Source organism: Macrobrachium nipponense, chromosome 15, assembly GCF_015104395.2.
Source record: "Macrobrachium nipponense isolate FS-2020 chromosome 15, ASM1510439v2, whole genome shotgun sequence".
Taxonomy (NCBI): Eukaryota; Metazoa; Arthropoda; class Malacostraca; order Decapoda; family Palaemonidae; genus Macrobrachium; species Macrobrachium nipponense.
Window position 1 is genome coordinate 23,314,353 of NC_087208.1, and position 72,089 is coordinate 23,386,441.

Consider the following 72,089-nt stretch of genomic DNA (forward strand, 5'->3'; position numbering starts at 1 on the left):
TAAAGGAATGTTGGTGAAATGATTAAAGTCATATATGAAAAGGAATCTTTATGATTTTTCTCAATTTTCACTTCTGTTGTATTATTTTAGTTGCATATGTCAAAATTGTACAGGTTCAACCTTCCTTTTTTAGATAGTATGTTTCAGAAAAAATTCTCTTCACTTCATGATGCATTGGCCTTAATTTCCGAACTTAGTTTGTTTTCCTTCAGTTTTGCTCTCAAATATGCACTTCAAGTACCCTGCTGTTTTTTCTAGTCCATACATGCTTTTCCTGTTCATCACTTTTCATCATCTACACGGCAGTACAATGTGCATAAATGTACAGACATGAAAGGGGTTTTAAAAAATAAATGTCTATACTGTGAAAACTCTTACATATGCTAAATAATACTAATGAAACTGCAGACTTAAAAGGACAAGTTAATAAGTGTGAGCCCTAAAAAATTAAAAACTACAATATGCAGTTCTAGCAAATATAAAGGTAGTTTTCACAGTGGATGAAGAAATGGTGAAAAGAATAATAATATCTTTCAGAAGACCAACTCTGGAGTATGCAGCAAATTTCATGTTGGCATAACATAATAAATAGTCAAAACCAGCGATTGTCTGGGAGAAGAGTGAACGGCATAGCGAGTGAGTAGTACGTAAAAGCCTAACATAAATAAAAATAATAAAAACAACCAAATAAGCTGACGTATGGCATAGCGAAATGCGTCGTCCGTCGTCTGCAAGGAAAGTGAGATGTCTCCGCCCACAGAAGTTAGGTCACACGGCAGCCGACGAATGTAACCAAAACTTCGGGTTTAGGAAAAGAAGCTCCTTTCCTATATATTATTATATATAATAATAACTTTTGAGCTTCAATTACGATGAAATCGTGTAATTGGATAGCAAAAATCTTTACTCATAAAGGTTTATCACTAAGCGATTTTCGAACGCTGTGTATATGCAGTGCAATACATAAAAACACCTAGAAATACCACGAATTTCTGTAAATCGAATAATTTTTGCATGAAACATTATGAATAACACAAATAATTGTAATACCCCATTACAACGAACAGAATTGATTGCTATTTTTAACGAGTATTTTCTTTGATTCGTTTTTATGGATTTTCAAAGAAAGCAAATATTCTTATTTTATGGTAAACTATAGTAAAAAGGTATTTTGTATAAAAAATAAAACCAAATTAAATTATAAATTAAGAAACTTGAAAGGCACCACACTTTATGGTCCTAGAAACGTGAGATTAGTGGATTTCCATTGTTTCCCCAATATATTTGCGTAATAGACTTTGGAATGATTATGGATTACAAACATTGAAATAATATTATAAAACAATGTCACATATGTAAATAGCTAATACATATTAGCAGTGGCGGCTCGTCAGCAGGCACTGTGGAACTGTAGCACCCCCTATAGATTTCATAATATATATGCACAAAATTATGAATATATACATGAATATGAGAAATTAGGTATAGATTACCAATAATTCTTTATAAATTATTACCATTCTCTTGTTTTTGTAAAAGAAAAAAAAAAATTGAAACAGTATGAGGAACTGGTGGTGCTCGGCAGTTCTTATTTTGCTAGGTGATAATGTAGCCAGCTCGCACGTAAGGGTGATGGGACTGGGAGCACTGCCCTGCCCTCTCGAGCAGTGTTAGCCTAGCTGTTGGAGGGCGAAGGTGTGATTTGAAATTCGTCAATAGCCTAATCAATATGTAGTATTAGTGATAGTGATCAAATCAGTGACGATACTAATGATATGTAATGTAATGCAGAATAATCAACTCAGTGGTGAGTTGCAATAAATGGGAAAAAATTATAACCACAATAATGTCAATGATACTAAAATTCAAAATAGCTTTTGGCAGCGATTCTGCTGCCTTCCTAAGCGAGAGAGAGAGAGAGTATGTGTATGCATGCGTCTGTGTTTTAGGTGGGTGTTCTTTAGTCCTTTCGTTTTATATAGGCCTATATTATTTTATTTTACTGTCATACTCAGTTTTATACTATATCTTAATGTCTTTGTTTTCGAGTTTTTTTATCCTTTTTAATGGTTTAATGATTTTTATTTTGCTACGCTTAGTTTACATAAAATTAATCTTTTTATGTAACCTCATATTCTCAATTTTCCCTCAGTCCGTCCGCCAGTCTCTCCGCTGCCGAAAGTTACTGCTTTGAATTTCAGTATTTTAATACTTTTTCAGTTTTGTTTACAGTTTCAAATTTGATTAGGGTAATCATCCATTAGTAATCAGTCATAGTCCAAGAAAAACAGAACTTGAAAAAATTAAGTTTTCGGCATTGTTTATAGTGACCATATATTTATATATATATATATATATTATATATAATATATGTATATATATATATATATCTATATATATATATATATAATTATATATATATATATATTATATATATGTGTGTGTGTGTGTGTGTGTGTGTGTGTGCGTGTGTGTGTGTTTATGTGTGTTTATGCAATTAATATCAAGGAATTGAAAAAAAAATTATGTAACAGCACCCTTATGAATGATAGCCAGGAGCCGCCAATGCATGATATTAGGTCCGAATAAGCCTGGATAAATGTCCGAATGAGCCAGTACATGGTCCTAATCAGCCAAGGTTCGAATAAGCCTGTACCCCCCCATAACGGGAACAGGCTTATTCGGACCTTCATCTGATTGGCCGATTCGGACCTAATATGCATTGGCGGCTCCTGGCTATCATTCATAGGGGTGCTGTTACATAATTTTTTTTTCAATTCCTCGATATTAACTGCATAAACACACACGTTATATAGACACACACACACACACATAAATATCTATATATATATATATATATATATATAATATATATACATATATATATATATGATATATAATATATAATATATACACATATATATATATACATAATATATATATATAATATATAAATACCTATATATATGTAATATATCCATATATATATATATTATATTATATATATATATGTATATATATATATATATGACACTATAAACAATGCCGAAAACTTAATTTCTTCAAATTTACTAATTGTGAGTTTTTCTTGGGCTATGACTGATTACTAATGGATGATTACCCTAATCAAATTTGAAACTGTAATCAAAACTAAAAAAGTATTAAAATGCTAAAATTCAAAGCAGTAACTTTCGGCAGCGGAGAGACTGGCGGACGGACTAAGGGAAAATTGAGAATATGAGGTTACTTAAAAATATCAAATTTATGTAAACTAAGCATAGAAAAATAAAAATCGCTAAAAAGAATAAAAGCTCGAAAACAACCAAACTGAGTATGACAGTTAAATGAAATAACATAGGCCTATATAAAACTAAAAGACTAAAGAACACCCATCTAAGACACGGACGCAATGCACACACATACTCTCTCTCTCTCTCTCTCTCTCTCTCTCTCTCTCTTCTCTCCTCTCTCTCCTCTCCTCCTTTCTGCCGAAAGCTATTTTGAATTTTAGTATCATTGTGGTTATAATTTTTTTCCATTTATTGCAACTCACCACTGAGTTGATTATTCTGCATTACATTATATATTAGTATCGTCACTAATTTGATCACTATCACTAATACTACATATTGATTATTCTATTGACGAATTTCAAATCACACCTTCGCCCTCCAACAGCTAGGCTAACACTGCTCGAGAGGGCAGGGCAGTGCTCCCAGTCCCATCACCCTTACGAGGGAACTGGCTACATTATCACCCTACTAGCAAAATAAGAACTGCTGAGCACCAGCAGTTCCTCATATTGTTTCAATTAATTTTTTTCTTTACAAAAACAAGAGAATGGTAATAATTTATAAAGAATTATTTGTAATCTATACCTAAATTCTCATATTCATGTATATATTCATAATTTTGTGCATATATATTATGAAATCTATAGGGGGTGCTGCAGTTCCATAGTGCCTGCTGACGAGCCGCCACTGCTAATCTGTATTTACATATGTTACATATGTGACATTGTTTTATAATATTATTTCAATGTTTGTAATCCATAATCAATCCAAAGTCTATTATGAAAATATATTGGGGAAGCAATGGAAATCCACTCCTCTCATGTTTCTAGGACCATTTATTTCGTACAGTTATAAATTACAAAAATTAACCCAAATTCGCCCTAAATAGCCCCTTGGTTTACATTGGAACATAGTATATATGAGCACATTTCTTCAATAGCTGACCAGTTGTTATTTTCCTTTCATTATAGTCCTCCTGCAGCTTCATGACACGCCCTTGTAGTTCCTTGACCTGCTTTCTCTGGCGTCTCTTTAATTTGCCCTCTTTGACAAGCTTAATTCACCCGATAAGTGAATAAGTTGCGAGGTTACTTTTTTGGCTTTTTTGTTCAGCTTATGATGCCACCCCTCCACATCATTGTTTGTCCTGATACTGCGCCCAAACACTGGCCAGCTCTCCATTTCCCACACCGGACTCTGCAACCACGTTAGATCAACATAATCTATAAACTCTCTAACTGACCCAATGACACCCACCTTGCCTGAAAGTTCAACAAATGTTTAATATTAATGCTATAATATAAAATGATTTGTATGGGTCCGAATCACCCAAAACAAAGGCCCGAAACAGCCGATCAAATGGTCCGAATTAGCCTAAACAATTGTCCGAATCAGCCAAGACTAAGGTCCGAATCTGATCCGAATCAGCCATGGTCCGAATAAGTCTGCATCCCAAATAACATAAGTGTAGTGGGGGTACATCAGATTCTGTCAGTGGTGCCGTATTGCGCTATTGACTTGCTACAGGTTCGGTAGTTTGCTAATCATGCAGCAGTTGCCGTGCACTGTTGCTAAGAGCTATAGGTACGGCACTAGAAGATCAGCGACAGTAGTAATAATAGTCGACCTGAATTGTCAAAGTAACGAACCATACTGTCATCACCAAAGCACAGTAAATGAAAATATAAAAAATCACAATAATACTTAATCATACTTAGATTTTGACTATATACATGAAAAATAAAACTAAACTAATCTATCTGTGTACTTCACATCTTCTTTGAGTCTCCTCTGAACCGTGTAATAATACATCAGTTTTCGCCGAAACAAGCAATAGACGTCTACAAAGAGTCAAACTTCCAGAAATTGTATGTCCGTAGGTCACGAACGATCGAATCGGCCCTGAAAAGAGCTCCGAAGAATACTTGAAGTACACAGAAATCGTGCTCTGCTGTATTCATGGTAGTAAGGAAAATTACCAAAGTCGATCCTCTGGTAAACGGCCTAATCAATCGTAAGTAATCATCCAAATCACGTCTATAATAACAGCGTGTTTCCCATATTGGACGCACTATTGATTGCTGAGCACTACCTTACTAGCTAAGCTTCAAACCTTCTTTGAATCTCTTCGGAGTCCTTTTCGGGGCCGATTGGATCGTTCCTGATCTTCGGATATACAATATCTGGAATTTTGTCAGTTGCCCTTTTCAGCTTGTTGAAACCTGAAAACATCTCTTTTTCAGCGAAAACTGGTGTATTATTACACGGTTCACGTTGGTGGGTCGTCATTTTCTTGCTGTCACTGATATACCCATGGCGTAAACAAGGGTTCGCACATGCGCAATTCACAGCCGTACCAATATCTCTCGCAACCAGGGATACGGCTGCCGTACCAATATCTCTCGCAACCAGGGATACGGCTGCCGTACCAATATCTCTCGCAATCAGGGATACGGCTGCCGTACCAATATCCAGTTCGTTTTATTTCAAGGGATACAACATGACCGATAGTTGTCCCCCCAAAACTTTTCCTCCATGTAACAGTAAAAATTGAATAAAACCCTTTTTATAGTTATTTTCAGACCTACATACTCAAACGGAGCGTACTACTTGCTGAAGTGACTAAAATATGTTTAGCAAAAAAAAAAAAAAAAAAAAAACTTTCAGACTTCAGTGTTAGGTCTAACGTAATAGAGGTGTATACTGGTCATAATTTTTTCCGTACTGTTTGTGATGGCGGTTGTGGGGGGGCGCGTTGTTATCATTATAAAGGATTAGTTTATCCAGATCTGTGAGCCTAATAAAGGCTCATTTCGGGCTGGTTTGCGTTGGTTAATTTTTTTTTAAATCTATAGTTTTATTTTTTATATACATAAACATTTTTTTATTATGGCTTACCATAAAATAAAAATATTCATTTTCTTTAAAAATCTATGAAAACGAATCAAAGAAAATACTATATTTATGGTAAACCATTTTATCTATGATTCGTTAAAACGAACAGTATACTTCCGGTCAATCCTGTTCGTTGTATTGGCGTATTTTCTAGTACAATTAACAAATACACAATGCTTCATACATCATATTCATATCAAGAACTGAAATACATACACCTGTACCAAATCAATCTAATAACTTGAATCTTACAATAAACTATGGTATAAAATTCCTTTAGTGTGAACCAATTTACAGGCAGAGTACAGATTGAGGGGTTATGAGAGTTCCTGGTGCGGATTAGGGTAGGTTATTCCCTCCCAAATGACCACTATAGTAGAAATGCTACCTAGTAATATGTCATAACTGCAGATGCCCTGACCTTCATTCTGCATACTTTCCCTAAGATCATAAGGGCCTGAAAAAAACAAAGGTTGAAATGGAGAATTAAAAAATCATGATAGCCGGGAAACGGTTAGTATAATCCTAGTCTTCAGGCCTGAACATACAAACCTAGTCCAAACACAACAGCCTAAGCTAAGATTCTATGCTTAAACTGACACGGAAACAAAATTAATGACACAATTAACTGAAGGAAAAAATCCACCGCTATAGACTAACACGTAGGGATGGGCGTCCTCTGCAATATGGAGGGGTTGTTCCCCCCCACCTTTTTATTTTTGGGGAGATAACATAGGCTAGCCTATCAATTGTCTCCCCAAACTTTTCCTCCAAGTTTTAGAGGTAGCGATGTCACAGATGCTGGAAATGTTAAGTACCATTTTAGAAACCCTGAGTCGGCATACTATTTACAGTTATTTTTATAGACCTACCTACATAGCACTTGCCTGCTTTTAGGCTCAAGCTGAAGAGACTAGAATGTTTACTTGTGAACGAACTGCAAACAAATACCAAATTAGCTGCAAAATAAAAAAGCTGTGGACATGGAACCGTCTTCAGTGTTAGGTCTAGTAACAGGGGTGTTTACTGGTCATAATTTTGGCGTACTATGGAGGTTGTGGGGGAGGTTATTATTATTATCATAAAGGATTAGTTTATCCAGACATCTGAGCCTAATATCTAAAGGAACTTTTCGGGTTGGTTTCCGATGGCGGAGAGGGATGGGGGCGGTAAGTCGTAATCTTATTAAATTTTCCGACAAAATACAAGCGTATGCTCATAAAAAAAACTTTAGAAAGTTGGAAACCGGCTGTCGGTTACACAGCCACACCAAACACTTTATGAAAGAGCTCTTAAAAGCTTAAAAGTGTGGTGCCTTTCAAGTTTCTTAATTTATAATTTAGTTTGGTTTTATTTTTTAATAGAAAGTACCTTTTTACTATAGTTTAGCATAAAATAAAAATATTTATTTTCTTTGAAAATCCATAAAAACGAATAAAAGAAAATACTACTTTTATGGAAAACTATTTTTATGTCTCGTTAAAGATAGCAGTTAATTCCGTTCTACAATTATTTGCTTCATGCAAAAGTATTCGATTCACAGAAATTCGTGGTATTTAAATATATATTATATAATATATTTACTATCTGATAGGAAAGGAGCTTCGTTTCTTAAACCCGAAGTTTTGTTTACATGACGTATGAGCGGAGACCTCACTTTCCTTACAGACGACGGACGACGCATTCCGCTATGCCATACTGCTTATTTCGTTGTTTTTGTTATTTTTATTTTTTGTTAGGCTTCTACATGCTGCCATATGTTGCAGTTACGTACTACTCACTCGCTATGATTGTAGTTTTTTTATTTTTTAGGGCTCGTGTATGTGTCACCCACTAGCATCCATGCCATGTGTTGGAAATGGGTTTATTTTTCTTACAATATATTTTTTGTTTAGTATTCTCGCACTTATTAACTTGTCTGCAGCAAGTAAGATCTCGCAGGCAAAAGTATTATTTAGCAATAGACATTTATTTTTTAAAACCCTTCATGAACATAAAAGTGTAGATGATGGAAAGTGATGAGCAGGTTGTAACAACAGGAAAAGCGTGTATGGACTAGAAAAAACATCAAGCTCCAAGGTGTGCCACCCTTTAGAAGTGAATATATCTGAGAGCAAAAGTGAAGGAACACAAACTAAGTACTGAAATTAAGGTCAATGCATCATGAAGTGAAGAGAATTTTTCTGAAGCATACTGTCTGAAAAAGGAAGGTTGAGCCTGTACAAATTTGACATGTGTAACTAAAATAATACTACAGAAGTGTATGCTTTCTCTTACATGAACCATTATCTTTCTTTAAGTAATTCTTTAGCAAGATATAGCACACAATACATTGGGGCTTGTGGTTTTTGTCGTCATACTGTGCCTTTCTTAACCTACATTCCATAGGATTTTAATATCTACCCCTTTGTGTTTTGCTCCTTTTACACCCTAACCCAGTGTCAATCATTTTTCCCCGATTCTTTTATCAAGATTCTGAATATTGTAACATATGTTTGAGTCTACAAACTATTAGGTGCCAAATGGGTTGGTACCATCTCTTCCTTGTTGAGCAAAGTCGAAACTTATCATCTAACCCCCACCCCCATACATATTATATTCTACATCGCTGGTCAATTTGTCAACCTTCATTGGCTGAATTTTCACGTTATATGTCCTCATAAAAGAAAAGAAAAACAAAATTTCTAAGGTTAGGCTACACCAAGAGTTAAAGAGAAAAATCAAAAGGCTGACTGATAAAAACAAAAAAAATATAAACCATTCACATTTAGAGCTTCAGTTACAATGAATTGTGTATATATTCGTGTAATTGTCATAGCATCCGTTTACATTGAAAACACTTTGGCTAGCAGCATATTACAAGAAATTATGAATAATATTGATTTATATAGCAAATTATGCATATTGCTATCGTAAAATATGGATATATATCACATTTCATGTTTACACAACATAGAAATAATGAAAACATAAAATAACCTAATGACGGAGGAGACCGAAGCGGGCAGTATGGCGGAGCGAAATGCGTCGTCTGCTATACCCTATCGGCTCCTTCTTGGCAATTTGGGTGTTGTCCCCTACGTTGCCAAATGTACTTCTCTCGAATTTTTAAAGGCCTACCCTTCCCATTTACCCTTTTTAATCCGTGCGTCTGTCAAGGAGGTTTACCCTCCTTGGCGTTTGTTGATGTCTCATGGGAGCAGTATACTTCTGGGGGTTCCCTGTTGCCTCGGCACTCCTTCGAAAATATTTCCATTCTTCCAGGTCTCTGTTTTTCATATACGTCTAATTAAATCTCTTTTAGGACCTGTCTTGTGATTATCACAAGCCACTGAACTTCCGCACATATTAGTCAAATGAGAGAGAGAGTGAGAGAGAGCGGCATAAATATACAAATGAAATTATCGGCAGCTATTCAATTCATCAACTTTATATAATATACTCCCTCGTTTCTCATTTTTATATTCTCATATGTTCATAAGGGTTTGTCAAAACAAATAAAGGATTATTTGGGTCATGAATGTGATAATAATAGACAAGAATGACAAGACTATATTATATAGATAATATTACTGCATGTTATAAATACAAAACTTTTAAGAAACAATTCGTTATATATATAAGTAAATTAATTTTGGGAACTGAAAAGAATATTTGCATTAAGAATGGTACCAGCCCAGCATGAAAGACAATTAAGCGACGACTACCTTTCCCAGAAGGGGGTTTAGTCCCGGCTGTTTGACGTCTTTATGCCCTAAGGTCAGCTTAACACTTGAGAGAAGAACTGGCAGCGCTGGAAAATATTTTTGCCAAGTTTAAGAAAAAACGTGTTGTTTTTCTGTTGTTAAAAGCCAGAAAATCACGAGGGCTTTCAATAGTCGGCAAAAATTAATTAGAAATCAAGTACATTTGCGTTGTATAACTTATGCTGCCTTCAAATCCCTTACAACATGAGTGGGAATATTTTATTTGGCATCGCCGGTCACTGCCGATGCCCTACCCTTTTCGCCCTCAAGGAACCGATCTGTAGGGGAGGAGTCTGGCTGAAGCTCAGTGCACTTCGGGAATATGCCTGGTGCCAGTGCGGAACCATAGGATTTTCTTTCTGGTGATTAGAAAATCATTTCTCAATATCATGTGGTTCAGATCACACAATAAGCTGTAGGTCCCGTTGCTAAGTAATCACGTGAAAATAATATGATCCTTTGGGCCAGTCTAGGAGAGCTGTTATTCAGCTCAGTGGTCTGGTTAAACTAAGATGTACTTAACTTTTTTTTCTTCCCCTGTACTACTTATGTTGATTCAATCGAACGGTCAGCGTCTTCCTAGTTTGTCCCACGTACGTTTCGTCACGTTGCTCACAAGGAGACAATGTTTTGTAAAGGAAGTTTTGAAGTCGAGTAACATTAGTTCAGAAAAGGACAGCTGCACCTTTTTCTTCCTCATTTTCTAAATCTATATCCACGATTTAGCAGGCAAAGCATATATATATATCTATATATATATATATATATATTATATATATATATATATATCATATAATATATATATAGTCAACTAGAAACGTTTGCGATGGCGAAGGGGGTAGGGGGATGGGGGCAGTATTGTTACCTTATAGGTCGTAATCTGATTAAATTTTCTGTTATCGGATCCGACAAAATACAAGCGTATGCTCATAAAAAACTGTCGGAGTAACAACAAGAAGTTCACTTTAGAAAGTTGGAAACCAGCTGTCGGTTACACAGCCACACCAAACACTTTATGAAAGAGTTCTTAAAAGCTATAAAGTGTGATGCCTTTCAAGTTTCTTAATTTATAATTTAGTTTAGTTTTATTTTTTTTATACAAAATACCTTTTTACTATAGTTTACCATAAAATAAAAAATATTTGCTTTCTTTGAAAATCCATAAAAACGAATCAAAGTATTAGCTGTGGCCCATAAAAATTTCAGCCACGACCCAGTGGTGGCCTGTTCTATAGAGTTGTCAGATGCGCGATCATGGCTAACTTTAACATTAAATAAAATAAAAGCTACTGAGGCTAGAGGGTTGCATCAACGATTTGCCATCAACAGATGAAGTTCTGAAGCCGCCATTTTCATCAGTCCTTTCTGCCATCCTCATCCGTCTGTTACAGAGCGTCGTCTTCCGCCGTCCCCCTTACCACCCACCAAAACCTCCCCCATTCCTTTTTTCGTGGGTGGGGGACAAGCGCTACCAGCCTCTTTCACAAAGATGGGTTTTCAGTCAGTTTCGAATTTTGTTTTTCGCTTTTCTTGCAGTGACCAGACAGCCACATCCTAAATTCTTCTTCCCTTATCTTGTGTGGACCAGTTTTATTGACTGCCGTAGGTCTACTTCTGCCTCTTCGTTCAAATTGCACATGAACAAAGCCATTACTACAATTGATCACATAAACGAATCAAAATGTATCTGTCCATTCCTTCAGTTTTCATTTTCCTGGTTCCTAAGCGCTCCTTCCACAAACACAGTTGCGGGCACACTACGCTCATTATTACCTTGTTTAATTTACTTTACTCATTATTTAGTTCAAATTTAATTTATGTTACTTCACAATGTTTATTTTTATTCATGTCTATTATCCCTATTCTGCAACAATAGTAACCCTGGAAAATTACAGATGTTTCTAAATTAGAATTGTCTGATTTCCTTTTAACGGTCCAACACCCTTTCATTTCTTTAGTTTTATAACTGAGACAGAGCCGTGCTACTTAGATTTGACTAAGGCTTGCTCAAATGAAGCCATGGTTCTTCTTCAGAAGTCATTTTGGAGTTGTGGCCATGAAGTGCTGAAAAAAGTACTTTTCACTGGTGTTTGGGATCGTATAATGAAGCCCTCTCCTTGCAAACACTTTTGCTTCAATAAGAACCAAATTGAAGTAGTTTGCAGGCTACTTTTATTCGTTATTTTTTCTCCGTGTGACATCCGAATGCCCACAGGTAATTTTCTACTTATTTGTTATTTTGCGCGTTCCCCAAAGCTAGTTTCACTTGACGCTGCTCGTACCAAGGTATATATTGGCTCGTACTAAGCTTTACCTTGTACTAAGTGGGTTATCAGTACACCGCAGCCACTCATAAGAGTGCTTGACATTAATGTCCATTCTCCATGCGCCGGGCGTAAATGATTCATGAAAGTCTCTCTCTCTCTCTCTCTCTCTCTCTCTCTCTCTCTCTCTCTCTCTCCATCTCTCTCTCTCTCTCTCTCTCTCTCTCTCTCTCTCTCTCTCTCTCTCAGTATATTTAGTTCCTGAAATTAAATAAAAGATGTAGACTTGGTCTAGTCTTGTGTATCTTCATTTTATATCCGGGTTCAGTATAGCGAAAACCAATGATGCTATTTTATTATTATTATTATTATTATTATTATTATTATTATTATTATTATTATTATTATTATTATTATTATTATTATTATAGCCCATTGCTTACTATGCACTCCTCCACAGGATTAAATTCAAATATGGAGGAGCCATCTTCATTGGATAGGCCATAAAGTAACCACAGTCATGTACACAAAAGTAAGGCTGGGCTCCGCCGACCCCCGTACGCAAAATGGATGGTGGTCTTGTAACAAAGGAATCGATATGTCGATTTAATGTAGAATTTCCCTTTGTTGTCGGTTCCTGCTTCTTGCGGTGCTCTGGAGGAATAAAATTCAGCACCTGAAGAGTACCTACCAACTGGTACTACGCGGCTATGCATACACGTACGCGAGCGCAAACACACACACACACACACACACATTAAAGCGCAAACGGAATTAGGATTACCTCTCGTTACTGGCGGCAAATGGAAGCCGATTAATTAAGGTTCCGGAAAAAGTCTAATTATAGCAAAATCTCAAATTAGGGTAAACTTGCTCGAATTTTTCAAGAATTCGTAGAAATTCGTGTGATTTGTACGTAAATTGCATCATCTCCTTTGCCATCCTTTGGAAGATTTTTATATATGAATTGCAATAAGGTACGCTCATGGGAACTATCAGCTTATCTCCATTTAACTAGTTGGTATGTTTTTTTGTGTTGTGTAAAGAAACAAAGCAAAAGGAAAGGTAAAAACAGAGTCCGGTAGAAACGCGCTTTCCATTGGAATGGCATTTGCAATCGGGAATCTCTCCAGGTGACGAAATCAACGAAGAAGCGACACCACCGGTTTGATCTGGTATTCAAACTTATCCATCCGGCTGGAACCGTTAGGCCCGTCCATCAACTCGTACCGAGGGTGGGTGGTCGGGGAGCCCCCCTCCCCCCTAAATTTTTTTTTTTTTTTTTTCTAGAAGTCCATATTTTCTGTGACTATCCTTTTCATTGAACTGTACCTACAAAGTAATAAATAATTAGTTTTTTTTTGTTGTTAAGTCAAAGTATGTAACATAACAACAAATAAAGTAATATGCATGTTACCGTTAACATAATAAATGAATCAATCTATAAAGCTGAACAAATATTCTTGAATTTCAGTACAAACTTTCAGCATTATAAGTAAATTTCTGTTTACCAAAGTCAGTACTTTGAATAACATCTAATCGGGTAGAAGGGCATAGACCGCATATCCAATTTTTCTTCTTAATATAACTAAAATAACATTTTCTTAAGTATTTCATCTTGTTTATACACAATAATATTTATAGAAGAAAAGGTCCTGTTTTGGGGAAAACAACACACTCCCCCCAATAATGAATGGCCGACAGTAGCATTTTCAATAGACCGTCAGTCATTCTGCTTGGATTTATGGCCTCAAATGACTGGCAGACGCCGTTGACTCATAAGCTCTTTTGACCATTAGGCGGGAGTCTGGATATGGGACTCGTAGTAACCTCATTTTAAAATCAATATTTAGAACTCTGGAAGTGGCTGCGGTATGCTTCAAATTCTCGATAAAATCCAAGGTCATGGCGTCAATCCACCGAACAGGCATATTTTCAAGATGGGTCACAGCGAAATAAAAGAATGTTGGTCTCCTAAATCTGCACCGTTTAGACTGTTCGCTCATAAAAAGTCATCATTCAATTGACGATACCTAGCAATTATTCATTTTCAGGCGTTACTGGACCAGAGTTTTGGTCATCGAGATAGCGCGAAAAGTGTTATGGATATTCATTACCCTCTCAAATCTATTTCTAAAGAAATCCCTTAATAAGTCATTAGTAATAGACTATAAACACAAGGCTAATTGTGATTTAACTGGACATGTCCTATGGCATCGTTTTGTTTAAGAAGTTTCAAGAGCAGCTTAAAAGTGGTTGGATGGAAATGTGAAGTATTTATACATGAAGAAAATACATGAAGAAACGCGAAGTTGGGTACTGATTGCGCCATAAATGTAAGTAATATTCTCCAAAAATACAATAAAAGAGACAGTCAGGCTGACTTATTCTACACAATCAGAGGAAAAGCTCAAAGGATGTTATTATTATAAATTTCCCGGAAATCATAATAACGTAGTCTATTGCAGTAAATAATGTAGAATATGACCCAACATAACAGTCATGGGTCATCACGTACGCTTCTTTTTAGTTTTTCTGAAAAGGAAAACTATTGAGAGGCTTTGTCTGTTCGTCCGCACTTTTTCTGTCCGCCCTCGGATCTTAAAAACTACCAAGGCTAGAGGGCTGCAAATTTGTATGTTGATCATCCACCCTTCAATCATCTTACACACCAAATTGGAGCGCTCTGGCCTCAGTAGTTTTTTTTTTTTTTTTTTACTTAAGGTTAAAGTTAGCCATAACCGTGCGTCTGGCAATGCTACAAGACAGGCCGCCATCGTGTTGTGACTGAAAGCTTCATGGGTTACGGCTTATACAGCATTATACACTACAAAAAAAAAAAAAACTCTGTGCCAAAGAAACGTGGGCGCATTTTTTACTTTTTTCTTCTTCTTTTTCCCAGCCATGATTCTCGGCACCCTCAAATGCCTCAGTGGCCACACCGCCGTTGCTGAGCTATTTGGTGCCCGATCGATTTGGTGGTTCCTCTCGGAATTGGGTCCTTCCTTTTCTCTGAAAGGACACTAGGGACGTAGATCTCCAATGTCCCAAATACCTTTCAGCAAATGTCATCGATGACGTGGCTCTCTGTTGGAGTCGTTTTCACAAGATGATCTGGAATCTCTTACGGCGCAGTTTTCGTGTTAAATAATGTGCTTGACTATTTTTCACTTCATTCCGTTTATTCATGTTCGCTTTCATTCGTTTTATTTCTGCCGCTTTATGAGCAATTCTACAAGCAATAATGTGGTCTATCTTCTCCATTTGCTAGGCTAATACGGAATTGTTCACCCGGATGAGGGACTGTCGTATGAATCATTTTGTGGCGATACTTTAGAGCAAAAGGATTTCAAAAAATCTAGTATATATATATATAATATATATATATGTATATATATAAATATGATATATATATATATATATTATATATATTATCAAGAAAAATACCACGAGAGAAAGTGAAACAGGTGATTGGTCTAGCGCCACTCTGCTGTTTCACTCTCCCTCGTGGCATTTGCCTTTACTTATATATTCATCACGTTCCATATTTTGATTATGACGCAGTTCCGTGAAAAGTCTCAGACTGGTTGGAAAATTCTGATGGTATACCGAGGACAGTGGATAGTGCAGAGAATGTCTGACATAGAAGGTAATTTGTTGTAAGCAATTAGAAGTTTTTTTTTTTATCGTGAGATCAAAAGCGTGAGCTGAAATATGTGGACAGCAGTGTGGCTGGTATGACGTCAAGTGAGCCTAAAGTAAGCGTGGGTTAAGTTGCCGTGGCTGTTCATTATCTTAATAGCCAGAGAAGTTGTAGATACAAAGTTGTTGGATAAGACGATAGGTCATTCATAAATGAAGTGTGGAATGGCTGATATTTAAAAACAATAGTCCTGGCTGGGAATATTGAAGAGAAACTGCAGCAACTTATGAAAAAATGTTTAAGGGGTCAACTCTCCTTCATGAAAGTTTTTATAAAAGATATCTTTAAAGCCTTTGAGATGAATTGGCTGCCTAGTTTATATGGAGTGATAAGACCTGCAAGGGGGAGATATGCAGAAATATATAGAACTGCAGAAAAGCTCGGTGTGGGTGAGATGCACCACAGTGCTTTGAGATGGCTTAATTGCTCTATGGCAGTGGTTCCCAACCTGTTTTGGTTGCGACCCTAGATGCAGTCTTAACCAGGAGTAGCGACCCTAATTGTAATAATTACTAAATCCATCCATTTTATGTTACAGTTATATTTGCAAAATGTTTACGAGCTTTCATTGTTATATTTTAGTTTATATTTACTGGGACAATGGATTTCTATACATTTGAAATGGGAATGAAAATAAGTTACTATGTGCCCAGTAGAATCTTTACCTTGTCCTACTAAAGCTGTGAATTATTAACGTATATTTTTGTAAGACCCTCTGTCGACCCTCAGAAATATCCTCGCCAACCTAATTTCGGTCGCGCCCCTGGGGTTGGGGACCACTGTTGTATGGAGAGAAAGGGCGGAACCCCAATTGTAAAAGATATAGTCATTTTCAAGTGTAGGGAGAAAGGATCAGAGGGAGAACTAGAATATGTTGGGTGAATGTAATTTTAATGTTCCGTTACATAAAAGCCTTGATTCGTAGATAGAGTGAGTTTGTACAGGGCGGTACGACACCTAATAATAAACCTTCTGTGCATATGTATGAGCTGACCAATGGTGGAGAATTTTGCTAAATGGGAGTTCGTCCTGAATTCAAAAGTGATCTTGTCATTTCTTCTCTGAAGCCACCAAAATATAAGCTGTGAATAGCCCGATAGACAGAGGGAAGACTATAAGAGGAGACGGTTATATTCAGTTATATTCTTAAAGGACAATTCATAGCTATTACCGTAACATTTCAAGTTAAACTTTTTTTTACTGATTTTCTAATCAAATTATCTTGCGGTGCCATAACAAATAGATCCCTGTTGTATATACATACATTACATACACGTAATTTTTGTATAAGGAAACACACCAAACCACAATATTGAGATGACGAGATTGAACCTGAAACAGACTTACATCATTTCTCGAGAGTTCGAATCCCAGCTGGAATGGTTCGAGTTCCTTCATACGTTTCGCGCTCAGGTTCAATGTTAACAGTAGCAAGGGTATCCGGAACTGTGAGGCAATCTAGAATGTATAAACTCTCTGGAGCTGTTCGAAGAATGTAGACGGAATTTCCTTAAAAGAAATCTGTTTGTAACTCAGAAGTCAAGGTAATTCAATAGCAATGCGGCATACAATCGTGATATATATATATAATATAATATATATATATATAGATATATATTATAATATATATATATTATATATATCTATATATATCTATATATAATATATATATATATATATATATATAATATATATATATATATATATATATATAGTATAAACCTTGACTTCTGAGTTACAAACAGATTTCTTTTAACGGAAATTCCGTCTACATTCTTCGAATCACTCTTGCTATGACGCGCTGAACCCTCAGCATGCAACAACTTCCACGTCCCGTCGAAGCTCATTGATCGACATCAGAGAGACGTGTCTGAAATGGGACTTGTTCTTGCAGGAACACGAAGTTGGACTGAAACTTCATTTTGTTTACGGCTGAGAAAAATATGACGTAACTAAATTTCACAGTGCTGACAGCTTTGAATTGACGTTTGGTAGACACGTTCAATGCAGTTAGTACTATGCACATAGTACGATAGTACTATGTAGCTTCCCCGTGGCAATTTTGTGGTTATTTTTCCTTACATCAATAAAAATAAAACGAAGATCAGAAATGTCGCTAGCGATCATCAAATTGCGCAAACTTAAAATACTAATGGAATCGTTGAAAAAAACTATCAGGTTTTCGAAAACCTTTTTGAGAACTGACTCATTATTAGACGTAAATTCTAGATTTTTCTTGCAGTATATACTTCAAGAAAGACCAAATTAAATGTTAAGATAGAAAGCTAAAATAAAAAATGCTAATTCTCATCGGACCCAAGTCTCCAGTTAGGATTTTTCTCCAGATGGTCACTCAATTTTAGTCTACTTTGATAAACTTCAGGACAATTTTGTTATTAACTCTATTACCACAGACGATCAGCCTCAGTCATCACCATATCCAATACGTTCTGTGCTGTTTGCTACGTAATCCCCGAGTTGTAATGTAATCCTCGAAAGTCCAAGTGGTCCTCTGAAGACAGGGAAACGCTGGCTTTGCAAAGAAATTCCCGGATTGGAATGTAATCCTAGGATTGCAGTAAAATCCTTTGATTATAACGTAATTCTGAAAATGCAAAGTACTCGTTGGATTGCACAATTTGGTGACGGTTTCCTCCTCCACTGCAAAGCTTTGGAACTCTCTCCATGCCCAGGCTTTCCTTTACTCTTGCAACTTCCCATCTTTCTCAAACTTTGGTGCTGAGTCCCATGTTAATGCTGTTAGAGCAATGGCCATGATATGATGGTATGTTTCAATAATGCTTCCAGATAACACGTTCCATCCAGATAACAACCACAAAAGGTTGGAGGGAGGGACTCAGCAACAAAGCATTTCGGGAAAAAGACAAACGAAAGCGCACAAGCGTATCGTAATCGAAGGAGCTTTACATTCACTAAATTTTGAAAATAATAAAAGTGTTTTTCATAACACTCCACTTTCATATTTTTCTTTAATTTTGTATTTCTATATTTTTATTTATTTATTTTTAAGTGCTCTGCGGGCAAGAGCTAGACGAGATAAGAGCGTTGCCCGCCTCAGTGAGCTATGTAATTGCAGAAGAAACGTAGAATTGTAGATGTGGCTTACTTGATCGGTATCAGTCTTAGTGATTGGTCCGGAGTCACGATTTCAAACAGTTTAGAGAGTAAGCTTTTTTTCTTGTGCTTTCAAATTCTGTGTTGATGGACTTTGCTTCCTCTAGTTTTATACATACTAACGTGAATGCATGGGCACTTATTGTTCATGTGTGAAGCTTTCAAACATCATTACATATGTACGGTATTTGCGTGTGTTTGTGGGAGTGGAGAGAGAGGGAGGGAGATTAAATTAAACAAACTTATTGCGACATTTCAGATATTTATGTTGTGATAATTGCTTCTTCATCTTTTATGGGGGCTGACTGTGGAGAACTCTTCGACGATCAATATTTATTTTGTGCACACGCTTCACTGCAAGGTACTTTATATAGACAAGGTGTTTGAACTAAATTATAGCTAAAAAAAAAAAAAGTAAAAGTTTATTTGTGGCTGACGTCAACAGTGATGTCTAATGTTATTGTTGCTAGATAAATATTTGAGTTTACTGGAGACTGTTCCCAATTAAAGGGCGCTGAGGAGCAGAATGTCACGAGAAACGAGATCGATACTTACTGGCTGTGAGCTTGGAATGTCAGTCGAAGACTGTTGAAGAAGCCTTGAATCATAACACCTGCCTTCCAAGTTGAACTGGTCGACCGAATAATCTGTTCTTGGTGCATGGTTACCCGTAGTAAACTCACTTTCATTTCTTCGTTCTGTTTTACTTAATTTGTAGTTGATATTTATTGAGAACATTCTTACTAAATCGTTCGATAGACAGGTGCAAGACAGTACTCTATAGGCCTACGTCATTCGTTTCGGAAGTTCGGGGGACTATGCGCGTGTCTTTCGGTGTCATGCAACTAGGGTCCCTGTTGGGGACTCCACGAGCTTCCTTACATATATAGGTATAAATCTGTATTTAATGAGCAATTAAATCCTTTCCAGAGAGTGACATTTATTTTCCAAAAACAACACCTCGACATTTGTTACAAGATTTGGTTTCAGTGATGACATTATGGTGAAAAGTGTCTTGACATCAAAACTGTGAACAATGGAAGTGCACTATTCCACGATCAGCCCCTCAGTCAGTGGAGTCATTTCGTCGAGCTACGTTACTGAAGAACCTCTCTGCTTGAACACTGTCACAAAGCCGGTTTGAATATCCAAGGGGATCATCAAGAATGTGGACATGGGTCATGGTCACAGCTCTCCTTGTGCCAAGTGCGACCGAGGCCAAATATATCGAAGGAGAAGTCAAGACTGCCGAGGTAAGCGCTGTGGACGACTTTTCTCTGCTACATGGTAACATGATTTTTTTTTTCATCATTGTCTTGTTAGACAGAGTTATCGTATGATATAATTATACTGCTTTTGTTTCTGTCACGTGTCTTTTGTTTATGAATGTGTACATGTTTTTTGCCTATTGATTACACTGTACAATTGTTATTATTTCTCTTTTCCTTTTTATTACACAAAAATGGTTTCTGTTCCTTGCAACGGCCTCATAGTTTTGCTCCATATGAATATGTGCACAGTTTGAAATACAGTGATAATACAGATCACACGGCTGCACTCACACGAATCCCAGTCCTTGAAATTTTCCAACTTCGCCATTATTTCAATATCATGACAACAGAATCGTGCTACCGGGTACGCACTAGTCCTTATTACCACTTTTTACTACCATCATTAAGGTGACAGCCGTCATCATGAGTGTGTTTTTCAGCATGAAACTTTTGTCCTTTTACTGTTCTTTCACAACTTTCTAGAACTGGTGGCATAATCACAGGCAGATCTTGTCATAAGAGCATTTGCTGATTAATGTGAAACGAAATAAGAAAACTAACGAACCATCTTATTGGTATTTTGCATGTCGACCTTCATCAAGGACGTTGTTGGTCGACCGTTGGCGGTCTCAAAATTAATGATTCGTATCGGGAAGTAGGCGCCCCGGCGAAAATGAGACGTTATTTATTGTGATTAGTATTAAACTGTGTAACGAAATATCAGAACGAATAAAAAATGCCCTTAGTTTACAAAGCGAGCCTCCCCAGAACAGGAAGAGCGTTTGGATGTCTATACCTATTGTAGAAGTCCTAAGCTGTAATGAATCTCAGGATTTGAAGACAGAGGACAGCAGTGTTGCTTGGAAGGAATAGGACGCATCACGAACGTTATCGATAGATGCAGGTTACAATAAATAGAACGATGGTCCCACCCACTTTCCCGCTAATTGGGTTATCCAACTATCGACCATGAATTAAGGGCAATTCAAAGCGAAATGGATATAGTCAAGTGGCTGCCATTGTCTCGCTAATTCCTTGTTAGACTAGTGGACTTCGCACTCGGCTACCAATCCGGTGATCCGAAGCAAGATCTTGCTTCGAAGTTCGATTCTCGGCTCGGCCAACGCGGAACCAGAGGAATTTATTTCTGGTGTTAGAAATTCACTTCGCGATATAGTGTGTTTCGGATCCCACAATAAACAGTAGGTCCCGTTGCTAGATAACCAATGGGTTCCTAGCCACGTAAAAATATTTAATCCTTCCGGCCAGCCCTGAGAGAGCTGTTAATTAGCTCAGTGGTCTGGTAAAACTAAGATATACTTAACTCTCTCTCTCTCTCTCTCTCTCTCTCTCTCTCTCTCTCTCTCTCTCTCTCTCTCTCTCTGACCTTCCTAAAGCACTTGAAAGACATCTACGTGTCGCTTGGGAGTAACGAACTTCATTCATGCTACGAACCTTCCTAAAGTTGATGCTGTTTACAAAAACTTAACCTGATTTTGAATGCAACTCTGATATCAGTAGAAGCCTAATAGAGGAGACATGACAATCAAACAGGTAACTGGAGTCTAGCACTGATGATACATTTGTTAGAAATGATGTGCGTATAATACACATAAAACATAAATCTCATTCTTGGCTCCTCACGCGGATACACAATCAACTTTCAGTAATCATTGCATTGTTCCATATTTTTTTCACGTCAAAATAGATAATAGAACATAGAATGTAATGATAATACTACTTTTCAGCTGGGAGTCCTCAAAGGGTGGCCCCCCTGGAATTTCTGGAGAAAAAAAATTGCATGGAAAATACAAAATTAATTGTAAAAATTACATATAACTCGAAAAGAAATTTTTCACCGTAATTCACGAACGTTACTTGTTAAATTATTTTTCGGAAAAAAAAAAAATCAAAATTCTTCACAGGAGATGATGTAGTTGAGCTACTCTGTTAGATAAAATAAAAAAGTGCCACCATTTCGCATCTAAGCATTTCGGGAAACAATTTCTTTTAAAGGGGAGGGGGATACATCATCCTCTTAGACCCCTCCCCGACAGCGATCTCCGTATCATTGGCCCCCACCCCCTGCATTTTTTCTTGCGGACGCCCATGGACCCAGTATTCGATTCTGTCTGCTTGTTGAAGGTCAGGGAAGATTCATGTAGACAGCTGCCCTCAGTGATATACGACTATAAGAAAAAGCCACCTACAGTATTCAACAACCAAATATGGTCCATTCTTTCCTTCAGCAACTTCAAGGATTTAAATTTGATAATAAAATAATTACGAGCGAAGCGAAGTCATTCCTGGAAACGGGCACGTTTCTGGCAGCCCGGCCCCACCGCTATTCAATGCTAATATCTCCATAAGTATTGAAGATAAAAGAAAATTTCTTTTGGCAGATAAAACCTTACGCCTTTAGATTTCATTCCATATGAGGTTTATTTTCAAAATATCATAAAATCACATTTAAATGATGTTTTATTATTGCATTATGATTTTCTCAAAATTGAGGATTTCAGCACCAAAGTCGATAGTTTTCTCGGATACCATAGTAGGCCTAGTTAAGCCGTCTTCTCACCTCGGCTATAAAGCATCATTTCGCATTGTATCGTTTGTCATATATTAGTAGTTTGATGTTGGAGGACTATTTGTAATGCATTTAATGATAACGTACCTCGTTAACCCTTTGATGGTTGAACTTTAAGCTTCACGAGCTATCGCCTTTATAGGGCTCCCTATTGGTAATAATAATAATAAAGATAATGGAGTTTATAAGTCTTGAGGAAAGTTTCTTCTTTCAGTGACTGCGTCGTATTTTCTCCCGAAATTTGTAGATAGTTTCATATTTCAAATTGCCTTTGTATCCAGCATGATGGTGTTATTCTGTCGGACATTTGTTGTATATCTTTATATTTTTGACATGTCATGTATGTATTTTAGTGTAATACGTAGTTCCTAGCTCAAATATTATTCTTGAATACTTGAGAGAGAAACAGTAGACAGACTACAGAGGAGGAACTCGCATGATAGAAGTGGTTCGTAAATTGCCGTTGTCAAGGCCACCGAATTCAGCGAAGGAACGACACTCGAATTCCACAACCACTCCGAGCGGTCTTTTTAAAAATGAATAAAAACAATGGCTCGCATACATGGCTTTGCACAAAGAATGCTTTTGAATTATAGATTACATGGGAGAGCTTAGATACAGCTAGGTAAAAGAGAAAAGAAAATGGTTTTATTCATGTTACATCGCACGTGAAACCGTGAATCAGCGTATTACTCTGATGGAGTTTTTGGGTCTCATGGAGTATACGCGATTTTCACTTTCTTGTGGTCAAGTGCTATGGGCTTTGTCACATCAGCTATGTAGTCCAGGTTTAGTGAACTATGTACTTGGTAGTCACGTGACTGTCGTAGGTAACAACTATGGTAGATTAACCATTGACTGGCAACACCATCCCAAAAGATGTTATAAATCCGCAGGATAACACCTGACGCCAGTTCTCTAATCTATGTAAAAAGGCGATAGTAAACTTTGGTTAATTTACACTTTATAATTATGAGAAAAAGTATTCTCATATACATCAATGGCATGTAGTTGAATAACCATAGTGTACCCGTACCGTCATTTTTTTTTAATGAGGGTAACGTGCGTGGATAAAGACGGAGAGTACCGGTCTAAGGATATCTATGGATATTACATCTAGTCCCAACAAGATACCTTCAGTCCTCAGGCTAATGATTATCTGGGTTCGTCATGAGAGGTGGCCGCCGCCCCAGGCTGACCGATGGCCAGTCTAAAAGTAGAATCCATTGTTGTAAGAAGCAGCATTTAGCAAAATGCCAATAAGAATAAGATTGTTACCACTTAAAGAATGAGATTAATCAGTGCCTTGTCTTCTCAAGTTGATTGACATTTAGGAAGCAGCTCCATTTAGTTCATTTATCAACAGCTGTGTAGTCAGAGGCAAGGAGCGTTGCTAATGTTGCCATCAGCCTGTCATTTCTGAGCTCTTTTGACATCTCAACAAAAACTTGTGACTGGCTTCGGAGTAAAAAATAAATAAATAAATAAATAAATAAAATAAAACGATTGGTGTGCGGCAATATGCTTGCTCATGTGAAGCTCAGATTCCAACCCTCCCAGTTTACTAGGAAAAGGTGAAGGATTAAGATCACTAATCGAGATCGATAAACCGATCGTGAAGCATAAAGAGGTCAGTATTATCGGCCACCGAACGTGTATTTATATGACAGACAATTGTTTGCGAATAACCTGTTTGTATGTTGGTAGAATTGTAGCAGGCTCAGAAGAGCTAAAGATTGGCTTCAAGGCTTCTCTAAAACAAAAATGCCGAGAAAATTACAAAAGGATAAAAAAATCATACAAAGTAGAGTAGCACCAAGCCAGGTGATTCGCTAATCGAGAATGGTATCATTCAGAAGTAGGCAGATAAGGGGTATGACTGAATTTTCCTCCTTAGGCTAAGATTTGTCGGAGAAACACCTTATAGACAGTGTAATCTTGAGTGCTGTTAATGAAAAGCATTGACAGCAGGATTTATCCGTGTAGTCTTTTCCCTTTATGTGCATCCTGTGCCTAGTCTTAGGCCGAAGAAAAAAGAACCATCACTGCAAATCATGAAGGAAAATGTAAACTGAATAGGATTAAGAATATGCAGGAGGAGTATCAATGTAGTCTTTGAATCATCATCAGTAAAATTCTTCTGTCCCAAAACCCATTCTACCATCTCGTGCAACCATGCTGTGTGGGAGAGCGGTTACCCCAAAATGGCCCAGCGAAGGCACTTTTATAAGTCATGACCCCACCACCAGTTTCTATCCACCATCGAAATCAGTTAAATTTTAATCAATTTCTGAAGTAGAATCAAATAAGCCAGACAAATAGCAATCTAACTTTAGAAAAAAACAACTAAAAGGATCCTGTGAATTAGGAAACATTAAGTGTAGTACTTCAGTTTTTAGGGTAACACGCCATATCACTTGAACTTGTAATCGTCATACCTCTTCAACCAGGTTTGCTTTTCTTTGTTTAACGAGACCGTTTATCTTGTTCTTACTACGAGAAGGATCTTATAAACGTTACGGGTAAGACCTATTTCATTGTGGAATGTCCTTAAAGCACACCAGGCCAAGTCTTTAGAACTTTCTAATTTTGTTAGTAATTGTTGATATTCTATTCATTTAGAGCTCTTGTCCTTTGCAACTCTAACAATAGTAGTTTTCATTGCATTGAAAATGAACGCGTTTTAAATATCAAAATAATGATGGTAAAGTTTTGTATGGTTGTAAGTTTCCAGTCGACTAGGTAAGAGTAAATTTAGTAGCCATCGTGTTCCTCACTGGTGTGCATAAACCCGTAATCGATGACCATGACTACATAAACTCGACTTTGTTCCCATCGTTCAAATGTTTTTGCGCTTATGCAAACCTAGACCGACTAATAGTCATATCTCATAAATCAAATGAATAATGGTTTCTTGCGTTTATAAGTGCCGTATTACTCACCATTCGTGATGGTTTTGCAATATGAAGAATTTGCATCGCACGTTACATTATTTATCCAGTCATCGATTTTTATCCAGTTACCTTCGTACCTCGCTCGCATGTTTTGACATCTCACTAGTTTATTTCGATAGGTATATTCCCGGAATAGCATCATCATCATTGGAAAATCTATACAACAATCCCTAAATCGTGTGGCACTTGATTCTGTTTTTCAAGACTTAACGTTTAATTGGTATACTCGGAGGAACAGCTCAGGAACCTTTGCACTGTAGTACATCAAACTGTGTGGACGCAGGACCATGTTTTATGTGGCCATGATGTGAGAGAGCGGATCAAGAGGCCAAACACAAAAGGATTTGGAATAGAATAAGTCGGTAGGCAGGAATTTGATTTACCCAATATGCACTATTCACAACAGACCCGGAGTCGTCACCTACCGGAATATGTAAACATAAGTCGTTAGCGACTCAAATCGTCTGTTTGCACAAGTTACTAGAAACATTGTGTTTGCATCATTTCGTTGCTAATTCTTCGCATTATAAGGGTTTACAACTAACTGTAGTACGTGAATTTCTCTAAGAAAAAGAATATATTAGAGCTGTAATGTATTTATTAAAATTTAATGGCTTAGCCTCTCTTGAACTGGAAATGAGGCCATCCGAGGATGCAATGTTATTTTCCCCTATAAAATATATTCATAATATTTTTCTCTTATTGAATAACGGTGAATTCGAAATATCTTCTACCGTTAACATCCTCCCCCCCCCCCACCCCCCCTCTCTCTCTCTCTCTCTCTCTCTGTAGGCATTTAAACCCCACAAATAATGTGTTTTAACAATCACAATAAAGTCTAGCAGACTTTGTGTGTGAGTAGATCACCCGCCAGCAGCGAGGGAAGCTGGCCATCCCAGTTGACTCATAGCCCGTGACGTCATAGATTATAGCGGAGCGATAACGTTTCCCAGATCTATCTTTATTTCCTCCGTTTCTTGCTATAGTAGATCCACATCAACCGTGCATCCGATGTCTAGGCCAGTCCCTTACGACGCTCCTGATTGGCTGTTGATAAACCAATCACAGAGCTGGAAACTCAGTCTCTCTCGAGAGTTCACATGGGCAGGATGTATGTTCCACCTCTCTTTAGAGATACGTCTTTCAGAAGTATCCCTGAGCAGAGGTGAAACATTCATCTTACCCATGTGAACTCCCTCGAGAGACTGAGAGTTTCCAGCCCTGTGATTGGCTTATCAACCGCCAATCAGGAGCGTCGTAAGGGACTGGTCTAGACATCAAACGCACGGTTGATGTGAATCTACTATAACAAGGAGCGAGGAATAGAAGGCGTACTCATACCAGAAACCCGAAGGATAAAGATTCATACCGTAGTGAATTGTGTACAGCCTGTGGTGACTACGTAGTACTCTCGTGCGGAAAATACGTAGTCTACGGTACAATAAAATTTCAAGAGTAAATCGTAGTTATATAGAAAAGTATAAATAACAAGATCTTTTAGGGAGACAGAACAAAACAATTTAAGAGATAAAGTAAGCGAAGGTTGGCCGACAAGAACCAACAGCGACCATGGCTGCGAAACAATTACAGATAATGATCGACTTCCACCGCGCTACTCTGTATGTGAGGACATCGGAAGACTGTCAAGGACCAATGCTATTTGGATTGATTGCCTTATTGATAGCGGTAGTACTCATACACTGAGTGAGAGGTGACGCCACGACTTTGGTCATCGGTTGTGCTGTGAATTCCAGGAGATTTTGCAAGAATGACAACAAAAAACACTTGTACACAAAGAGAAGTCTAATCGGTTTCTTTCATAATTGTACAAAGAATGAAATCAATCCCAGCAATTGTAGTCCATCAAAATGAGACGAAAGATAGTCGACAGAAATACAGAGATCACTCGTTTGTTAAACATGGCTGCCTTTTTCCTAGCCCAAGTCCTAATTCGTCTATATCCTACCACTTAGGATTAGTTGGCCACAGATCTATTACGATGCCTCAAGTTTATTTTATTCTTGTCAGATTGAAATTTAAATGATCAACATTCCGTTGGTTTCTGGATCTAAAACAAATTGAAGTTTTCAGCTTATTTGTTAGCCTGAAAATGAACAGGTTCACCTTGTAATGTATATACTAGTTACAGAAGGTAGCACCTTCTTCTTGCATACTGAAAACTAATATAAGTCTTTTAAGCGAGAACCTTTTTTGGGGTCAATATTTTGCATGCCAGTAATTCGTCTAAAAATTTCTTGCCAAAGGCCTATCACATTTTCGGTGCATAGCACCATGTATCATCCCCTTAAGCTTTAAGAGAATTAAATTATTTTTTTATTCAAAGACAGTCATATATTAGACCAAATCGAATTATTTTTAGAACCTTTTACTTTACTTTTAGCTGCAATATAAGACCTTTTCCTTTCCTTTTGCTAATAAAGTTTAGAACGCTCTTCTTCCTTTCTGTTTCTGAGATCTTTATTCCTTTTCTCGTTTCCTTCTGTTGCTTCCAAAGTTTGGAACTCCGTTGCTGAATAACCATTAGTTCCATTCACCGTAAAAACACCATACAAACAAACAAAACAAAAGTTTGAGACCCTTTCCCACTTTCCATCTTCGTTACTATAAGAGCCCTTTCTCTCTTGCTGATGCCAAAGTTTTAGACATTTTTGCTTGTTTTGTTGTTGGTAAAGTTTGGAAGGCTCTTCTTCCTTCCCTTTTCCCTGACCTTCTTATGTTTTTCTTTCCTCCCCCTGTTTTCAGGGTTTGGAATTATCTTCTTTATTATATTCTGCTGGACTTCATGACGTTTTTATTTCCATTTTCTTCTCATTTCCTTAATGTTTTTCCTCCCTTATACAATCAGCTGCTCAGACAGCCTAGAATTCTCTTTTGCCACATTTCCCTGATTGCTGGACTCTTGTATTTGGAGCGCCGATTAACCACCCCCGTATAAAGCGTATAATTTGCGTCTTCTTGCAGAAGTGGGCTTTCATCACCAGGTTCTGCTTCCTCTCGAGCGATGGAACCTTCACCTTCGACGTTGAATACGACATCGATTACGCCACCGAGAAGCTGCTTCTTTACTACGACTCTCCTCACCAGTGGCCGGCCGTCTACAAGAGTGAGAAGGTGAGTAGCAGGTCAATTCACCTAAGTTATTGGTGTGTTTTCAACAAAGAATAGATCTCTGGCGAAGAGAGGTTTTCTTCTTTACGGTGATTTCTTATGATTATACTTACTGGGAAATATGAGCTTAAAGATCATACTTGTTCGTATTATTACTTAACTTTGATAAAAAAAAAAAAACGACGGAAATATCTGTAAACAAACAGGGAAGTTACTAGAAATGTTGACGTTCTGACAGTAAACCGCATATTCCAACTGAAAAGCTGAACCGTCCATTTAAAGAATATAATATTATTAGTTTCTCAGTCAAGTAGCCTCTTTCCATTGTCACCTTGTTGCCTGTGATTTAATGACGGTAGCTTGTAATTATCACCCTGTGATTCTATCTGCCTCGTGGCCTCAATAGCCTAGACACACTTACAACTGGTGACTACGCTTTGATCGTACAACGTTGCGTGTCTTCATGTAACATGACAGCTATTGCTTGTGTTGGCTATAACCAAGGCATGAGCATTGCGTGAGGGGGGAAAACACGCTACCTTCAGTTTGCATTGCTATAAATCATGGCTGCCTGCTTTCTTGCTTCCATTTTGAAGTTAGAGGCTATTTTCAGATATCAGTGGTTGATCTTAGGAATGTCATTTAAAAATTTCTCCCATATGAATTCACGCAAGATATTCGTCAGAGCGATCTGACATTCGTCTGGGTTATATTATTCCACTGTTCAGTGTTAGACATACCGATCGTGCTGTTTCAGCTCATAAAACTTTCTCTCTCTCTCTCTCTCTCTCTCTCTCTCTCTCTCTCTCTCTCTCTCTCTCTCTCTCTCTCTCTCTCTCTCTCTCCTCTCTCTGTCGCTTACCTCGCTTCTTAGCAGACGTGCGAGGAAAGGGAAGCAGTCATGAAGCGGGAGAACAACCAGGTCATCAACCTGACCTTATACTCGATGAACTCTGAGTGCGAGATCATCAGATCGTCGGGGGACAAGGCCACCTACCAGTGCAGGGGATCGAGATCCTTCCGCAGCGTCAGAGAGAGGTGGTGGTTCATAGCCGTCAGCAACTGCGAGAGCACCAAGGTGAATTGTTTTTCTTATTTTTTTCCTGTCTGTCCAAAAGCTTTCTTACTGGTCATGCGTGTCCTCAAATGCGTAATATTCACACAACTTTATATATATATATATATATATATATATATATATATATATATATACATGTGTGTGTGTGTACTGTTGGATTACATTAAAAGACACACATTTATATATATATACATATTATATATATATATATATATATATATATATATTATATATATAGATATATAATATATTATATATATATATATATTGTGTGTACAATTGCATGTGCAATCACGTGTCTAAACTGAACGTTTAGACTGCTAAATCATACTTACAGTGGAAGGTGTGCTCGAGTGCATACCTGGAATAGAGATTATTAAGAATAAGTAGATGGCATTTTTTAATATCCTAATCATTGAGTTCAAACAAATATTGCATCACTAGCATTAGCTGTTAAAAAAACCTAAATTATAAGTGTTTTCCAAAGATGTGCCCTTTTGCTATATGGCCTCATAGTTGTGTTGTAGAAATTCAGTGAAGCCCAAATGTTAATATATGCAATGCAGCTCTTGTAATGTCATTTGGTTTTCTTCTCCCGCGAAAAAGGGTCTACAACTCAAGTATAAAATCACAATGACCAACGGGTTCGAGTACTGGACGAAGCATTTCTCAGCGGATGAGTTTTGTGAGTATCCTCCGCTTGGCTGTTTACGATCGCACAAATATTTTGAAATGTCTTGTGTTCCCTCGTGAAAAGCAAGCGCTTCTACAAGATTGAAAATTTTATGATCTGATTTTAAGATTCTCCACTTGTCTGCCTCCTGCGAATCTCATACCAGTAATAATTGTCTTCATTTTATTTCCAGATATTCTGCAGACAAATCTGGTCGCGATGGTTCTCGAGCTGGGAATCTTATTCCTCTCAATTTTATCCGCAGGTGAGCGTTTGTGTTGGTTACTGTGCTTTTAGTTTCTGTTAAAAAAAATATTGTTGTTCCATTGAAAGACAAGGAGGGACAAGAAATGCTATCAATGAATGGGTCACTGCTGGGTCGGGAAGCTGATCTTGATAAAATTGTTGGTATGTGAGACAGTAGTAGGCCTGCCGAGGTAAAAGTCTGAGTTATTACAGCGGTACTTAGGTTCCAACTGCCTTTATGACTTGTATCGTACGGTTGGTAGCGCCCTCGCCTTTCAATTGAAAGATCTAGGCTTTCTCCTAAAGAAAGTCAGAAATTTTATATATATATATATATATAATCTATATATATATATATATATATATATATTATATATATATATATATATATATATATATATATATATGATCTTATACTGATAATAGCTCCTGTTCTTCGGTTAAGGAACTAGACATACTACATGCAGTTGTAAGTCCGATTCCTTGCCCTCTATGCCCTCGGTAGCTGTGTAGGCTGAAGCTTCATTGGTCAACAGTTCAGATCCCTAAGGGCTCTTATACACAGTAATGAAAAATGAAATGTTTATCGTAAGAGAAAAAGATAGCAACAACAGCTGCATCTCTACGGATATTTGTTGCCGTGTTTCATTTACTCGATCTTGCCGCTGAAGCGATCGGTAAAATAGGAAGATTCGATACGTACTTGGCCAAGTATGGTTTCGAATCTGGTACCGAAGCTGTGCTCAGAAACTGCTAGTGTAATTATTATCCCATGTTTTCAGGGGATACTTATGTTCTTCAATTTTTAAATCGTTTCTGCACGTGGCCTCTAAATTTTACAAGGAAATCTTCAATTCTCTCCAATGTTTTTCCAGTCGTCAAGGAGCGTCTCAGTGGCGTGATTGCATGGTCTTGGCCTGCCACCTCTTTGGATGCGAATTCGATTCTCGGGCATTCCACTGAGGGGTTAGAGATGTGCATTTCTGGTGATAGAAGTTCAATCTCGACGTGGTTCGGAAGTCACGTTCCATGCAACGTAAAAACACCATACAAACAAACAAAAAAGGATGGATAAAAAAAATGCTAAAATACTGTACATTTAGTCACTCCTAAGACGACATCTGCTTCATCCATCCATGATCTTCAGTTTTACTCCGTTTTTACAGTGGAACTACATTCTAATATAACGCAGAATACTGCCAAAAATGTTCTGAAAACAAGAATAAAAGTTGAAATTAAAAAAATTGAAAATTTCATGTAATTCATTGTTTTGAAAAAAGATAATCAGATTCCTCAGGTCAGGATGCTTTCCATGACTCCCTCGGCTCCATAAAATGTTCCAGAAGTTTTCAGAGTCCAGTCCAGCTCACTCTGAGAGGCTTACATGCCTCCTCCGTGTTTACATATGCAAAGCATCCGTACCCAGCGGAGCTCATACTTGGTGGCTTTCCATCGTCTTCTGAGAAAGATGTGCAAACCACACACGTCCCAACTTCCTTGGATCTCCCAAGGGTAACAAGGTTTCCAATCCCAAGGGTGAATGTCAACAGCGCTTCCCCTTAGCCGTTGTCTTTCATTCCATGATGAGAGTCTCCAGACTCTCCACATCCATTTGGGGTGTCCATGCATTTCCATATTTTAATGATGTTTTTTCTGGCACTGTCTTCTCTTCATCTTCCTCAAATGGTACTGAACATATAATGGCTTCTACAGTCTGCTGGTAAATTGTCTCCGGGGCTTTTTCTAGTCTTCAAGGAGGATAAACAAAACCACAATAAGGCTACGTTTCTTCATTCATGTGCCAACAGCTATTTCAGCCATCCTTGGTCATCTTCAGGGTTACTCCAGATTCACACTGGGACTACATAGCCACAAATATAGCAGAGTATATATATATATATATATATATATATATATATATATATATATATATATATATATATCGAGCAACAAATGTCCTTTAATATCTAATTCGCTCTACCCCGGAATTAATATATTTTCATATATGTTTAACCGAGGGGGTTGGTTAAGGCTTCACTGCCAGTCCTGGAATTGAGAGGTCGATGGTTCGCGCCTGTCGCCGGCAATTCTATTATCGCTTAATAAATTCCCCCTCGGTTTAAACATATATGAAAATATATTAAGTTCCGGGGTAGAGCGAATTAGATATTAAAGGACATTTGTAGCTCGATATATGTATATGAATCACGGTAATGTGATATTGCTTATTTATATATATATAGTATAATAATAACTATATATATATATATATATATATATATATATCTATATATATATAATATTATATATATATATATATATATATAATATATATATATAAGACAGAAAACGTTGGCGAAAGCAGACCACAGCATAGTGTGAGTTCAATATTTAACCTTTCCTCTCATGTACTGTCAAAACGAGAAGAGTTCTTGTTATCTCTTGGATTGGACTTCTGCATGCCTTGTTACAAACCGAACTACAACAGGTTTTTTCTCCGCCTTAGAAATCATTATTTCACAGGTTAAAAAATCAGCCTTTTAATGTTGATATTAGTAAATTACAGTCACAACTATCGGATATTACTCAACAGGCATTTAGAAAATTGACGACTAACTGGACACCTTTCTTTATTGAAAACTGACTTAGATATTCTGAAAAATCTGGCAAAAAATGAAAACTTGATAATTACTAAACCTGATAAGGGTAAGGGCACTGTCATCTTGAACAAAGAAGATTATATTAATAAAATGGAATCTATTCTGAGGGACGAAAGCAAGTTTCAGAAAATTGGTAAACCTGAATGTAAACATATATTTAAAGTTGAAGACAAAATCAACAGATTTTTAAAAGAACTTAATACAAAGAATGTCATTAGCAAAGACACTTATGAAGATCTATATTGTTCAGGTACATCGTTTGGAGTCCTTTACGGTCTACCTAAAACACATAAAGAAGGAACCCCAATGAGACCAATATTGTCATCAATTCATGCTCCGAATTACAAACTAGCTAAATACCTAGTTCCTTTACTAAAACCATTTACTTCTAATCAACATACCTTGAAAAACTCCGAAGAATTCAAATCATATATTTTATGTCAAGACTCTGACTTCTATATGACCAGTTATGATGTTGAATCTTTATTTACAAATGTCCCAGTAGAAGAAACAATCGAGGTTATTTTAGATAAAATTTTTATTGAACCTAATGACACTTATTTTAACTATGATCGTTGCCTTTTTAAGAAATTGTTGCAATTAGCAGTGCTGGACACTGCCTTTATTTTTAATGATCATCTGTATAAACAGGTTTTCCAACATTTTCATGTGCTCCCTGGAGGAGGACATGTTGGAAAATTGCCCCCTTGGTTTTTATCCTCTTGTGTATAAAAGGTTTGTCGATGACACCTTTGTTCTTTTCAAATCAGCTTTCCAAGCTGATCAATTTCTCTCATACATCAATGAATTGCATCCTAATATCAAGTTTACATTAGAGAGAAAGGAAAATGATCGATTACCAGTTTTGGATGTTTTAGTGTTTCGAAGTGGTGATAGTTTTAACACTTCCGTTTTTAGAAAAAAGACGTTCTCCGGTCTGGGTTCAAACTTTTATAGTGCTTGTTTTTATAATTTTAAACTTAATTCAATTTTTACCTTGCTCCATCGAGCTTACACTCTAACCTCTTCCTGGGATTTGTATCATAAAGAAATATTGTTCCTGGTTAAATATTTTTCCGATAACTGGTTTCCCTCACATGTTTTCTTCAAACATTGCAAGAATTTTCTAAATAAGAAATTATCGGACTCCCCTTCCATAAGCACTGTTCCACGAAAGAAACTATATGCCAGTATTCCATACATCCAAGACGACAAATTTAGAAGGAATCTCAAGTCTGCAATTGAAAAACACTTTAATATGTTGCAAGTTATATTAATTCCAAAAAATCCCCTTACAATAAGATCACTTTTCAAATTTAAAGACAGACTCTGCCCAATATTGCAATCGTCAGTCGTATATAAATATACTTGCCCCAGATGTGATTTGGGGACTTACGTGGGTTCGACTAAACGATTGCTAAAAGTCAGAGCTGATTCACATAATGGTGTAAGTCATCGTACTGGCTGCAGAGTGTCCAATCCAGAATTTTCAAATATCAGAAATCATGCAAAAATTTGTAAAACCACCATCAATTATACTGATTTCTCTGTCTTGGGCCAAACAAGCCGTTTAGACGAACTGCTTATATTAGAGTCGTTGTTTATTAAGCAGTTAGTGCCCAAGTTGAACTCACACACTTCCTCTGTACAGTTGTATCTGGGTTGAACCGGCTTTCTTCGCTGCTTCTCCCTTCTCTCCGAATCACTCAGTCTTCAACTTTTTAGTCTAGCAGGTGCTTTTTAAATTGCTTTCATTTTATGTATGTTTTTTGTATATTTATTGAGACTCTTAAAGTCAAAGTTATGTTTCATGTATTTTTAATTTGTGTTGTTTCTCTTTTAGCCTTGATGATGTAACTATGTGTTACGAAACGCGTCGGCAATAAATGTACTATCACCTGATGACCGGCTATCTCCTTGTCACCCTGTCCTTCTATATATATCTATATATATATATATATATATATATATATATATCTATATATATATAGATATATATATATATATATATATATATATGTATATATATGTAGTATATATATATATATATATATATATATATGTATATAATTATATATATATGTATATATATGAGGGGAGAGAGAGAAAAAAATATACACATATTTAGAACCTTATTCTAGAAATGATACTCTTGTACATTTAAAGTAACTTGAAGTCCTAGGAAGTCCTGTAACAGTAACTCTATTTCTTTGTTTACTTTGGTGAAATGTCTCTTCATATGATAGAAGGATCTGCTTTTAGCTATGAAGAAAATGAAGGTATGGGTCATTCAACTTTTTAAAATAGGTCATATAAGGAAGACTCTCTCTCTCTAGTAGACAGCAACCTATTTACATTAAACGAAAACCAGACAAGAAACAATGGCTGGAAACTAGAGCTGAAGAGATACATCTCATTGCGGGAACTCCTTCACATACAAGATATGTGACACCTGGTATAAACTGCCGCCAGAAGTTGTAATCAGCAACAGAGCGAAAGAGTTATAAAATAAAGCTAGACAAAATCATTAGGACACTGTGAATGAACAGTAAAACCTGCTCCTAGAGATAAGCGAGCGCACGATGTCTCCTGGGATGGACCAACAAGTCTTTGAGACATCCTAATCCTTGTAATTCCTTGTAATACTCTCAGAATAAATAAATATGTTTCCATTCGCAGCCGAGCTGAAGAGTCGCCAACTGTTCCACACCACGTACCGACTGTACATGTCCGGAGTCGTCATCCAGGTGGTGGGTCTCATTTTCCTCAACCTCCATTACGCCAAATACGGGTATAATGGCGTGGGATTACCCGAGACCAAGCTGATCGGTAAGTACTGCTGGCATCTATCGAAACAATTATCCCCATTTTTATATTCTGTCGTTATGATAACTCGGATCTGAACACCTGTTAAAGAGCTTCATATTGAGTGGTGCATCTCGAATGATGGTGGGCTTTTAGTAGTCAAAGAGAAGAAATGGTCGAACTGAATAATTGATTTGGTTAAGGATTTTGCGGAAACTTATTTCTGTTCTCCGGCAATTGGTGAAAGCCAGTGCAGTGTATATGTTTTGCAGCACCGGGAAAATGTCAGTGTAGGAGGAATAAGCCCGCCTGATTCACACCCAATACTACCGTCAGTCCTTTGACATTATTTTTCATTTATTTGAGACATCAATGCCTATGTCGGCTTCTGGACCAGTCTTGCCAACCGTGGGGTAATTACCCTACTCATAGGGTAATTAAGCCTCAAAGCTGGGTCTGTAGGGTAACGGGGTATTGTCATGAAATCTGAGCAATATGTAGTAAGGTCATTTCAAGATGCTTGTCTTTGTATCTTATTAAAAAGTAATCAATGAACAACAAATTTATTAATATTTATATATCTTAAGGCCGGGCGTAGGGTAATATGACAGTGAAAGTAGGGTAATTTCAGTGCCTCAGGTAGATGGTTGGTAACACTGCTCTAGACCGTTAAAGGAAAGCGAGAAAAAGATTGAGAGATCTGAGACTTAGATTTTCGCAGGTAAATTGCTGCTATCGATCACGAACATCCTGATGGTGCTGATGCTGATTCTGATGGGGAAGGGCTTCAACATCACTCGGGGCCGACTGCGTCAGGCTTCCTCCGTCAAGTTGACAGCCTTCGTTTGCATCTTCTGCATCACCTATGCAATGCTCTTCATCTACGAACAAAAGGTAGGTTCCCTCAGCTTCGAAATCAAACTTCTTCTCTCAAGGAGATGAAATCACAAAGAGTCATGATACAAGACTGCACCGCAGACACTAACATAAACATGGAAAACTGTCGTGCCCTATAATATAATGTCAACTTAATGGAAAACCATTGAATTTATCTGACTTCCAGGATTTTATCACCTTTTCTTCGACCTATAGACAACAAAAATTCAGCAGACAATTCGTAGACACATGGACACAAATAAATGAAGAGCGCCTCAGTGGCTTGGTCGGTATGGTGTTGGCGTGCCACCTCGGTGGCCGCGAGTTCGATTCCCGGCCATTCCATTGAGTGGTTAGAGTTGTGTATTTCTGGTGAGAGAAGTTCACTCTCGACGTGGTTCGGAAGTCACGTAAAGCCGTTGGTCCCGTTACTGAATAACCACTGGTTCCATGCAACGTAAAAGCTCCTTTGTCCCTTTCACAGGTGTTTGATCCGGGAGAAGTCTTGTACCTGTACGAATCTCCAGCTGGTTACGGGCTGGTCGTCCTCAGGTGCCTGGCCTGGATCATGTTCCTCTACGCCTGCTTCTTCACCGTCAAACATTATCCAGAAAAATACAAGTTTTATTACCCATTTTTCTTCTTTTACACGCTTTGGTAAGTGAGCTCTGCGGATGAGCAATCGTATTTACTCTCTGTTTCGGTTTCATAAAACTAAAATTCAAGCCAAGAAGTAATGATTCCCATCTAAAAGCATCCCTGGAAGTTTTAGCGTCAAAAACATCTATGAGGTTTCAGTGTATCCCCCGATCCAGAATGGGCCTAAATTTGGGGTGAACCGTGGTCTTTGATGTGCAATAATGCGTTTCATTTTATATCTAGATATCTTAACTGTATCACTTTCGACTTTTTTTCTAGGTTTGTGTCCGGACCCGTCGTTATCATCATCAGCAACCACGTCATAGACAAATGGGTCAGAGAGAAGGTCGTCAATGGGGTGGAACTGGCCATCACCATTTTCGGTCACGCTTTCTTCCTGGTGAGTAGAACAGCGGTCATAAAGCGATGCTCATTCTCGACTTAAAGTGAAGTATATCTTAGTTTAACTAGACCACTGAGCTGGTTAACAGCTCTCCCAGGGCTGGCCCCAAAAATTAGATTTTTTTTTTTTTTATGTGGCTATGAACCAATTGGTTACCTAACAACGGGGCCTACATCTTATTGTGGGATCTGAACCACATTATATCGAGAAATGAATTTCTAATTACCAGAAATAAATTCCTCTGATTCCACGTTGGCAGAGCGAAGAATTGAACTCGCGACTACTGAATTGGTAGGCGAGCACGTAACCCACTCGTCCAACGAGGAACTATTCTCGGCTTTAAAAATCTACATGGACTAACCATTAATAAACAAGTAAGAAATGCTACGAAGTTTCTTCGGCGCAATCGAGGTTTCTGTACAACGTAGCATCATCAAGGTCACCGAAAATAGATACATCTTTCAGTGTTCTCGGTCTATTGCTGTATGAGCTGCGGTCCATGAAACTTTAACCATGAAGCGGTGGTCGCCTGTCCTATATAGTTGCCAGACGTACGATCATGGCTAACTTTAACCTTAAAATTAAAAAAGTAAAGAATATTAAGGCTAGAGGGCTGCAATTTGGTATGTTTTTAAGATCTGACGACGGACAGAAAAAGTGTCCATGACAATAATCTCAAATGACTGAGATTCTTACGTGTAGAAAGTAATTTCTGAAAATTACCACGTGATTGCCCTCACTTTATCGGTTTTTTAAACAAGATCCATTGTATGTATATTGACATAAGCACGGATGTATTTGTTCTAAATCTAGAACATGACTTGATTTTGACAAGTTCACATTTATATTCATATTGAAATTGACTCCATCCCTCACGTTTTGCATTCAGCCACCGTACTTATTAATATCTCTCTGACCAATCCAGTAACGCCCGATGATAATGGCAAAAAACAAGTGAGCGGCGTTAGACATCAAACAGACGCAGTCACCAACAGGAGGTTTCTGACATTTTCCACTGTGGCCAACGATCGCAAAATCAACCCTTCCACAATGAAAGGAGGTTCCAGTGCAGATCACGTTAATTTGCCAATAATTTCTTGGACAAATGTGCTTAGTCACATTAATTCCAAATCGCTATACTACATCATCTCGCACACACCTCATTTGACTTAGTGATTTGTCTCTTGTACATTCTTGTCTAATCAGAGTTTGTTGAAGCATATCTGTACTAGAGATAAATCCATGGGAGCAGGTACGATCAGCAAAAACATTTAGACCTTGGCTATAAAGTGCATTAAAATTAACATTAGCGTATGAAGTCACTTCAAAATTGTTATTTCAACTTTATGCAAGAATCAAATCCGTCAAGATACTATTTGCATCGCCACAACGACTGGTTATTCTTTGAAAGTTTTGGCTTTTTTTTCTTGTTGTATTTCCTTTCCCACCGTTTTCCCTACAATAGAAGGTCGGTTGCTTGATGCGCCTTTCCTTACAACATTAGGCACGGTTTATTATTTGGCCAAGGGGTTTTTACGACCGCATGCCTTTCCTGTCATCAACCACAGTTATTGCCGGTGGGCCTCGCCTTTGACTAAAAAGTCCACCTGCAAAGTCCACCACAGTTATTGGCGTTGGGCTTCGCCTTTTACCAAAAAGTAAGACTGCAAGGCAGCAGTTCCCACAGTTGTTGGTGTTTGGTCTAGCCTTTTACTAAAAAAGTAAGACTGCAAGGCAGCAGCTGTCCTTTTAGTCGCCATTTACGACACGCAGGATCTACGGTGGTAGTATTAACACCGCTACTATAGGGTGGTGCTTGTTTTCTTATTGTATAGTCTCCCTAAATGAACATTCTTAAGAACAAAGGATCTGAATTCCCTCAACGTGTCCCCCAACCTTTAGACGTCCTATCAGCTTCCTTCATTATATCGAGAAATTAATTTTTCGATATAATGTGGTTCGAATCCCACAATAAACTTTAGGTCCCGTTGCTAGGTAACCAATTGGTTCCTATGACACGTAAAAATATCTAATCCTTCTGGCCAGCTCTAGGAGAGCTGTTCATCAGTTCAGTGGTCTGGTTAAACTATGATATACGTAACTTTTTTTTTTTCCTTGCACAAATTCTAAAGTCCTCTCATAAACATTCTCAAACTAACATTAACCTTTCTCATTCTTACATCATTCAACCCTGCCTCTCTTCAGATGAAACCTATTCATAAGGAACAAGCCCACCAAAGAGGCCATTGACTTGAAATTCAAGCTTCCAAAGAATACGGTATTCATTTAGAAGAAGTAAGACGAGGTAACGGGAAATACAGTTGTTCGCATTGAGCACATTTTCATTTGAATGATTGCAGCTTTCCATTTGCGTCTATTATTTTCAGATTATTTCCTCATTCAACTTTCTCTACACATTCGCTTCCATATTGAGCGACGTATTTTTCCGAAAGTGCTTCTTCACACTTTCCCATCCATGTTGTTATGTTTCTTTTACGCATTCCTTTTCTCTTGGCCACCTTTTCCTTCCTTCTGTCTACTTGTACAGTATCATTATCTCGCCATAATGCTGTTGCTCCAAAATATTTTTTTTCCCTTCATCAAACCTTTCATTCCAACATTCCACCCCGTACTATTTTCATTCCCATTTCCTGCTGAGTCTGTAACCTTATCCTGAAATTTTGCATATTCATGCACGCTTCCACTTCTGTATCTTTAACGACGGCCATTTTCATTCTTTGGCTTTAATTGCTGTTACAGCTTCATTTCACCCCTCCCTTTCCTAATTGGAATTTGGTCTATTTTTAAGGTCTACTTTAAGCAAATAATGATCAGACAAATATCCAGTTACTCTTCTCTCCCAGTTACACCCATGAACTTACTCTTCATACGCTTTGTACTAGAACATAATGTTGAATAATCTTTTTTTTTATTCTCTCTTTCAAACTTTTATGAAAATCTTCTTATGAACCGTGTATCTCTATCAGTCAGTCTCTTTTCAAACCGTATTGCCACACAACTCTTAGGAATTCTATACTAAACAACATTGTACCTTCAAATTTAATTAACCTGTGCATTTAAATCACCTATCACAACCACCCTTACAGTTTCTCCAAGCCCAGAGCGGCTAAGGTACTGACGCTCTCAAAGAACAGACTTTCTTCCTTATTCCATTCCATTCTAGACCCAAATACTCTCAATATCCAAACTTTTTTATCTTTTGTGCCCAATCTTACCAGTGTGGACATGAAACTAATATCCGTCATCTTTTACCCGACTGTGTGTGTGTGTAAGAGAGAGAGCTCATGGCATTTAAAGTACCAAATTGATGCAGCCGCTGACTATATGGTTTTATAAAAGACCGACGCCCCAGAAGAACACTTGAAGCACATGTGCCCTCCCGTCATCATAATGAAAGCATATATATATATATATATATATATATATATATATATATATATATATATATATATATATATATATATATATATATATATGTAGGTTTTTGCCTCGAAGGAAATTTGAAAACCGAGATAGCCAAGAACTTTCAGTCTAGCACGACCCTTTACTAAGACCTTAGTAAAGGGTCGTGCTTAGACCGAAAGTTCTTGGCTATCTCGCTTTTCAATTTTCCTTCGTGGCAAAAACCTTTATTTATACATAGCATCACGTTTTATATACTTCGTGATCAAGTTATTCATATATATATATATATATATATATATATATATATAATATATATATATATATATTATATATATGTTTTTGCCACGAAGGAAAAAAATGAAAAAGCGAGATAGCCAAGCACTTTCGGTCTAGTTCGACCCTTTACTCAGGCACAAATGATTTTACAGAAGAAAAACATAGTTAAGGTAGGCTTAATATCCAAACTGACACTACAAGTTTAGCAATGAGGTCGATTTCACTCTACAGAAACGAGGAAACGCCTGAGGGCAGCCACACCTTGGAGGATACAAACGCGGTCAACAGACGATTCATCCAGAAAACAATACATTTTGAAAAAAAAGGAGGCATATACAACTTATTATCATGAAATTTACAAAAATGTTCCCCCAAAAAATTATTAATGAAAAGACGAAAAAAATATGAATATATCGAGCAAAAGAGAGAGAGAGAGAGAGAGCAGAGAGACGACAGAGAGGAGAGAGAGATCAAGTTATTTATATATATATATTATATATATATATATATATACTATAGATAATATACTATATATATATACATATATATTATATATACATATATACCTAATATATATATACTATATCTATATATAGTATATATATATATAGATATATATATATATATATATATATATATATATATATATATATATATATACAGTATTGTAAGGTTACCATGAATTTTTCCCATAATGAGAGACTTCTGATGTGAATTGCAATGAAGTAGCTCATCACTCGCTGACACCCCTTGTTCTCTCTTTGTCTTCCAGTTCTTGACGAGACCCAGTGCGGCCAATAAAAACTTCCCATACCATGTCCGGACTACACAGATCACGGCCCTGGAGACTTCTGCCACAGGGGTCATGGGTAACAACACGTTGGATGCCTTCTCTGCTCACCCTTATGCACCAGACTTCGCGGAACCCAAAAATCACACTTCGCCCGATGTCTTCATAGTCTCGGGGGCTGTTGAAATGGTAAGATCATAGAGATGATGTTCATTAGAAAATCTACGGTTTCTGTGGTTAGGAAATACTTCCTCTGCTTCGAAAGCGAGACTTGACACTCCTATCAAAGCTGTTTTCAAAAACTACAAACGTGGGATGTTTTCCATCTTGGAGATCACCATAGTTTTCCTTCCAGTTGGAATTCTTCCTTTATCCCGCTTATGTTTATAGCCTAACTTTTTTAAATGTTTCCAGTGCTGCTGCTCCTTTACTACATCTTATCAGTTTATGCCATCGCCTGTGTCGTAATCTATAGTCTGAATATGGGCATACCATTGGCACCACTGGAATCCTTCTTAGATTCCATAAAGTCCTGCAACACCGGAACATTTTCTGGTATCATTTTGCTTCTTACGACAACGCCCCCTCTCACCCCACCCCCGCTCCCTCGGCGTGGACACACTCACTGTGATGTAGCCAGTAGTAGTGGGAGGAGTGATTCAAGTCGTAGGCCTATAAGTTAAACATTTTTCAGCCAAAACTGGCAAAGGTTGTTTGATGGTTCTGAACTAACAGCAATATTGAACAAACACAATTTAATTATGAACAAACCGTGATAATATAGTCTATCGTATAGCAAATGCTGTGAAGGAAGTTTCCCTTTAGCAACTCTGCTTAAAATGAAAAAAAGTCTCAGTTATCGAGGATTATAAGAAAATACAGCATACGGAAAGGTAGAAAGTTTCGTACTGTATTCATATGCAATCTTTATGGATAAAGATTTTCGCGACATGGAAAGTGTAGCATACATTACTTGCTTCAGTGCAAATACAAGAGCTCTCTGAAGTCTGAATCACGAAAATTCCCACTTATATCAGCAAACGATTCGACCCGTGTTTGTGTGTGTGTGTGTGTGTATGTGAGCGCGCGACTACGGAGTGCCGTTTGGTGGCTCAATATGCATTTAGACACCATAATCGAGAATGTTAAATGCGTACTTGTTAAACAGATATATTTTGAAAACAATTAATGTGGAAGTTACCGGGTAAGACTGGCGCTATGAGATTTGATTAGATTGCCTGAATGAATGAATTCTTCTGTGGTTCTAGTATAAAAAACCCGGACAGATGCTGATCAATATTACTTCATAACAGCACTTCCTGAAGGCAAAGCCCAATTAAAGACAAAATGAATAACTTTATGTGTCAACAGATTTCATTTCCATCCTTTTCATATAAGAAAATGAGTCAAGATTTCGGTATATGTCTGCAATCAGTAACACTAAATTTTAATGTTCAAAAAAATAAAAAATAAAAAAACTGTAACAGTTTTTGATCACGTACAAGATACATTCAGTTAAATTGACTTACACATTATGTATATGTACATTATCACCGACGACCTAAAAGATACGGCAGACATTGAACAGAGGCGTCGTAAACTATGTGCAGTTGGCAACATGATTGCAAGGAGGTTTGCCTTCTGTCACCGAGACGTGAAACTGCTGCTCTTCCGCTCGTACTGCTACAGTATCTATGGGTGTTCCCTCTGGACGAACTATACCCGAGAGACCATGAGACGCATCACTGTTGTGCACAATGACATTCTGAGACGCCTCACAAACACTCCCCGCTACCACTCCGCCACACAGATGTTCATACAAAACCACCTGGACAATTTAAAAATCATTGTTAGGCGAACAATGTCCAGTCTAGTAACCCGAGTGAGAAACCGCAGCAACTCGCTCATACAAAGCATCCTAAGGAGTGAAGCAAGAAGAAGATCTGAATTGTGGGAAAGATGGGAAAATTAAGCCTTTGTCCCCTAAAGGACTTAATCTCTGTATTGGCAAGATGTCATCTGCAGTTTTTTTCATGATTACATTTATTGCTGATATTTTAATTTTTCATTATTACTGTGCTTACTATCAAGTTAAAGTTTTTTTTTTACATTCAATTTTTTTATTTAGCCCTCTGGACCTGACTACTGTAACCACCTAAGGTCTCTAGTTGAAATTTAAGTTATATAACATGTGCACTAACTGTTATTACTCTCAATGCATATTTTTTTCTCACCAATATTATTACTGTTATTACCAGTATTATGATTACTAGCTTTTATGCTACCTCTGCTATTTTGGGGATAAGTGCCGACTATTCATTTTCTTTTTCTTTTTTATTCATGTCTCATGTATCTAGCTTGTGTATGTTACTGTCTGTATTTTGTATATTCAATGTATATGGCCCTGAGCTGAAATAAAGCATATTATTATTATTATTATTATTATTATTATTATTATTATTATTATTATTATTATTATTATTATTATTATTATTATTATATGTTAATTTGGTTAACGTCCAATAAACGATGAGAAAATTATTCTAAAACTGCTCAACGGCACCAACGGTTTTACGTGACTTCGAACCACGTCGAGGGTGAATTTCTATCACCAGAAATACACATCTCTAACCCCTCAGTGGAATGCCCGAGAATCGAATTCGCGGCCTATGAGGTGGCAGGCCAAGACCATACCGATCACACCACTGAGGTCCTAGTCAAAGATGATGAGCGGTGGCCAGCCTTGCTCAGAAAACAAGAGGTCCTCATCTCTCTTTTATGAATTATTACTACGATTTAATAAGTAACTATACATTTAGATATGACGGATCAAATGAGATAGAAAGCTAGTATTTTAGCATGAAGATTCACGCCCTAATTTGAGGAAGTTTCCTCTGAGGTGAGAGAGAAGGATCACGACTACTCATAGCTGGGAGAGAAGAGGCAGAGTTTCACTCTCTCTCTCTCTCCTTGTTAACAATGAGTTCAGCACATTTGCCTCAAAGGTGACTGTGCAGCGCACCACATGTTATTGTTAGAATACTTATCACCTACAAATAGGTATCTGAGATAGAGAAGGACTTCATAAAGCCTCCATACACAGTTATGCAAAAGCTGTACTAGAAAATATAATAGTTCCTTCCATGAACTGAGAGTGATATATATATATATATATATAGATATATATATTATATCTATATATATATATATATATAGAGAGAGAGAGAGAGAGAGAGAGAGAGAGAGAGAGAGAGAGTAAATGTGTATATATACATATATAAAATCCACGAAGGTAAGTGGAACAATGGAGTACCACTGTGAGGCCTTTCAACTTTTCGCCCTTGCTTAGGAAAAGACGAGAAGTCGAAAGGCCTCGCAGCGGTGCTCCGTTGTTTCACTTTCCTTCGTGGATTTTTGTCTTTATTTATACATTCTTCACGTTCCATATTTTCGTGATTCAGTTATATATATATATATATATATATATATATATATATATATATATATATTATATTATAGTTTGTGTGTGTGTGTATCTATATGTTTATGTATATGTATAGCAAACGAACTTTACTAAGGCCTACGCCACTCCAGAGTAGTCTCTTAACATTAAGCACAAATTTCCTAGAAACCCAGAGCAAATCATTCTTTCCTCACCTGCCGGACAGTTTGAGTCGACATAAACCGGGATTTGTCCGTTGGAGCTCAAGCCACAACTTTCTCCGTCAATTGGGGTCCAGTGGACGTTCTGTGGTCGTAATCATAGGCGACAAACGTCTGGTCAGTATGAAAGAAGCGATCAATACCTCCTAAGGACGGTGAACTCCCAGCACGAGAAAATTAGCAGCCGATTAGTAGTAAGGGTTTACTCAAGATCAAAACAAAAGAGCATTAAGATGCTAGGATGGCAGTCGTTTTAGACTGAGACAACCTTGTACTGGCTCATATATATACCTTGGTACTGGATAGACTATGCTCTCATGGTTAAGTGACTGTAAAGGTAAATGAAAAACAAATGAAAGAGGAATCATGAAATGACGAGAATAAGAAAGATGTGACCTAAAAAAAATATATAAATATAAGTTTAATGTATATATTTATGACATTTATATTTTCTCCCATCCAGCCAATGAGAAAAACAGCCAAGGCGCCTCCGTCAGTCCATTGATAAAATCTCCAATCTCGTAAGGCTTTTCCGTGTGCCCAGTCTGCAGCAAAGGCTGTTACTACTTCATATTATTTGTTGTCAGACCTATATTTTACGAGGTCTATTGTTACCAGTTGTTCTTCAGGTCTCTCCGTTGACTGAAATTGCGTAATCTTCTGGCAACTGGGCAGGGTATATATGTGTATGTATATTATAATATATATATATATATAATATATATATAGATATATATATATATATATATTATATATATATAATATATATATATATATATATATATATGTGTGTGTGTGTGTGTGTGTACGTGTAGTATGTAGTATGTATGTATGTCTATATGTCACACCAATCAATCACTGGAATTTTCCATTACCAATGCCTGTTATAATCATTGTAAGCTAGCATTGTGTTCTACTAACTTGATCTACGTATATGATACTTGTACAAAAACACGTAAGTAATTTTCTGTGACTTAGCATGGCTGTACCATATTGTCATTGTGCATTTATTTAGCTTCCTTCAGAGTTCTGAATATCCAATAAAAGCATATACTAATTTTCTTTAATATGCTGAAAAGAAATGTGCACTTATAAATAAAAACGCTGAATGGTCTGTGCAGCTGAAGACAGGAATGCTGGAACGCCAGTTCCCTGCTGCAGATATGATTAGTACTACATCTTTTTTTTAACTTTCAATGCAGACGTAGCACAGTTGTAACTCTTAAGCCTCGAACAGCATTTCGAGTCCCTGCTTTAAAGAATCTAACTCAGACACTTTGAGAGAACAGATGCTTTTTTGTTTCAGGATCCAGATCGGCCCAGTATGGTGAGTTCTCCCTAGTAAAACAGGACTTATAGCACGATTGTTGCACATTTGGACACGTCACTTGGTGTTGGTGGACTCCTTCTTTCGAGCTCTTCTGCTTTCCCCTATGTAGCGTAGTTTCTATCTCGAAGTTAGATCACTGTGTACCAAATGGTGAAAAATTACTGTCGAGGACTAGTTGTCATTTATAAAGGAGAGTTAACCATTGCATGTGGCATGGTTCGAAGATCTGGCTCAGTTTTTTTACGACCACGTGCTGAGGAAATGGAGGGAGATGGCAGGGATAATGTGTGATCAAACAAATACCAAAAAATCTTAAAATAAAGACTGATTGTACCGTCATCAGACCAGTGATGACGTATTGTTCAGAAACCAGGGCATCAAGAAGGAAGAAAGAACAGACGCTGGAGGAAACAGAAGTGAGGATGCTGATGTGTATTTTCAGGATCTTGCTGCTGCGCCAGATGCTAGAAATCGCAGACATTATGAGAAGTGTGGGAGTGTTAAGATGAGTCTAGACTGGGGTATTTTGGACATGTGGTTAGGATACGTGAGGAGGAAATAGTTGGAGAAACATCAAGACAATAACTCCCCTTTTCTTCTTCCTCTTGAGTTCCGTGCTCTCTGCTATTCCATCAGGCACTACTACTTTCACGTGTCCTTCTCTCAGTTAAATACTGTATATCGACTGCATTGAATATGGAATTTAGGCCAAAGGAAAAGCACTGGGACCTGAGAGGTCATTGAGCGCTGAAACGGAAATTGACAGTAAAAGGCTTGAAAGGTGCAACAGGACGAAAACCTCGCAGTTGTAGTATGAATCAATTGTTAGGAGAGGGTGGAAAGCAAGATGGAAGAAGCGAAAGGGGTTGCAGCTAAGGACCGAAGCAAGGTGTGCTCTATTGTATCTTTGGGTCGAAGGGACGCTGCAAAGAACCTTGAGTAATGCCTGCAGTGCACCGCATAGAGCTTTTTTCATTGAGCCATTCCAACAACCTCGTATCTCACACACTCTCGACTTCAACCCCAGATGTTTCTTGGGGGAAAAGCTCTGGATTTCTTCAAAGTCAAACTAACTACAGAGAAGCTGGTGGTTGAACCCAAGCCCTTAGTTTTTGCCACTTGCTTTACGATTTGTTCGATCGGATTATTGTAACTTGGAAAACACAAAAATACTATTGTTATTCAGAAGATAGATCTCACTAATTAAAAAATGAAATAAATAGATAAAAATGTATTAGAATGCAAGGAGACCAGTTCGAACTTCTGCATGTCAATCAGTATTCTATAAGCCGACAATGCTCAGTGTTTCGTAGTTGCTCAGTAAACATCTCGCCCAGATTATTTCCTTTCTATATATAAAAAAAAATGTAGTAAAAAGAAGTGAGAAATGGTTCTGAAATTATAACTGCCAGTTTTTCGGTCTGCCTTTGTCTTGGCTAGGCTTGCTGTGTACCAAGAGACGACTCACGTTATTGCTTTGTAATCCTACACATATTATATTCCTTCTTCCAAGGCCTACCCTCTGTTATCCGTTAGGTCAAACTCTCCCGCTAGAATCCTAACTTTTATCTTCAGAAATCTGCCCAGATCCATACTTTCACTCATTGAAAAATCTGCTCAAATTCTTATTATGTATTAGTTGCTTTTGTATTATGAAATTTTTCTCAACATTTATTGTCACAAGTCGCCTCCGACCTCACTTTTTTTTTCGTAGGATATGTCCTTTGCTCATTTCGGCATCGTAAATTGTACATTCATTTCCGTTTCAATTCCCTTGGCAAGCTTATCTTTTGTTCCCTTTTAGCTTGCTTTATATACATTTGCATTCCGTACTTACATAAATCTATCACACTTTCTCCTTATTTGGTCTCCTACAGCCGTCACTATCCTTTTCCTATTTGTTGCTATTTATGATGTTGTAGAATAACATCATTTTTCTATATACTAATGTTTATTATACCAGACCATTAGCTGGTAGCATTCAATATGGCGTTGTTGGTGGCTGTTCCAGCATTCCCGTCGGCTTGAATAACTTTCATGTCTTGTTCTACGATATTATCTTCAGCCCTGTCTTTTCTTTTTCCTGTCCTCTACTATCCTATTCATCCACTTACTGCACACATCAACATTTTATTAAGCTGATCCACATTTCTCTCCTTCAAACTCTTAACCAACGTTTTGTAAGTAAAAAGAAGTGGATGGAACAGCATCTTCTAAATCAAGGGAAGACCATTACCCAAAGCCCAAGGCTCAACATTCCATAAAGCAACTGGGACATTTCGAAAGCTAACAATAAAGTACTTGCAGAACAAAACGGTTTTCCAGCATTCTTATCATGATTTGCCCTAACATTTTAACAAAGATTGCATGATCTTGGAGACGTGTGGTATTGAGCACCTTTTATTTGGATTCTTCGCCCCATACATAATAATTGTAATTGCTTCTGGCATCGTGTTGGGTTTAGGCACATGAATTTCGAGTACCTGATTCTGTTACCATTGCACATTGCCCACTCAGTGTGTGTGTGTGTGCGTGAGAGAGAGAGAGAGAGAGGATGATATTTTATCACGTTAAAGAACAGGATGAAAGTTAAAGCTTTTCGAGAACACTTCCCAGTACCTTTTATTTGTACCATAGTCCATAGTTTCTAATTTGACTGACGATGTTGTTCTGTCGATTTTGTGACGAAAGATGTGTCTCTTTTTCTTTGCAGAGACCCATCCAGGCTCCGCGCAGCATCATCAAAGAGGACAACAGCTTCCCTCACTATAAGCCAACGGCGCCTCCTCCTGTCTTTCAAGAGGCATCAGACCGACCTTTAAGCAATGGAGCAGAAACTCCCAAGTGAGCTTGCTCTGCGTTTCTCGAAACCGTCCAGTAACACTTCGAATGAGAACTGGCGTCTTGAGAAAGAGCTTTTGCTCTGAAAGCGCAACGAAGTCAATTCAAGCGAATGCTGCACAAGGACTGCAGTCACTGCACAATCACGTTCGTCTACGATAACCTTGATCGTAACCATGTAGTACTACGTTCACCAAAGAGGACTAAAAACTATTGAATTTTTTTTTTTTTTTTTTTTTTTTTGAAAAGCAAGGCAGTGTTACCAGATGCTCAGAAAAGCTGGTCTGTGTCCCTTTTCAGGGGATGGGGTCGGGTTGGGTAACTTTTTCTTGGATTTCCTAACTTTTGTGTCAAAATGAGAGAATATTCAATTTTTTCTGAAAAAATACAAATACTCAAAATTAGTATCAGGATAGTATATACCAATTATTACAACCTCTCTCACTACATGACTCGATAAACGAAATTTTGAACAGGCCTATAAGTATCGGTAAAAATTGAAAATTTCACTTGAATAAAAATTCTGTACTTTTCAACAAAAATGGGGGCAACTTGCAAATATGCGTCCAATCGTTATGTCTACAGGAATAATACAACAGTGTACTGTAGGTCTACTTCTGCAACGGCATCACAATAAACAACAACGTCAGTGACATGTCTGTATCACGGTCCAGGTATATCTAGACCGTGGTCTGTATACCATACTCGACACAAGAAATCTTCAAGCTTTCTGTTGCACGTGTGTAACCGTAATTCATAGAAGGTGTAACCATTCCTATTCCGTCTCTGTTCTAAGAGACTGTGCAATCGACGTTGTGGGGACTTTCGTGTTAATGTTACATAGTAAAATATACTACTCCAATTCTTTTGTGTCTGTGACCTTCCTGCCACTGCCAGTCGTCTGGGCGATAGTCATGTAGTACTACCCATGAAGAGACGAAATTCAAAATAATCATTCGCATTTTAAAAACTCATTAACTGGTTTGAAAATCGTCCGCAGAATCTAAAGCCTCTATGATAAATTATGAAATAGACAGAGGAAGAAAAGTCATGTACAAAACAGATCAAAAGGAAATAAAATCAACATATTTAAAATTGAAATCGAGGGACTATGAGTATTTAGTATAACAGTAACAATCATTCTAAATTTACCTGGCGAGAATCAACATAGTCCATGGTTATATCGGGAACAGTGTTCCTGGTGAGGTCAATTGTACATATACGTAGGTTTAACCCTACAACAACAAATAGCACAATGTTATGTAAATCATCTTGATGATAATGTACTAATTGTGGACCTGCAACCATTGTCATCATTTTCGACCCTGAAAACTGTGCCCACAATGTAGGTAGCTACTATTTGCCCAGCCAGATGATCTGACACAGAAATTAGCTACGTAAGCTGCTGACGATAATTTATGCTTCAGTGGCATAGAAATCGCTACCAATATGACTTATGTAATGCAATTTTGATCCACTTAATCAGTTTCAGTCAATGCTGGGGTGAAAACTGGTAAAATATCAACTGGACTGCATACCTCATAAACTCAAGGTCAGTAAAAGTTCATTTGGGGTTTCGCTGATAACTCTGCTTCTTTCCCTCTCCCTCGATATATTAGCAAACCACGAGACAACCGAGGCACCTGCAGTTGCCTCAGAAGGGCTCAATGAATTCTTACTCAAAACAAAGTACTATATTATTACTTACATAATATAGTGGACAATTTCGGCAGCCTTGTAGAAAGCAAGGTTCTAGCTTTAAGTTTATAGATTTAAAGAAATGGTCCTCAGATAAAAATCTGATCAAATATTTCTTGGTCTAATTCGACAATAAAGTTCATCCAAAAGTGTTAACGATCATGATGTAAAAATATGTTTCGTTGACAACTCCAATTAGCGGTATGGTAAGAGAAAGCCAGTAACTATGTGGAGGGTCCGGGTAAGTGGTGAGGGTGACACCAGGTTATTTCCCAGCGACGGATAGTAATCTTACAAACAGCCCCAGTTTTCGGGAGCATTTGATACATTTGGAGGTGGCCATATTGGACAACGCAGCCTCAAAGGTGGAATTTTAGATGCAAATGTCAAGAGCGCAAAAACACTCCTACCGTAGAAAGAGAACAAGCACTTAAAGGTATGGAATAAGGGAAAACTGTAAAAGGTATCGGCTATTATTGTCCTACATTTTACAACCATAATCAAATGAGTAATCTGTAAACAATAAAGACTTCTTGTTAGAAAAGATGTCACATTGCACCATTCAGAATTCACAGAATAAAATGGAGAAAAGTGTAGTACTACATCAACAATAACTTACCTAATGTTAGGTTTTTCAAGGGTTTAGAAAACAAGTGAAAAAAAACTGGACACGAGTTGTGAAACGCCACAAATGTTTCATTCTTTTAATTTATTACTTAGGATTCCGGTGCTGATGCAGTAATTAAATCATGACTTCCTACCTCAGGCAACGAAGAGGAGAGTGCAAAGGAGGAACCGACCGATTCTAACAGTAAGTTTACATTCCACTAAAGTTGTAAGATAAACAACTAGGAATGTCTGCACAAATGGTCGTATAGCGTTGAAAGACAGTGTGATCTACACCGACGCGTCCGATCTTTGGGGAACAAGCAAAGATTGTCGCTAGATATGTTCATTACATCCAACTATATATATATATATATATATATATATTATATATTATATATATATATATATATATATATATATATAATCGAATTAATTCCTATCACTAGCCTAGCATAAAAAAAGGTTATTATGAGGAGCAAAGACAGAAAATGTGTAAATAAAAAAAAAATGGTGAAGCACGTTGTTTTTATAAGAACAATTTAATCTCCAATTGTAAATATTTTGGAAAAAATCTGATCATAGACAAGTCTATCAGTTTTTCTACTTCTGTAGTTTTTATTTTTACCTGAACATCCTTCTACGAAAAGGAGAATGATTTTAGAATATAGTAAAAAGTAATGGAACAAACAAAATATAGTGTGCACTGTTTTACTTATGATAGGTATAGTCGCCTAAACATACAGATGTTTTGTCCTTCTTCAACGGATTCCAATCTAATTGAAAAGACAAAAAACCAAAGATGTTCTATTGAATTGTCAGTTTCTTCGTCTTCTGTTTGAGATCTTCCTGCAGTTTTGCACTCATCACAGAATGAACTTATTAACCAAACTTTCTCGTGTGACTATTTAAAGCCTCGTGCAATAAGGATTTCAGATAATTTATATTATTATTATTATTATTATTGACAACGCAGTTTCACGTGCCTCCAAATCTATTCTCTCTCTCTCTCTCTCTCTCTCTCTCTCTCTCTCTTCTCTCTCTCTCTCTCTCTCTCTCTGACATCTTAAAATGAATCTTCATTATTTGCAAAAAACAATTTTCATAATGAGTTGAAAATTTATTCTAAAAATACAAAAGTCTGTATTAACAATAACGAAACATATATTTAAACATTAGAAATGAAAATAAGAGGCTTCCATTGTTTATGAATGGTAGTCAATGACCCAATGAAAGCATACAATTTTGGCCATGTGGGAAATTGAAGCTTCTAAACAAAGGCGCATGAAGCTTGTTCAAAGCACACAATGGCTGAAAAAAAGTCAACATGTGATCCGTGTTAGTTGGGCTATATTTAGTAGACCATGGAACTATAAACTTTCATAGTTCTATTAGTGCAGCGGCATAGCAAACCAATTGTGCATTTTGTGATGGAAGCACCAAATATGAAGGAATGATCAAATATTATATGGGGAACATTTTCAGGTATGGAACCACTTTTGTAGTAATCCCAAAGTCGCCGCCATATTGGATTTCAAAATGGCGGCTTAAAAATCTTTAATTACAGATAATTCTGGTTATATACCAGCTAGAGACTTGGTTTTAATGTCTAGATATACATATTTGAGGTCAAGGAATTGAATGGTTCTAGTTAGAAGTTGATTTGGTGATGCCATATGATTTCAAGATGGTAGGCTAAAAAAAAGAGAAATTTATGACTGATATATTAGGTTCTGTGTCAGCTATATACTTGATTCTGGTATTTTTCTTTCTATTCCAGATTTCAACCATGTCGAAACCGTTCAAGGTAGTTGATGTTTCCAAGCCTCTAACTCCCACACCAAAACTGGACTGGGAACTCTGTGTTCTGTGTCAAGCTGATAAAGAAGAGTCCCTACAGTGTCCTGCTGCAACTAAAAGAAAAGATTCAGGTGCTGGATACAAGACATTTGAGGACAATATGTTAGCATTCAGTGAACTAGGTGAGCTGCCACAAGATATGGACTTACAACAACTAGATGAAGGCCAAGGGATAGCTGCCACTCTGGCTGCCCACCAAACCAAGTGGCACAAGTCATGCAGGGTGAAATACAACACTACCAAGCTACAACAGGCACAGAAAAGAGGTCATTCTGAAGGAAGCCCTGCCGCCAGTACAAGCACAGATGAGTACAAGCGAACTAGATCTAAGGCAACTTGTGTCGAAAACATACGCAATCATCTATGCTTCTTCTGCCACCAACAGCTTGGTTCAGAGTTTCATCAAGTAGCGACACTGGAACTAGATAAACACGTTCGCAACGCTGCCGAGATTCTTGAGGATACCACTCTGTTAGCCCAACTGAGTGCTGGGGATATGTTGGCAAGAGAGGCCAAGTACCACAAGAAATGTTTGACATCCCTATACAACCGCGTGAGGGCAACAAAAACGCTGAGGAAAGCCAGAGCAAAGTAGATGTCATTTCAGCAATAGTCCTTTCTGAACTGGTAACATACATAGAGGAAACTGCAAAAGAAGAGGACACTGCTTCTGTGTTCAAGATGGCAGACCTCACTAAGCTGTACACAACGAGAATGGAACAGCTCGGCATTGTGCTGGAAACACGAGTCCATACAACCAGACTCAAGGAGCGAATCCTGGCATATTTGCCTGATCTTCAGGAGCACAGAAAGGGATGAGATATCCTGCTGGTGTATAAGGAAGACATTGGCAGTGCACTAGACAAAGCATGTCAACATGACATTGACAGTGATGCTGTGTGCACCCTGGCCACGAGCTGCCCAGCATTATAAGGAAGGATATGTTCCAGTCATCTCAGCCTTTCAATGGTTCCTTCTCAGACAAATGCCAAGAAGAGTCTGTGCCACAACTGCTGCTGACAATGATCTCCATGATGCTAGAGAGTGCAGGCATCAAAAACCAGGCACGTCAATCATTGTCCTCGGCATCTTTGACCATAGCTCAACTAATCAAATACAACAGTGTGAAACATGGGGCGAGATCAGTTCCATTTATTTGTGAAGGAACGTCTGGCAGACAGATCCAAACCACTCAATGATGTCATCAAACGCAACAAACTTACATTATTTGCATCCATCAAGGTGAAAAGTGCCAATAAGAGCAAGCAACAACTCGCCTCTGCAAGGAGTGATTCAGAGCTTTTCTCCAGACTATACATCTCATGCCAAACCAGAGATGGTGATCTTGAGCAGTTCTTCAAACATGAGAACAGTGCACACCCGCCTGCACTATCACAAAATGGACGGATCCGCTTTGGTTCCAAATCTGACTTGCTGGGGCCTTTGGAACAGCTTCTTGAACCAACGTCTCACCCACCACAAGTCTCTTCTGTGATCCTCGATGGGGTTGCAGTGGTTCAAATGCTGAACCCTGGCCACAGCAAAACATTTCTTGACTATGCCACAGACGTATTCGTTCCATACATTCTGTCACAGCTTCAAAATCATTCTCGTCTGGATCTAGTGTGGGACCGCTATGCAAACTCAGGCAGCTTGAAGGCAACTGCAAGGGCTAACAGAGGCAAGGGAATCCACAGACGTGTTAATGGCACTGCCCTGTTACCAGGGAACTGGCACACATTCCTCCGTGTCGACGAGAACAAGGAAGAACTCTTCCGCTTCCTGTCTAAGCAGGTCATGGAGTCCATCAATGTGCCAGAGAAACAGCTGATTGCTACTGACGGTGAACAGGTAATCTGAATCCCTGTTTATATCAATATGTTTAATACATGTACCCACATTGTCATGGATCTGTAATATAAAAATTAATGTTAATTTCATATAGATTTTTTTGATGATCAGTTGACCGCCTTCACCAAATATATGACATTTTTATGCTTATATCAACAGGTCATTGCTGTACCACCCTTTGAAGACACAGGAGCTTTGGCCCCATGCAATCACGAGGAAGCGGACACGCGCATGATGGTTCATGCAGCAGATGCTGTTAAATCTGGCCACCACAGAATACTCATCCGTACCGTGGACACAGATGTGGTGGTTCTTGCTGTGTGGATGGCCCAGGAGCTACATGAGGCAGTTGATGAACTATGGCTAGCAATTGGTACTGGCAAGAGCTTCCGCTACATAGCAGCACACAAGCTGGCTGCTTCACTGGGGCCAGACAAATCCAAGGCACTGCCAGTCTTCCATGCAATCACAGGGTGTGATACAGTCTCGAGCTTTGCAGGTCGTGGCAAGATAACTGCATGGGCAGTATGGGACATTTTCCCAGAAGTGACAAATGCATTTCTGACCTTGGCATCTGCACCAAGTGAGATTTCTGAGGACACATTGGCAACCCTGGAGAGATACATAGTACTCCTGTACGACCGAACATGTACATGTTCAGAGGTGAATCTGGCAAGGAAGAAACTCTTTGCAAAGAAAGCGCGATCTATTGAAGCAATACCTCCAACACAGGCAGCCCTAGAACAGCATGTGAAGAGGGCAACGTACCAGGGTGGATATTGTTGGGGGCAGTCTCTTGTCCCACGCTGCACTCTACCATCACCATGTGACTGGGGATGGGTGGAAAAGGACGGACAGTTTGATCCTTTGTGGACAACACTACCAGAAGCTGCCAAATCCTGCTATGAACTAATCTCTTGTGGGTGCAAAAAAGGTTGCAGTGGGAGATGCAAGTGAAAGAAAGCAGCTCTGAAATGCACAGCACTATGTGGCTGTGATGGTGATTGCTCAGACTGATTTGGAACTGTGCAGAACTTACGTGTTATTGAATTGATTGATACGCAAGTTCTTTTGCTTGTCGTGTGTATAATTACATGCATATAAATGTACATAATAATTATGGGATTATCACTTGATTATCAGTTGATAATGTGAATTAAAACATGTTTCATTACAACTATTTAATTCCTTGGCTTCACATTTGTACATCTAGACACCAGAATCAAGTATATAGCTGGCACATAACCAAATATATCAGTCATAAATTTCTCTTTTTTTAGCCTACCATCTTGAAATCCAATATGGCGTCACCAAATCAACTTCTAACTAGAACCATTCAATTCCTTGACCTCAAATATGTATATCTAGACACTAAAACCAAGTCTCTAGCTGGTATATAACCAGAATTATCTTTAATTAAAGATTTGTAAGCCGCCATTTTGAAATCCTATATGACGGCCACTTTGGGGTTACTACAAAAGTGGTTCCATATCTGAAAATGTTCCCAATATAATATTCTATCATTCCTCCATGTTTGGTGCTTCCATCACCAAATGCACAAGTCTTATGAATTTTTTTGCTATGCCGCTGTACTAAATATGGAGTAGACATACCGGCAAGCGGCAACCGCCACCGATTCCACTGTTCTAACTTCTGTTCCTCATTTGGAATTTGGAAATGTCATCCCTTGTCTATATTTTTTTGATAAAATGATACGTGCGTTTACATCGTATTTTTTCAAGGAAAATAATCGAGTTAGAGATGTTATTGTAAAAATTAAAACGTATGATGATTTTAATAATAAGTCGCAAGATTGACCACTCATGAATTCCGACAAGTTTCCAGAAAGAAGTTAATCGCTCACCATTCACGAAAGACACGTGTCCGATATCTAGTTCATCCAGGTCCAGTTACAATTCAGACAATTTCGAGAACCAAATAGAATTCCGATGCCCATGTGGTTTTTACGAATGTGAAACAAGGTAGGATTGTGTGTGTTCTTTAGCCATATAATTTTAGATAGATTCGTGGATTGAAATTACCTTCGAGTTTAAAAGCACCAGAAAGGAATGGAGGGTTGTTGTCCCCTAGGCTACACCTAGCCTACTAGGTATACCTAGGTAGGGGACTTTCTGTCTTCAAGTTAGTGCTAGAAATTCATTGAAAAATATGTGCTACACAAGAGTGATGTTCATCATGTTTGAAATATTGGATAATAAATTGCGTAGCCACTGGAAATGTAGGCTAGGTAGCCTTTGGCAATAGCCTAACTGTTAGGTAACGACCTTGCATACTAGGTACCTACTGGAGTTAGTGGGTAGACCTAGGCTAGGGTAGTATAGCTTAGGGCTACGCAGGTTGGCCAGTTTAGTTTGTAGTACTGCGATACTCAAATCTGACTCGACATTCTTTTTTATCGTCCAAAATCTCAGACGCAAGGTAACATTGCAATTAAGTAGGTTCTGTTAAGTTTTTGAATTTTTTGTTTCCAATGTCACATGTCGACAAGTTGCGAAGGTAATAGGGTAAAATATCACAGCAGGCCACCTACAATCAACGCTAGCCACCCTCCGATAAAGTACATTATAACGCGTCCTGACACCGGAGATGGGCATCAGTCGCGACTTCTTGTTGGTGAAAAACGGAGCTAAAGACCTCTACTCTCCTTTCGAAGTAAGCATTTTCTCCAAAGTTAGAAATTAAGGCCAAATTTTAAGATTTAAACAGAGGGTACTGAAAAGGGTGGCTACAGCATTGGAAATCTCACCAAAACGCTTTAGAAATTTTCCTTACAACTAAAAATGTTTCGAAGATTGACGCTATCTTGATGTTTACGGAGTCGCTTGTGTCAACAAACTTCCCATTTCATGTGTTAAAATCTGCACACCACTTGTACCCATAGACGCTGGGCACTTTCTTCACAACAATCGTAAACCCACCTCTTACCAGCACTTATTCGTACTTATTTCAAGGGATTACGCTTCTTTGCGGCGTTTATTTTAACGCTCGTTCAAATTGTTTATCAGTGTTGTAATGGTATGTTGTTTACCCTCCGAAACTAGGTAATAGTAGTCTTACCAAAACGGGGAAATAGGGTAGAGACTCACGACTGCCAACCTCATCCCGGTTATAAAACGGGTCTTATTCACTCGATATTAATTGGGTGAACATGAATACAATTGCAACGGAGCAGCACTTACAGATTAGCGGGCCCACTCGACCGCCGACGAAATCGGCGGAAGAACACCAAAAACAATATGGCGGCGATACCAAAACAACAACAAACAAAGTAGGGAGCTACTACATATCCGCGACGATCGATTTAGGGTAAAACATCAAAGCAGGCCACGCAGGCCAGCTACCATCAGTGCAAGCCACCCTCGAAAAAGTACATTATAACGCGTCCTGACACCGAGATGGGCATCAGTCGCGACTTGTTGTTGGTGAGAAACGAGCTAAAGACCTCTACTCTCCTTTCGAAGTAAGTATTTTCCCCAAAGTTAGAAATTAAGGCCAAATTTTAAGATTTAAACAGATTTAAACAGAGGGTACTGAAAATGGCGCCCACGGCAGTGGAAATCTCACCAAAACGCTTAGAAATTTTTACTTACAACTAAAATGTTTCGAAGATTGACGCCATCTCGATGTTTACGGAGTAGCTTGTGCAATAAACTAACCATTTCCTGTGATAAATCCGCACACCACTTGACCCACAGACGCTGGAGCACTTTTATCACAACAATCGAAACACGATTTCTCATCAACAACAAGCCAGGCGTAAACAGCTGTTGGGGTAGAAGATGACGAGAAGCGTTCTCTTGGCTAATTTTTAAATAAGTAGTAAAACATCAATATTTTACAATATTTATGATGATTAATTTGAAAATATTCGTTATTGAAAAAGTAACTCGCCTCTGACTCAAATTTAAGTAATTATTTTTCTGAATTAGAACGTTCTTTCAAGTTCTGTATTATGACGTCACGGCATCTTGACTTTCGTACCTATTGTAAATAATTGCTATACTCAAACTGTCATTGCAGAAACAGTTTACCAGTTATTCGTGCAGATTGTTATCAGCTATACATGTAATTGTTATAATCGTAATGCGCATATATATCTTTATTATTTACTTTTTGGATATATGAAGATGTTTTACTGCTGGATTATCGCCGTAGTGTGACGCAATCGTTTTCGGTCCATGGGCCTCTGTCTGTTTCGCACATAAGAAATTATGGGGGCCGAATTTGCAATGACCAGAAAGTCGTTAAAAGAGGAAAGTTAGCATTGAGGGGCATATGTTTTGACTGAGAAAAATACAAATTATTCAATAGCTAGCTTGTAAAAAATACTTGGTTATAAAAAACTTGATTGACAACTAAGCAGCATGTCTACTATGGGTTTCAGAGACAGTGCAAGCACGTTTTTGGGCAATACCTATTTCTGTAACGAACACTCGTAACAGAACGAGATTTTGCTATAGTGCATTACACCCAGTGCCGTAATTTATAAGGGTATCGTGAATCACTAATCGTAAAGAATAACGACACTTGTCCTTGTACCAAGAGACAAAAACTCCATTATGCAGAATGGATACGAACACGCGTATAAAGCTCCACCTACCCTCTCCCCCCCCACCCACCCCCTCCACCGCCATCCCTTTTCTTCTTCGTTTCCTCCGCCTTCCTTTCTCTCTCTCTGTTGCCATTAGGTATGTGTTGACCCTCCAAAACTGGGTAGACTACACACAAAAACGTTGAAATTGGTGAAATTAGGCTATGTATTGGAAGTATATATACATAAATATTAAAGCAATTTTATCATTATTGCATTACTATGACAACTAGAATTCATGGAAACAGTTTATAATAATGAACGGCGTATGTGTGAAGCCTCCAATAATGTGGCAACGATGATTTTGCCATTCTTAGCATGCAAACATTAAAGCATGCAAACATTAAAGGTTACATTTATTTCTGGCATACGATTATTTAAGAAATTCAAAATACTAATAAAGACTGAAATCAATGAAAAGTGCTAGCAAAAACAAAAAAGCAAAAAAAAAAAAAAACGTAGTCGTTCCTCTATGCACTTTTCCGTATTCGTTCCTCTATGGTTTTCGGCAGCCAGATGTACGAAACGTTAGAAACATTTGATTTTATCTACGTTAGAATATCTGTAATTTTTCGGGGTAATTTGGTTGCTAAAAAGGGATAATATACATGAATTAAATCAAAATTTTTAAATAACAATGTAAATTTAAACTAAATAACGAGTAAAGTAAACAGTTTAGGGAATAAAACTTTGCAGTTTCGTCGTCTGTCGTCGTCTGTCGTCGTCTGTCGTCGTCTGTCGTCGTCTGCTGTTTGTAATTGTGTTTATGGCGCGCGCGCTTAGAAACCAGGAACAGCAACGGGTTTAAAGTGCAATGTGGAGTGAACTGAGACCAAAATGTGTATAATAACAATCAAATAAGCACTGTGGAGTTTCAGTCGTGATGGCAGTAAGGATAAAAACCGCCGATTACAAGGTAAGAATGAATTCAGTTCCAACCATAACCCCGGGAATAACAAGTTTATACTTTCACTAATATAGGCAACAAAATGTTGTTTTATTGTGCTGATTACAACTGCAATCTTGAGTAAGATCAATAAAACGTTACATACATACGCTAACATTGTTCAAATGAGTGCTGGGAAGGCTGGGGAAAGATGTGTCCGTCACTGATGAGAACCGTCCATGAAAACGTAGCCGCCATATTGGATTTCAAAACTGCCTTGAAAACATATTTTACGAAGAGCATCACATGCTTATTTTAGTTCGTATGGGCTTTCATATATCACAATATGTTGACGAAACTTCAGTCTTTTAAATGGTATGCTTAGAGTTGCAATTGTATTCATGTTTCACCAATTAAATATCGAGTGAATAAGACCCGTCCACCGTGATGAGGGTTGGCCTGAACTGATGTTTCCCCCTATGTGTGCTGTCAGGAAGGCCGTGGCGGAACGGCGCTTCGCGCCTTATCCGCAAATTTAAAGATTCTTGGCAGGCACGGCATGTTCTGGCAAGAGGTAATGTTGCGCTGCGCGCGCTAACCACAGGGGTTACAGTAAGGCTACTTACCGTGGCGGATGGATTTTGGGGTCCGCGGATACCAAAACAACAACAAACAAAGTAGGGAGCAACTGGCCCGGTAAAGTGTAAACAACCATTGCAACTCTAAGCATACCATTTAAAAGACTGAAGTTTCGTCAACATATTGTGATATATGAAAGCCCCCATACGAACTAAAATAAGCATGTGAGCTCTTCGTAAAATATGTTTTCAAGGCAGTTTTGAAATCCAATATGGCGGCTACGTTTTGCATGGACGGTTCTCATCAGTGACGGCCACCATCTTTCCCCAGCCTTCCCAGCACTCATTTGAACAATGTTAGCGTATGTATGTAACGTTATTGATGTTACTCAAGATTGCAGTTGTAATCAGCACAATAAAACAACATTTGTTTGCCTATATTAGTGAAAGTATGAAACTTGTTATTCCCGGGGTTATGGTTGGAAACTGAATTCATTCTTACCTTGTAATCGGCGGTTTTTTATCCTTACTGCCATCAACAACTGAAACTCCACAGTGCTTATTTGATTGTATTATACACATTTTGGTCTCAGTTCACTCCACATTGCACTTTAAACCCGTTGCTGTTCCTGGTTTCTAAGCGCGCGCGCCATAAACACAATTTCGAACAGCAGACGACGACAGACGACAAAAACTGCAAAGTTTTATTCCCTAAACTGTTTACTTTACTCGTTATTTAGTTTAAATTTACTTTGTTATTTAAAATTTTTGATTTAATTCATGTATATTATCCCATTTTTTGCAACAACCAAAATTACTCCAAAAAAATTACAGATATTTCTAAAGTAGATAAAATCAAATGTTTCTAACGTTTTCGTACATCGGCTGCCGAAAAACCATAGAGGAACGAATACGGAAAAGTGCAGAGGAACGACTACGTTTTTTTTTTTTTGCTTTATTGTTTTCGCTAGCATTTCATTGATTTCAGTCTTATTAGTATTGAATTTCTTTAATAATCGTATGCCAGAAATAAATGTAACCTTTAATGTTTGCATGCTTAATGTTTGCATGCTAAGAATGGCAAAATCATCGTTGCCAACATTAGTGGAGGCTTCAACATACGCCGTTCCATTATTATCCTGGTAAGCGTCCGCCCCTGATGAGCTCGCTGCTAACGTACCGTCACGCCCGCAATTGGAAGAAAAAGTTTGTATCATCACTGGAGATTCAGAACTAGAGCTCTCATCATCAAATAGGTTATCAATATCACACTCCTCATTCTAGTATTTGGTTGATCTCACCTGAAGAAATATGCCTCTCTTTGAGACATTCATTGTGAAAGACGCGAAATCCAAATTTGTCTCGATAAACGCCCGAAGCGTTATTGAAGAAAACTAACAGGGACAGGCAGTTTTCTAGCATAAGCGACCACCAGGAAAGAGTTGCCAGCCTGGAAATAAGTTTCCCATGTGCTGAGAGTGTTACCAAATGATGTTCCTACACTTTCTATACGAGTAAACGTTATTATTACGGGGCTGACGGCTTGACAAGCACAGTTAAAGTCTTGAACGTAATATCCCGTTGAAGGCGCTACCGAGTAGATCGCTGTAAACGTATTATTACGTGGGTGACGCTTAAACAGGTTATAAACTGTTTCCATGAATTCTAGTTGTCAATAGTAATGCAATAATGATAAAATTGCTTTAATATTTATGTATATATACTTCCAATACATAGCCTAATTTCACCAATTTCAACGTTTTGTGTGTAGTCTTATACCCAGTTTGGAGGGAGGGTCAACCACATACCGAATGGCAACAGAGCGAGAGAGAGAGAGAGAGAGAAAGGAAGGCGGAGGAACGAAGAAGAAAAGGGATGGCGGTGGAGGGGGGGGGGGGGGGGAGGTTGGGGTTTGGGAGAGGGTAGGTGGAAGCTTTATACGCGTGTTCGTATCCATTTCTGCATAATGGAGTTTTTGTCTCTTGGTACAAGGACAAGTGTCTTTATTCTTTACGATTAGTGATTCACGATACCCTTATAAATTACGGCACTGGGTGTGAATGCACTATAGCAAAATCTCGTTCTGTTAAAGAGTGTTCGTTACAGAAATAGGTATTGCCCAAAAACGTGCTTGCACTGTCTCTGAAACCCATAGTAGACATGCTGCTTAGTTGTCAATCAAGTTTTTTCATAACCAAGTATTTTTTACAAGCTAGCTATTGAATAATTGTGTATTTTTTCCAATCAAAAACATATGCCCCTCAATGCTAACAATTTCCTCTTTTAACGACTTTCTGGTCATTGCAAAATTGGGCCACCCCATAAATTTCTTATGGTGCGAAAACAGACAGAGGCCCATGGACCGAAAACGATTGCGTCACACTACGGCGGATAAATCCAGCAGTAAAACATCTTCATATATCCAAAAAGTAAATAATAAAGATATATATGCGCATTACGATTATAACAATTACATGTATAGCTGATAAACAATCTGCATGAATAACTGGTAAATGTTCTGCAATGACAGTTGAGTATAGCAATTATTTACAATAGGTACGAAAGTCAAGATGTCGTGACGTCATAATACAGAACTTGAAAGAACGTTCTAATTCAGAAAAATAATTACTTAAATTTGAGTCAGAGTCGAGTTACTTTTTCAATAACGAATATTTTCAAATTAATCATCATAAATATGTAAAATATTGATGTTTTACTACTTATTTAAAAATTAGCCAAGAGCACGCTTCTCGTCATCTTCTACCAAAAAACAGCTGTTTACTCTGGCTGTTGTTGGTGAGAAATCGTGTTTTCGATTGTTGTGATAAAAGTGCTCCAGCGTCTGTGGGTACAAGTGGTGTGCGGATTTATCACAGGAAATGGAAAGTTTGTTGACACAAGCGACTCCGTAAACATCGAGATGGCGTCAATCTTCGAAACATTTTTAGTTGTAAGTAAAAAATTTGTAAAGCGTTTTGGTGAGATTTCCCCCCCCCCCCCCCCCCCCCCCCACTGCCGTGGGCGCCATTTTCAGTACCCTCGTGTTTAAATCTTAAAATTTGGCCTTAATTTCTAACTTGGAGAAAATACTTACTTCGAAAGGAGAGTAGAGGTCTTTAGCTCCGTTTCTCACCAACAAGAAGTCGCGACTGATGTGGGCCCATCTCAGTGTCAGGACGCGTTATAATGTACTTTTTCGGAGGGTGGCTAGGTGTTGATTGTAGGTGGCCTGCTTGGCCTGCTGTGATGTTTCACCCTATTTGTAGTATATATACATATTAGAGCAATTTTATCATTACTGCATTACTATGACAACTAGAATTCATCGAAACAGTTTGTAAATGCATCGGCGTATGTGTGACGCTCCACTAGATTGGCAACGATGAGCATTTTTCCTCACGTCGTCCTGCTCGTAAGTATACATCGAAACATTTGTAATTTTTGGGGGTTAATTTGGTTGCAAAAAAAAGGTAATGGACATGAATTAAATAAACATTTTGAAGTAGAGTAAAAACTAAATATTGAGTAAAGTAAACAATTAAGGGAATAAAGCTTTGCATCTCATAATCAGTGTTGTCGTCTGCTGCTCGTAACTTTGTTTACGGAGTGAGTGCTTAGGAAACACGAACAGCAATGTGGTTCGAGTGCACTGTGGAGTGAATTAAGACCAAAATGTGTATAATTACAATCAAATAAGCACTGTGGAGTTTCAGTTGTGATTGGCAGTAAGGATAAAACCACTGATTACAAGGTAAGAATGAATTCAGTTCCAACCATAACCCGGGAATAACAAGTTTTCATACTTTTCAATAATATAGGCAACAAAATGTTGTTTTATTGTGCTGATTACAACTGCAATCTTGAGTAAGATCAATAAACGATACATACATACGCTAACATTGTTCAAATGAGTGCTGGGAAGGCTGGGGAAAGATGGTGGCCGTCACTGATGAGAACCGTCCATGCAAAACGTAGCCGCCATATTGGATTTCAAAACTGCCTTGAAAACATATTTTACGAAGAGCTCACATGCCTTATTTAGTTCGTTATGGGTATGGGGCTTTCATATATCACAATATGTTGACAAAAACTTCAGTCTTTTTAAAGGTGGCATGCCTTAGGAGTTGCAATTGTATTCATGTTTCACCAATTAAATATCGAGTGAATAAGACCCGTCTACCGTGATGAGGGTTGGCCTGTCGTGATATTCTACCCTATGTGTTTACCCTCCAAACTAGGTGTAAGACTTACACAAAACCGGGGAAATAAGTGAAATTAGCGTATCTGTTTGTAGTATATATACATATTAGAGCAATTTTATCATTACTGCATTACTATGACAACTAGAATTCATCGAAACAGTTTGTAAATGCATCGGTGTATGTGTGACGCTCCACTAGATTGGCAACGATGAGCCATTTTTCCTCACGTCGTCTGCTCGTAAGTATACATCCGAAACATTTGTAATTTTTGGGGGTTAATTTGGTTGCAAAAAAGAGATAATGGACATGAATTAAATAAACATTTTGAAGTAGAGTTAAACTAAATATTGAGTAAAGTAAACAATTAAGGGAATAAAGCTTTGCATCTCATAATCAGTGTTGTCGTCTGCTGCTCGTAACTTTGTTTACGGAGTGAGTGCTTAGGAAACACGAACAGCAATGTGGTTCGAGTGCACTGTGGAGTAAATTAAGACCAAAATGTGTATAATTACAATCAAATAAGCACTGTGGAGTTTCAGTTGTGATGGCAGTAAGGATAAAACCACTGATTACAAGGTAAGAATGAATTCAGTTCCAACCATAACCCCGGGAATAACAAGTTTCATACTTTCACTAATATAGGCAACAAAATGTTGTTTTATTGTGCTGATTACAACTGCAATCTTGAGTAAGATCAATAAACGTTACATACATACGCTAACATTGTTCAAATGAGTGCTGGGAAGGCAGGGGAAAGATGGTGGCCGTCACTGATGAGAACCGTCCATGCAAAACGTAGCCGCCATATTGGATTTCAAAACTGCCTTGAAAACATATTTTTGTACATGAACTTTCCTGTCAGACATATACTTAGCTTACGTCTCTGACGTCACGACAGAATTCAAAACTCGCGGCTAACGCGACAGGTAGGTCAGGTGATCTACCTTACCCGCCACTGGGAAGCGGGTGTAAGAACCAACATACCTTTCTTGCCAGATTTTTTCTGTCGTCGGTGTCGACCACACCTGTTGTCGGTACCTCTTGACAGTTGGATTCTTTTCTCGTTTTCGCCCTGGATTGTTTCTACGGACTTTTGGTGAAGTACCCGATATTTTGGCCTGGCATTCGCGATTTGTGAACAGTTATTGGACTTTTCTTTGGATTTTTCTTGGATTCATGATGTCTGATGTTGATACTAAGAAAACTGCTATGTTAGAGTTTGGTGTTATGACCTGAGTGTAAGGTGAGGCTACCGAAAGGCTGCGGTAGACCTCACACGGTATGTTTAAAGTGTAGAGGGAATGAATGCACCTTTGAATAATCCATTGTAATGAATGTGAAAAGCTGAATGAGGATGAATGGAAGTCTTTGTCTTCCTACTTGAGGAAGTTTGAAAAGGATAAAGTTAGGAAAGCTTCTTCTAGAGCAGTTGGAAAACTTGTATTAGCGAGTTGGAATATAGATAATCCTATTTTAGAAGTAGCTCCTTTGTCAGTTTCAGCTCCTGCTCCCTGCACCGAAGCCGAAGATGCGCCTTCGGAAGTGGCCTCCATGAACGCCACCATTCGCAGTATGGAGAGGAAAATCAAAACAATTAGAAGGTAAGAGTGATTCCAATAGTGATTTGTGCAGTGAACCCAGTGGCAGTGGAGGGTGCGTACTGGATCGGCTCCCTAATGCTTCCAGGCCTAGACCTCTTCCAGACTCCCAGTCCCAGAGTGGAGGAGGAAAGTCGAAAGCCGCAGGAAGGTTAGGGAGCATCCCCAACGGTCAGGCGTCCCCTCGGTAGCTCCTGTGATCGTTCCCAGGCTACCTTGGATCGCTCCAAGAGAGAAATATTGCGCCAATGCTTCTCGTCTTCGCCTTCGCCTTCTCCGAGGATGGAGCTCTTCGGAAGCCTCGCGCCCTCGAAGAGAGCCTGGAACGCTCCCTGCGGCCCGCCCTTCCAGCCCTGAAGTTTTTTCGGAAGAGCCTGAGGTGGAAGCGAAGAAGCGTAAGAGATCTCAGGAGTATCGTTCCCCGAGCGGAGATCGAGCCTCGTCACCTGTTCACGAGTTTGTGAATTCTCCTGCAAGGGTGTTGGCTAACCTTCAGGCGCAGATTTCGGCTCTGGCGGCTCTCTCTGCGTGTCTTCTCGTCGTAGGAAGGACGTCTCGCTTCCTATAAAGAAGTCCAGGCTCCCCTCTCTGACTCTCGCTATTCGACGAAGAACGGCGCGCTCACCTGTGCGTTCGGATTCTCGCAGGAGACTTTTTCTGCTTCGGACAAGATCACATCTGCGTCCAAGCGCCATTCGCCTGACAGACAGGTTTCTCCTTGGACAAGGAGCAAATCGGTCCGCGTAGGAGATCTTCACCCTACAGACGCTCTTCGAGACAGGGGATCGCTCCCCTTGACGGGGCCAAGAGCCTAGTAGGCGCTACTTCGCCTCGTAGCCGCTCCTCGTCTCGCCTCCACTCTCCCGGTTGACAAGCGCCCTAAATTGGGACAGGCGCCCTTCGCTGGACAGGCGCCCTTCGCTGGACAGGCGTCAAGAGCTTGTTAGGCGCGTTTTCTCCTGGCAGGCGCTCTTCTCCTGACTTTCACTCCTCTGAGTCAGGCGCCAGCCGAGAGCCTAGCAGGCGCTTCCCCCTTCCCCCCCTTGTAGGCGCTCACCTAGTATGGCGCTCGTCGCCAGAGATCCTCTGCCTCGGTTCAGGCGCCAAGAGCCTGGTAGGCGCTTCTCGTATGGCAGGCGCTGTTCGCTGGTAGCCGCTTCTCCTTGGATAGGCGCCAAGAGCCTGATAGAAGTTCTTCAAACAGGCGCTCTGCGCCTGACAGCGACTTACTCCTGTTAGGCTCCAAGAATCTGGGAAACGCACTCCTCCAGACAAGAAGGATGTTGCGAGTAGACACATTTCTGAAGCATTGTCTCCAAGACGTATACGTCTTACTTCCTCTAGAGACTCTTTAAGAATAGTCGCGCCTCTAAGGATCATGAGGGGCTCTTCAGCTCAGGAAGAAGGAACAGGACCCCAATCAGAAGAAGAAGGACCAAAAGACTCCTCTGTTTCCTCCTATAAGAGGCTGACAGAGTTACTCGCTGCAAGAGTTTGGAGATATCCTTTCTCCTGTGGCTCCTCCTTCTCCTCTTTCGTTATTCTCCACTTCGAAGACGTCGAAGGTTTCGTCTTGTGTAAGGATGAAACCTACTGTTTCCATGAAGAAGGCGCTTAGAGGTTTTGGGGAATGGCTCCTTTCTAAGGAAGAGAAAGGGAAGAGGCGGTTTTTTCTTTCCCTCCGTCTAAACTGACTGGCAGATTGGGATTCTGGTACGAATCGGGAGAACCTTTAGGCCTCGCTCTCCCTTCGTCTGCGGACTCGGACTTCTCTTCATTGGTGGATTCTGCTCGTCGTTCCGCCCTCTTGTCCGCCAAGACTACATGGGGAATGAACGAACTTGACCACCTACTGAAGGGAATGTTCCGAGTCCTGGAAGTTTTCAACTTCCTTGATTGGTCTTTAGGTGTTCTGGCTAATAAGACCCAGACCCCAGATTCTCTGTCTCCTGAAGATCTTAACTGCGTCCTCACTTGCATGGATAAAGCAGTGAGAGATGGATCGAGTGAAGTCTCCTCACTGTTTGGAGCTGGAGTTATTAAGAAACGGTCTGTCTACTGTTCGTTTTCTCACGAAGGCAGTTTCACATGCGCAAAGGGCCTCGCTTATGTATGCTCAACTCTCTCCTCTTCTGTTCCCCAAGAAGATTATCAAGATGTCGAGTGCCCTTTCAGCTAAGGCTATTCAGGACATGTTAGCCCAGGCGGCCAGGAAACCCTCGCTCTGTCTTCCAACCCAAGGCCAAGAAAGAGACTCCTCTGAGACAGGAGCCCTTTCGAGGAGGACCCGCTGGTCAGAGGTTCTGCAAGCAGAGGGACTAGACCTTTTAAGAGAGGTAAAACCTTCTCTAGGTCAGCAGAGGGAAGAAATAGCGCTCAAGGACTCCAGACAATCAGTGGTTGCCAGACTAGAAACTGAAATTTTGCCGACGTCCTGGGCCCACAAAGGGGCAGACAATTGGTCCCTATCGATTGTCAGCAAAGGATACCTCATTCCCTTCTCGTCAAGACCACCATTGACGACAACTCCGAGGGAGTTGGTAGCCAAGTACAAGGAACCCATCATGAATCAAGCCCTTTCTCTAGCAGTAGATCTCATGCTAGAGAAGGAGGCTATAGAAACTAGTGAAAGATCCCGCTTCGGCGGGCTTTTCACAAAAGACTATTCCTAGTTCCGAAGAACCTGGCAGGAGGATGGAGACCGGTGTTGGATGTAAGCGCCCTGAACGTCTTTGTGGAAAAGAGAAGTTCGCCATGGAGACAACTTCCTCAGTGTTAGCGGCTCTTCGTCCAGGGGACTGGATGGTGTCTCTAGACCTTCAGGACGCTTACTTTCATGTGCCGATCCATCCTTCTTCACGGAAGTATCTACGATTCGTGATGGGAGGAAACATCTTCCAATTCAAGGCCTTGTGCTTCGGCCTATCGACTGCACCCCAAGTTTTCACGGGGTTAATGAAAAACGTGGCGCAGTGGCTACATTTGGAGGGTAGTGAGGGTGTCGCTTTATCTCGACGACTGGCTAATCAGAGCAGAGTCTCAAGAAAGATGTCTGGAGGACCTTCAAAGACCCTTACATTGGGCAAGTTCTCTGGGACTTCTGGTGAACTTCCAGAAGTCTCAATTAATCCCCAGTCAAGAGCGGATCTATCTGGGGATTCGGATAGCTTCTCTGGCTTTCGGGCTTTTCCGTCGCCAGAGAGGATAGCTCGTTCCTACGAGAAAATAACGACCTTCCTAGAGAAAGATGCATGCCACAGCGAGGGAGTGGATGAGTCTGCTGGGGACACTTCTGTTGGAGCAATTCGTTTCTCTAGGAAGGTTGCATCTCAGGCCTCTACAGTTCTTCCTATACCAGAACTGGAGGCGTCTCTCCCTAGATCTGGAGTTCTCCTTCAAAGATCTCAAGGGGAATCAAGAGAGACCTTCGGTGGTGGAACGACCCACTTCGTTTTGTGGAAGGAATTGTCTCTTTACATGCCGAACCCCAGCCATGTGTTGTTTTCCGACGC

General features: G+C 38.6%; 2 protein-coding genes across 4 annotated transcripts in view; both read left to right on the forward strand.

The window, feature by feature from the left end:
* The first annotated feature begins 19,925 nt into the window (after positions 1-19,925).
* Positions 19,926-51,540, forward strand: LOC135227031 (transmembrane protein 145-like). Of its 2 annotated transcripts, XM_064266818.1 has the most exons (12): positions 19,926-20,289; positions 28,834-28,983; positions 29,858-30,058; positions 30,665-30,743; positions 30,925-30,996; positions 36,317-36,466; positions 37,164-37,336; positions 37,803-37,975; positions 38,237-38,357; positions 42,835-43,041; positions 47,822-47,842; positions 50,559-51,540. In XM_064266818.1, the coding sequence occupies exons 1-12, from the start codon at positions 20,203-20,205 to the stop codon at positions 50,691-50,693; spliced, it is 1,569 nt and encodes a 522-aa protein (XP_064122888.1). In that variant the 5' UTR covers positions 19,926-20,202; the 3' UTR covers positions 50,694-51,540. The 2 variants fall into 2 exon arrangements, with proteins under 2 accessions (XP_064122888.1, XP_064122889.1); XM_064266819.1 differs by lacking the exon at positions 47,822-47,842 and having other exon boundaries at positions 19,928-20,289.
* A 6,974-nt stretch (positions 51,541-58,514) lies between these two features.
* The window catches only part of LOC135227032 (ATP-dependent RNA helicase TDRD9-like), a 564,113-nt gene continuing 550,538 nt past the window's right edge, over positions 58,515-72,089 (forward strand). The window contains exon 1 of one of the 2 annotated variants that reach the window (XM_064266821.1): positions 58,515-58,683. The gene's annotated coding sequence lies outside the window, so the exon portion shown is untranslated. The remainder of the gene's footprint in view (positions 58,684-72,089) is intronic. The other variant, XM_064266820.1, reaches the window with a different exon arrangement.

Coding starts and splice junctions, on each gene's coding strand:
- LOC135227031 (XM_064266818.1), top strand. CDS start 20,203: ATGTGGACATGGGTCATGGTCACAGCTCTCCTTGTGCCAAGTGCGACC. Junction 20,290..28,833: donor GAGAAGTCAAGACTGCCGAG/GTAAGCGCTGTG, acceptor GTCTTCTTGCAG/AAGTGGGCTTTCATCACCAG. Junction 30,997..36,316: donor CCTCTCAATTTTATCCGCAG/GTGAGCGTTTGT, acceptor TTCCATTCGCAG/CCGAGCTGAAGAGTCGCCAA.